This window comes from Episyrphus balteatus, chromosome 1 (assembly GCF_945859705.1).
Source record: "Episyrphus balteatus chromosome 1, idEpiBalt1.1, whole genome shotgun sequence".
Classification (NCBI taxonomy): Eukaryota; Metazoa; Arthropoda; class Insecta; order Diptera; family Syrphidae; genus Episyrphus; species Episyrphus balteatus.
This window is the reverse complement of record NC_079134.1, coordinates 45,698,715-45,759,662: the sequence shown is the minus strand read 5'-3', so window position 1 is coordinate 45,759,662 and position 60,948 is coordinate 45,698,715. Positions and strand designations below refer to the sequence as shown.

The following is a 60,948-nucleotide window of genomic DNA, read 5'->3' as shown; positions in this document are numbered from 1 at the left end:
TTTGCAAATTTTTGAAAATGCGACCCTGCTTAAATGGCAAGCCTAAGAGTTATAAAAAAAATATAATGTCATAGGAAATTTAATTTAAAAATTTTAATTTTCAGGATTTTTTAAAATTTGAAGTTTGAGTAGGGTAAACAAAGGTAAATTTAGAAAAAAGGCAAAAATCTATTTTCTAAACAAAACGTGATAGAAATAAAATTGAAATTGGAATCGATAGATATTATAAATATATGAAAGCCACACATACAAATAAAAAATGTAAAAAATCTACAACGCGAGATATAGTCTTTTTAGAGTCATGATACTCCAATTCGATATTTGAGAAATAATTCACCAAAAATCAGAATGAACGATTTTTTAAATAATTTTTATGTGATAAGTTAGGAAAAATAAAATAACTTGACACGTGTCTGTCAAATTTTTAATTTAACTTACCGTTTTTGCGAGGGGATTTTTTGAAAAGGTGCTTATTTTCATATTTCAACATATTAAAGGGAAAAATCCCGTCATGGGACGACCAATCCACCTCATTATACCAGTTGAAAGCTATATTTTCCGAAGGGTAGTGTCTAAAGAAACAGTTTGCACATGGGTTGCCTAGCGATATCCTGTCAAGGCATAGGGTTGCCAGGCCTTAAAGTTTATTTTTCATTATTTTTGAATACGCCACCCTGCTTATACCCAAAGCCAAAGAGTTGTAAAAAAAATATTATGTCACAGGAAATTTAATTTGAAAATTTTAATTTTCAGGATTTTTTAAAACTTGAAGTTTGAGTAGGGTAAACAAAGGCGAATTTAGAAAAAGGGCAAAAATCAATTTTCTAAACAAAACGTGATAGAAATAAAATTGAAATTGGATTCGATAGATATTATAAAAATATAAAAGCCACACATACAACAAAAAAATGTAAAAAATCTACAACTCGAGATATAGTCTTTTTAAAGTCATGATACTCCAATTCGATATTTGAGAAAAAATTCACCAAAAATCAGAATGAACGATTTTTTAAATAATTTTTATGTGATAAGTTAGGAAAAATAAAATAACTTGACACGTGTCTGTCAAATTTTTAATTTAACTTACCGTTTTTGCGAGGGGATTTTTTGAAAAGGTGCTTATTTTCATATTTCAACATATTAAAGGGAAAAATCCCGTCATGGGACGACCAATCCACCTCATTATACCAGTTGAAAGCTATATTTTCCGAAGGGTAGTGTCTAAAGAAACAGTTTGCACATGGGTTGCCTAGCGATATCCTGTCAAGGCATAGGGTTGCCAGGCCTTAAAGTTTATTTTTGCAAATTTTTCAAAATGCGACCCTGCTTATATGGCAAGCCTAAGAGTTATGAAAAAAATATAATGTCATAGGAAATTTAATTTAAAAATTTTAATTTTCAGGATTTTTAGAAATTTGACATTTTAGAAGGGGAAACTGAGGTAAATTTAAAAAAAGGTCAAAAAGCTATATCCTTAACAAAGAGTGGTAGAAAAAAGATTGATACTGGAATCGATAGATATTGTTAAATTATATAAGTCACACATACAAACCAAAAATGTAAAAAATCTGCTACTCGAGATATTGACGTTTAAAAGTCAAAACCGTGAAATTCGATGTTTGAGAAATAATTCACCAAAAATCAGCGCGAAAGGTATTTGAAATAATGTTTATGTTATTAGAGAGCATAAATAAAATAACTTGACACGTATCTGCCAAATTTTTGATTTGACTTAGTTTTTGGTTCCTGTGTATTTTTGAAGAATTACAGATTTTTAAAATTCAATTCACTGTTTCGGTGTTATTCTTCAAAAATACACAGGAACCAAAAACTAAGTCAAATCAAAAATTTGGCAGATACGTGTCAAGTTATTTTATTTATGCTCTCTAATAACATAAACATTATTTCAAATACCTTTCGCGCTGATTTTTGGTGAATTATTTCTCAAACATCGAATTTCACGGTTTTGACTTTTAAACGTCAATATCTCGAGTAGCAGATTTTTTACATTTTTGGTTTGTATGTGTGACTTATATAATTTAACAATATCTATCGATTCCAGTATCAATCTTTTTTCTACCACTCTTTGTTAAGGATATAGCTTTTTGACCTTTTTTTAAATTTACCTCAGTTTCCCCTTCTAAAATGTCAAATTTCTAAAAATCCTGAAAATTAAAATTTTTAAATTAAATTTCCTATGACATTATATTTTTTTCATAACTCTTAGGCTTGCCATATAAGCAGGGTCGCATTTTGAAAAATTTGCAAAAATAAACTTTAAGGCCTGGCAACCCTATGCCTTGACAGGATATCGCTAGGCAACCCATGTGCAAACTGTTTCTTTAGACACTACCCTTCGGAAAATATAGCTTTCAACTGGTATAATGAGGTGGATTGGTCGTCCCATGACGGGATTTTTCCCTTTAATATGTTGAAATATGAAAATAAGCACCTTTTCAAAAAATCCCCTCGCAAAAACGGTAAGTTAAATTAAAAATTTGACAGACACGTGTCAAGTTATTTTATTTTTCCTAACTTATCACATAAAAATTATTTAAAAAATCGTTCATTCTGATTTTTGGTGAATTTTTTCTCAAATATCGAATTGGAGTATCATGACTTTAAAAAGACTATATCTCGAGTTGTAGATTTTTTACATTTTTTTGTTGTATGTGTGGCTTTTATATTTTTATAATATCTATCGAATCCAATTTCAATTTTATTTCTATCACGTTTTGTTTAGAAAATTGATTTTTGCCCTTTTTCTAAATTCGCCTTTGTTTACCCTACTCAAACTTCAAGTTTTAAAAAATCCTGAAAATTAAAATTTTCAAATTAAATTTCCTGTGACATAATATTTTTTTTACAACTCTTTGGCTTTGGGTATAAGCAGGGTGGCGTATTCAAAAATAATGAAAAATAAACTTTAAGGCCTGGCAACCCTATGCCTTGACAGGATATCGCTAGGCAACCCATGTGCAAACTGTTTCTTTAGACACTACCCTTAGGAAAATATAGCTTTCAACTGGTATAATGAGGTGGATAGGTCGTCCCATGACGGGATTTTTTCCTTTAATATGTTGAAATACGAAAATAAGCTCCTTTTCAAAAAATCCCCTCGCAAAAACGGAAAGTTAAATTAAAAATTTGACAGACACGTGTCAAGTTATTTTATTTTTCCTAACTTATCACATAAAAATTATTTAAAAAATCTTTCATTCTGATTTTTGGTGAATTATTTCTCAAATATCGAATTGGAGTATCATGACTCTAAAAAGACTATATCTCGCGTTGTAGATTTTTTACATTTTTTATTTGTATGTGTGGCTTTCATATATTTATAATATCTATCGATTCCAATTTCAATTTTATTTCTATCACGTTTTGTTTAGAAAATAGATTTTTGCCTTTTTTCTAAATTTACCTTTGTTTACCCTACTCAAACTTCAAATTTAAAAAAATCCTGAAAATTAAAATTTTTAAATTAAATTTCCTATGACATTATATTTTTTTTATAACTCTTAGGCTTGCCATTTAAGCAGGGTCGCATTTTCAAAAATTTGCAAAAATGAACTTTAAGGCCTGGCAACCCTATGCCTTGACAGGATATCGCTTGGCAACCCATGTGCAATTTATTTCCTTAGACACTAGCTTTCAGAAAATATAACTCTCAACTGGTATAACGATGAGGGTAGGTCGTCCTATGGCGGGATCTCCTACTAAAAGTAAACAGACCTCGAGGGATTGATTCACTAAAAACTAATATGACAAACAAAAAATTCATTTGCATCCTTATGGCGTTGTGTGCAATTTTGTGTATGTGTATTTTTATAAATACGGATCGAATGGTTGGAGTGACAGACATTAGACTTGGTCTATTGCATAAAACATTCAATACGAACTTTGCAACTATTTTGAATGGCCTAAGATAACATTTCATGTCAAATCAACGACCAACGAAAAGTTTCTCTTGAAAACCGATAAGAACCCAAATGAGTTTTAAACTAAATTGTTTGGCAAAGTGTGAGTAATAATTGCATTTTTGAGATTTTTTTTAGATGTTGTTAGGATAGACACTATTAGCTTAAAACCAAGTTTGCAGCTCTGAAAGACCTGGGCTGATACCTCGCTACGCGAAAAACCGCGAAATATTCGGACTTTTTTCAGTTTTTAGCTTTCGAAATGTAAATGGTGCATATTATGGAAAATGTTTATAAAACCAATTAAAGATGATAAATTTTTAGGTCCATTTCCCCAGCCCGGACCTATCGCAAATTTAAAAAAAAGTATGCCAAAGTTTTGTACAAGTTTTGTACAGTTTTGTACAAGCAAAGCCGAGTTTTGTACAAGCTTACAACGAAAGTTATAGCCAATTTAAATTTTGATACAATTTTAACAAATGTCCGGGCTGAGGAAACGTTTCCCCAGCCCGGACATTTTTTAAAATTGTATCAAAATTTAAAAAAAAAAATTCTAAAATTATCTACGAGTTTTGTACAGTTTTGTACAACAAAAATCGAGTTTTGTACAAGCTTCCAACGAAAGTTATAGCCAATTGAAAGTACCGGGCTGGGGAAACGTTTCCCCAGCCCGGACATTTCTAAAAATAAAAAAAATAAAAAAAAAGTATGCACAAGTTTTGTACAGTTTTGTACAACCAAAGCCGAGTTTTGTACAAGCTTACAACGAAAGTTATAGCCAATTGAAAGTACCGGGCTGGGGAAACGTTTCCTCAGCCCGGACATTTTTTAAAATAGTATCAAAATTTAAAAAAAAAATTCTAAAATTATCTACGAGTTTTGTACAGTTTTGTACAGCAAAAATCGAGTTTTGTACAGGCTTAGTTAAATAACACTGGTCGGCAACGAAAATGGAGCTTGAACCAAACCATACTTTTCTATAGGACTTTTATGTGCTGATTTCGAATCTGAAGTCAAAATTTCACTCTCACGTCAAGTTTTCGAAATATTTGAATATTAACAGGTCAAAATTTCACTCTCACGTCAAGTTTTCGAAATATTTGAATATTAACAGGTCAAAAACGCGTTTTTGTGGTACTTTTTGCGTTGAATTTCATCACCGTTAAATTTTTTTTCGCAAAACTACTTATGCAATATTCAAAAGCCATATTTTATCGTCTTAAATACGTTTATTTTTATTTTCAAAATTATTTTGTTCTAAAAGATATTTGGTATAGAAAGGTATGATATCTCAAAATCTTGGTGGTTAAGGTAACTTTTGGTTTTTGAAGCAGATTTGAAGGAAATTTCAGTTTTTGACTCCTGATTTGGTTGAAAAAAATAGCAAAATATTACAGAAAAATAATATTTTTAGATAAAATGTCAAAAAACATTTCATTTAAAATTAGTTTTTTTGACTTTATAGCTAAAATTGACAATTTTTCTTTTAATTTCCGATTTTTAAAGTTATTTCAAAAATTGCCAAGTAAACAATCAAAATTTTATTGATACGAATTTGAACCCAAACTTTAGAACTTGGTACACTTTTACATCTCAGTACTTTTTGTGCCAGCATAATTTCAACATAGGAGAACTTGGCTCTTTTTTTAACAGTAATGTTTTTGTTGTGATTTCACTACTTTTTGCAAGGTAAGGCTGTAGAATTGAAAATCTCTATATTTGATGAAAATTCAGTGGAAATGGGCGGTTGCCACGCCCCCTGGCTGAAATTCTCAAATTTTAAATTTTTTCCTTTGTATAAACTACCAACTCTACCATTCTACCAAATTTCAAGATTCTACGATAATCAGAAGTGCTCTATAATATTTGATGATAATTCAGCGGAAATGGGCGGATGCCACGCCCCCTGAATTGAAAATCTCAAATTTTCGATTTTTTCCTTTGTATACACCACAAGTCCTATCACCGTGTAAAATTTCAAGTTTCTACGATAACGGGAAGTTCTCCATAATTTTGATGATCTGTCAGTGAGTGAATCAGTCAGTCAGTCAGTCAGTTACGGTTTTTGAGATTTTCGAAGCCCTATATCTCAGAAACTACTCATCGTAGCAAGCTGAAATTTTGTGAGGAGTTTTGTTTTGACTAGCTTAACAAATGAAGCGTGAATGAAGTTTGAAATTTCTAGTATCTTTGGTGTGGAAGTTAGAGGGGGGTCGAAAATGGCCTGAGTTGTTTCCTGTAAATAAGGGTGTAGTGCCAAAGTTGCTAGAGAACTAGGCTGGGCACTACCGTGCCCCTTGATATCAGCAATTAAATTAGATGTTCCATTTTATCTGTAAAATACTGTACATAACTCTTTGATGGAATTTGCATTTAAGTTTTGTAAGTTTTGGATATAGCTGGCTTGGTAAGTATGTACCCAGTGTAAACTTAAATTAGCTCTAATTATTTAACTAAGCCTGTAAAAAACTCGATTTTTGTTGTACAAAACTGTACAAAACTCGTAGATATTTTTCGAATTTTTTTTTTTAATTTTGATACAATTTTAAAAAATGTCCGGGCTGAGGAAACGTTTCCCCAGCCCGGTACTTTCAATTGGCTATAACTTTCGTTGTAAGCTTGTACAAAACTCGGCTTTGCTTGTACAAAACTTGTACAAAACTTTGGCATACTTTTTTTTTTTAATTTGCGATAGGTCCGGGCTGGGGAAATGGACGTTAAATTTTTGGTACAATTTGAGCGTAACCACAACTTTGTAGGTCCAAAACTTCTTAAAATAAATCACTCCAAAAGTTGAATAATTTCCCCATAAAGTAGATTTGGCAATATTATATGGGACTTGGGCCAAAGGCTTACATCCATGAGACTGGTGTCAAATTAAAACCTGAAGGCTTCTGCATATAAATTTTGATTTTTTTTGAAAATCGTATGAGTGGTTATAGAGATATTGCGGTGTTAAGTTCATATTAAGAATGCATTTTCCAGAAGAAGCATAATTAATTATTTGGTATCAAATATAAGGTAATTTCATTATTTATTGTATAGTGATCAAAAATTATGAATTAATGCCCCAACCCATAGAATCCGTTGCGTCCGTTCTGTCAATCCATCCGTTGAAGTTGAAGGATGGAACAGAAAGGGGTGACCCATAGAATACGTCGTATGACGGATTGCTTTTGACAGCTCACTTCAAATTCGAATGTGTGTTCGATATTTTCTCGCTGAATGTGCACTAAGGAAGTTCTGATGCAAAAAATTGTTAACTATTATTTATCGTTGTTTTTTCTTATGAAATAAAATGCCCGACTAGTCTTCATGTAGGTAGGTACAGTGGTGGAAAAATAAATAGAAACACGCTCTTTCTTTTCAAAATGTTTGTATGTTCTTAATATGAATAAAAAATATTAGAAATATTTTTTAACAGAGGTATTTCAAGAGCTTGATGTTTTACTAAGGATCTCCTCTTTATTGCACCTTCTTGTTCTAAAATATAAGGGGTTGGTGTATCAGGAATATTGTTAAGGACGTTTTATTATTTTTTTGGAACATGTGGCATTTTTCGAAGACTGCAACCACATTAACCAACTAATAGAAATTAGTTGGTGATAGTCCTTTTTATTAATTGTACGTTTAATTAATTGACCAAGTTTGGCAAATGTAAATTCTAAAAATCAAAAACAGGATATTTCTTAGTAATTTTTCCTCAGTGTTTCTAATTATATTTCCACACAAAATTGGACTTTATTTTAGATTTTTTGCAATATTTTTCTTTTGTTGGATAAATTCTAAAATTTTTTTCTTAAAATGTTACAAGGATTATATCATCACTTGTGTTTGCTAAAAATTTGTTAAATATTTTGTATTTATAGTAAGAAAAAAATAACATTTTGTAAACAAAGGAGGATGTTTCTAATTATTTTGCCACCACTGTACTTGCTCTTTATCAAAAACAATTGTCAATAACAAATTATCAGTTGTAGGTATGACTTTGGTATTGTTAAATTGAACTCTACAACAGAATTTAGATATTTAATTGATATACATTATTAGATATATCATCAAATGTTATTTTTATTACATTTTTTTCAGAAATGAACAATTAAAGTTCACAATTCATAAAATCGGAAAAGAAAAGAACACAGTTCTTAGTTCTGAAATTCCCTGGTGTGCACTCAGAAACAGAAAATCGAACTGATCTATTTTTGACAACCAATGTCAAAGGATACGACGGATGAAAAAGTAGAAAGTTGGGCTACTTCTTCCGTCGAATCCGCCGATCCGTCGCTTATGGGTCGCTTCCCATAAGAACGTGTGTATTTTATCGAGCTGTCAGTTGAAAACTTCGACGGAACGGACGCAACGGATTCTATGGGTTCGGCCCTTTAGTCTTGGGAGACAGTCCAATAATGAAATAATATAATTTGAAAACTTTTAACTAATTACATTGGTTACTTTTTTAAAGCTGAAATTTGATTTGTACATTATTTGAAAGCTAATAAAAGTACCTTCCATTTGATATCAAATAATTAAACATCATTTATTGAATTAAATTAAATTTATTAAATATATGTTTATTTTTGTTTCTTTTTTTTTGCTCTAAAGATAACACTGGTTTTTTTCTAGGAGCTCTAATTTTTTAGATATTTTTTATTTTTCACATTTTGGGGTAATTTCATAATAGTTTTTTTTCGGTCTGGAAAATTTTGATGTGTTGGGTAGTGTTATAGATTAAAGTATAAATAAATTATAAATATCAAGTAAAAAAAAATATTGATAAGCATTTCAATATTTTTTGCAAAGTTTGCCCTGATTAAGAATGAAGATGTATTTTGGTCCACCTACCAAAACATTCGCATATTTTATAAAAAAAAACCTAATCTTATCAGTCGCTTTTATTATAAAACATATTTTTGAGCAAAAGCATACATATATGACAACATAAAAGGAATCTTTGGAAGCTAATAGAATAGATCAGACAGTTTTATTATAACCGTTTAACCGTTCAGTACACAATTTAACACGAGTTCTCTGAAAGGTACCTATTACTTCAAGTACTTTTTTCTGGATAATTGAATTTTAACTTTTTGATTTTTTTTTTTTTTCAAAAACAAGAATATTGCATAATCTGGTGTTTTGATGAGTTGGTTATCCGTCAAGTTTTTTGAATTAATTAACTGTGAATTATTGAAATTACCTAAGTGTTTGATTTACGATTTAGCTGAAATCAAAATAATGATGAGGAACTTTTGTTATCTGCTCCCCAAAATTCTATAATAAATCTTTTGCAGTAAAATAGTTCCATTTTCGAGAATCAATACAATTTAAGTGTTATAGTTTTTGAGTTACTTAATTCTATTTCTTCGGTCGCTCTTTTTTCGTGTTGATTGTTTATTCTTCTGGAGAAGCCAATGTTCTACCGTTCTTTTTGCCTGTAGAGCTTATAGGCTTCTTTTTTTTTTTTCTTTTTTAGCAGTGCCACTTACGTTTGTTTAATTACGTTTGATTGCAGGCATTCATCATCAGCGCGTTAATGCGTTCATGGGACAGTTAAGGAATCAACAATATATATGTTTATTGTATAAAGCCAACCCGCTTCTTATTGGCCATTATTCTTTTATTAGTTTATTGAGTTCAAATTTAAAAAAAAGTATGTTTTGGGTATACAATTATTGAGGTTGTTCTTTTGGATCTTCTTCAGTTGGTTGAGTAGCGTTAGCCAATTATTCTCGATATTAAAATTATTTATTATAAACATATTTCAAAAAAGCTAAAAACTTATTTCTCCAATTTCAGATTTGACAATTTTGTGATGAATGCAAAATTTATTCTCATCCCAATTTTTCTAATTGGATCATGTGTGGCTCAGAAAGACGCGGATGATTTACTGAATGATGTACTGAATGATGTTTTTCCAAGAGAATCGAATTTTGAAACTATAGACCATCCTGTTACAACAGTTGCACAAAAAAACATACCACGACAACTAACGGGCAACTCATTTCAGCCATGTGGTACACGTCCTGATATGGTATGTGTTCGTAAGTATCTTTGCAAAAATGGAAAAGTGAACATATATGGTACATACTTGATTGAACCTCGCATGGGTTCTGAATGTAATTCTATTTTGGAAAAATGCTGTGATATTAGTGAAATAGTAAGAAAACTTTGATAAAACTTTGAATCTTTTTTACAGTTTTGTTTTTATTAAAGTTAGATGAGCCAATTTTAAACCCAATCCCAATAACCAGGGGCGAAGCGAGGGTCCAAGCCATGTGGGGTGAGATTCAGTGAAATGCCGACCCATTTTGTGAATTTGCCGACTGTATCCCATTTTTTTTTTAAACAATTGAGAAAAGAAATAAAACTATAGTTTTCACGATTAAGCATTTAATTACACCGGCACACAAAATAAAAAAAGTGTCATGTACCAGCAAAAAGACCTATCTTTCTATATGTTTTTGGGCACACTGAATCCGAATTTCAAGTTTGTTTGCCCCTGTCACCCTCCAGTTTTGAGTAAAATGCAAAAAACTCAAAAAAGGGAAGTTTTTTGCCTTTTTTTTGAGTCTTTTTTACATTTTCCTCAAAACTGGATTGTGACCGGGCCAAACGGACTTGAAATTCGGATTCAGCGTGCGTGAGAAAAGAAATAAAACTATAGTTTTCACGATTAAGCATTTAATTACACCGGCACACAAAATAAAAAAAGTGTCATGTACCAGCAAAAAGACCTATCTTTCTATATGTTTTTGGGCACACTGAATCCGAATTTCAAGTTTGTTTGCCCCTGTCACCCTCCAGTTTTGAGTAAAATGCAAAAAACTCAAAAAAGGGAAGTTTTTTGCCTTTTTTTTGAGTCTTTTTTACATTTTCCTCAAAACTGGATTGTGACCGGGCCAAACGGACTTGAAATTCGGATTCAGCGTGCCCAAAAACATATAGAAAGATAGGTCTGGTTCCTGGTACATGACACGTTTTTTATTTTGTGTGCCGGTGTTATTAAAATAATAACCTATAATAACAGAAAAAAAAAAATAAAGAATGTATCGTCGCTGTAGTTCTAATACCTCGTAACCCAGAAAAGTCTATTTTCAGGAGAGCCAAAAAACTAAGTATGAAATGTATGAGAATCAATACAAATGATTTGGTTTTGATTAAGCGTAGCTCTGACAATATCGATGTTAGGCAAACAGGGTCTTTTCTATTACATCTGGATTTTTTTCAACAATATAATTGCATCATTAGTCCAAAATCGCCTTTTTGTGGGTTACGAGGTATTAGAACTACCGCGACGGTATAATATTCTTTAATAATAAAAAAAAAAAATATTTTTGGTAAAAGAAAATAAATTAGGCACATTTGTAGAAAATATATACATAAAATTGACTTTTAATTTAAAGTCTAACCCTGCGATATTTTTACAATGCCCATTTTTCGACAGCCTAGCTTAGTTGAATTTTATCAACTATATCTTTTGAGAAATATGGCAGCTTCAACGAATTTAACCTTTTTTTCACCCATGGACGTACGCAAATAATTGAGAACTCTTAATGACCGCTCACAAGAAGATGAAGTCATAGGAGCGGTAAACATGTAGTAAACTAACTTGAAGGCTAACTGAATTACATTTCTTAGTTCAAATACCTCTTTGGTAATGTCGAAATTCGAGCATTTGTTGCAAGAAAAAAGAGGAATTTGCAATTCAGTTAAATAGGATTGGAATTGGTTCCACAATAGATTCGACTAATTCTATTGTGGCATTGGCTCTTAGAAGCGGGTATATTTTAAAATTTCTCAAAAAAGGTTCAAAAATGGTTAAATTATCTTTTACGCGTGACGTAAAAGTTTGAAGAAGCTGTAAAAGTCAAAAATTGTGCCAACAAAAACAATTAAAGGCATTTTACAGCCAAGTAACTGAGTTATGCAGTATTTTACATGTGTCTTAGGAACAGTAAAATTTGTATGTATTTTGTATCTTTGATGTTAATACTATACGTGCTTCAGTAAGATCATTGGATTTATTTATTTCTAATTATTTTTATTAAATTAATTTTTGCAAAAGTATAAAAGAATGTCTTTTAAAACTTTGAGATAACGGTTTTTAAGTAAACGAGAAAAATAAATTACGGGCGAGCCGAGTTCGGGAAGTGGTAGGTATGAGTTTTTAATGGTAAAAAATGGTACCTATATCTCGATTTCCGGCAAAACTACAAGTCCTATGAAAAAAAAGTTGTATGGCAAGGTTGTAGGTAATAAAAAGATGTACAGCTTATGCATGAACAATTTTTTCACATAACCTCAAAATTTATGTGAAAAATTAAAAAAACCGAGTTTTTGGTTTTTTATTTCTATCTTTTTCAAAAAGATGTTTTTTTCTACAAAATTTGGTGAAAACTTACCTTATTATGTCCCGAATACACAGTAATTTATTTGATTTAAAATATTTATTTTTTAACCTTTTTTTTTACTTAATACCAAAAAAACACCCTAATTTTCAATCGAAAATTCACGTGTCAAAATATCAGCTTTTTTCAAAAAATCGGTGGGCATTTTGTTCGTTAAAATCTCTACTTTCTAATAGTGTAAACAAAAATTTACATTAGTACACCAAAGTGCATGTTCTCGGAAAATGCAACAAGCTTGAATTCGAAATTTTTTTTATCATTATTTACAATTTTGGGCTATTTATTAAAATTTACACTTAAATTACTTAAAAACAATAACATTAATCAATGTAACATAAAGTCTTATGGTTTTTGAGTAATTTAAGTGTAAATTTTAATAAATAGCCCAAAATCCTACTATGATTTTTTTTGGTTTCAAAAATTATCGACCCTGGGCTGTTATAGATTAAAGTATAAGCAAATTATAAATATCAAGTGAAAAAAAAAAAATATATTGATAAGCATTTCAATATTTTTTGCAAAGTTTGCCCTGATTAAGAATGAAGAAGTATTTTGGTCCACCTACCAAAACATCCGCATTTGTTATAAAAAAAAACCCAATCTTATCAGTCGCTTTTATTATAAAACCTATTTTTAGCAAAAATATACATATGACAACATAAAAGGAATCTTTGAAAGCTAATAGAATAGATCAGACAGTTTTATTATAACCGTTTAACCGTTCAGTACACAATTTAACACGAGTTCTTTGAAAGGTATTACTTGAAGTTCTTTTCTGGATAATTGAAATAAAACTTTTTGATTTTTTTTTTTTTTTTTTCAAAAAACAAGAATATTGCAAAATCTGGTGTTTTGATGATTTGGTTATCCGTCAAGTTATTTTCTTGAATTAATTAACTGTGAATTGTTAAGGTTAATTATTGAAATTACTTAAGGATTTTTCTGAAATCAAAATAATGATGAGGAACTTTTGTTATCTGCTCCCCAAAATTCTATAATAAGTCTTTTGCAGTAAAATAGTTCCATTTTCGAGAATCAACACAATTTAAGTGCTATAGTTTTTGAGTAACTTCATTGTCAGGCTGAAAAAAATGTAATAGATCCTTCTATTTCTTGGGTCGCTCTTTTTTCGTGTTGATTGTTTATTCTTCTGGAGAAGCCAATGGTCTACCGTTCTTCTTGCTTGTAGAGCTTTTAGGCTTTCTTTTTTTTTGCTTTTTTTGCAGTGCCACTTACGAACGTTTTTTGTTTAATTACGTTTGATTGCAGGCATTCATTATCAGCGCATTAAATAATGCGTTAATGGGCCAGTTAAGGAATCGGATAACACGATCATTTGACAATATATATGTTTATTGTATAAAGCCAAACCGCTTCTTGTTGGACTTTATTCTTTAATTAGTTCATTGAGTTCAAATTAAAACAAAAGAATATGATTTGGGTGTGCCATTTATTAAGGTTGTTCATTTGGATCTTCTTCAGTTGGTTAAGGTCCATTTTCTTCACTCGGAGTTGAACAAAACTTGAGAATTTTTATATTAAAAATTCTCAAGTTATGTTCAACTCCGAGTGAAGAAAATGGACCTAAGTAGCTTAAGCCAAGTCTTATTATAGACATATTTTTTATTATTTATTATAGACATATTTCAAAACAGCTAAAAACTTATTTCTCCAATTTCGGATTTGACAATTTTGTGATGAATGCAAAATTAATTCTCATCCCAATTTTTCTAATTGGATCATGTGTGGCTCAGAATCACGCGAATGATATACTGAATGATGTACTGAATGATGTTTTTCCAAGTGATCAAGTACTTAGAGAATCGAATTTTGAAACTATAGACCATCCTGTTACAACAGTTGCACAAAAAAACATACCACGACAACTAACGGGCAACTCATTTCAGCCATGTGGTACACGTCCTGATATGGTATGTGTTCGTAAGTATCTTTGCAAAAATGGAAAAGTGAACATATATGGTACATACTTGATTGAACCTCGCATGGGTTCTGATTGTAATATTGGTTTGAAAACTTGCTGTGAAATAGTAAGAAAACTTTGATAAAACTTTAAGTCTTTTTTAACAGTTCTGTTTTTTTTTTTTAATTCAAGTCAGATAAGCCAATTTTAAACCCAATCCCAATAAGAATTGGATGTGGTTATAGAAATAAAAATGGAGTTGGAATAAAAGTCAAAGAACTCACTGATGACGAGGCTGAATTTGGTGAATTTCCATGGATGGTGCTGATTTCGGAGAAAATGACTAGTAATGGCAAAGTTGTAAAATCTCCCAAATGTGGAGGTTCTTTGATAGCTCCAACAGTCGTTTTAACTGGAGCTCACTGTGTGAATACCACACAAATCCTGAATTATCGGGTCAGAGCTGGTGAATGGGAATCTAATTCAAATGCCGAACCATATCCACATCAGGACAGACAAGTCGTAGAAATAATTATGCATGAAAACTTTAATGCTGAAAATTTGAAAAACAATATTGCTCTACTTTTCCTCGAGTCACCATTCGATGAGGCTCCTCACATCAAAACAGTTTGTTTGCCACCAGTCAACACAAATTTTGACATGTCACGTTGTTTCACCTCTAGCTGGGAAATGAAACAATTCGAAACCGGAAAATACCCAAAAATTATGAAGAAGATTGAGCTGCCAGTAGTTCCAAATGCTAAATGTCAAAACGACTTAAGACAAACTCGTTTAGGTCCATTATTTAAATTGCATTCCAGTTTTATGTGTGCTGGTGGAGAAATTGGAAAAGATACTTGCAAAGGAAACGGTGGTTCACCATTAGTTTGTCCAATGGCCAACAATCCCGATCGTTACTACCAAGTTGGAGTTGTTTCTTGGGGTATTGGATGTGGTGATAAAAATGTGCCTGGTGTTTATGCAAACATTCCACATCTCCGTTCTTGGATTGATGAACAATTGGCTAATAAAGAGATCGATGCAAAATATTTTACGCCATAAATGTGCCTTTAATAAATAATAAAAGTGGAAAAACTCAGTGCTAAAAAAATAACAATTAAAAATAGAACAAAAATTGTTCAGCTTCATTTGATAGCGAAATACTAGTTAATAAACTTTTTTATTACTCCTTGAATTGCTTCAGAAAATAAAAACCATTAAATGCTTATAATAAGACTTTTGATTTAGATTTTCTTGAAACAATGCAAATTGGAAAGGTGACGAAATGGCATTAATACTGCTTTTAATTCTTTTTACATTGAGTCAAATTTTCTCAAGTGGGCCACCTAAAACCGACTTCTCGAATTAGATACTTTGTTTTGTAGGTATATATTGGAAGATTTTAATGTTAAAAATAATATTCCAAAGTATTTTTGAAAAATTTCAATTTTGTTAAAAGTTATAAGCAAATGAAATTTTTCAGGTCTTTTTGTTAAAATGGCTTTATCTCAGTAATGAAATGATAAAAATAAATAAAACTTGGTACACATATTACCAATTGTACACACAACAATTTACTAAAAAAAAAATTTTCAAAAAAAAAATTATTTATAAATAATTGATTTTGTTATAAACAATTTCATTTTTTACTAACTTCTGGAGTATGTAGGAAAACCATTTTTCTTATATTCGATTTGAAATTTTATAAGCTTTCATTATCTGAAAGAAAATTTTAGTGCAATTCATAAGAAAAAAAGTTATGCATGTTTAAACTTTGCCGAATATTTATTTTTAATAGCACTTTTCAACAAAATTGAACTTTTTTTTGCCACAAGAACCAAAATATACTTTCTAGAGGTTTTTAGGGTGCTGAACTTGAATCCGAAGTCAGAAAAATTTGATTGGCCTCCGTTTTTGAAATATTACCGTTATAAAAAGCAAAAAAGCTTAATTTTGGCTGTTTTCGAGGTTATGTTTTTATGTGGGCTAATTCCTTATAAACAAATTTGTAACGGCCATATTATTCACTAGTTTAAAAAATACATCTGGATGTAAAATTGTCAAATGTCAAAAATAAATCCAAATCCAGAATAGTTATCCCGATTTTAACTATAAAAATAGTTAAAAAATAGTTAAAAATGACTATTTTTTTGTCTGTGTGATAGTGAATATCATGGATTTGGATTTATTTTTGACATTTCAATTTCTTTACATCCAGATGTATTTTTTAAACCAGTGAATAATATGGCCGTAAGGGTGTCTATGAGAACATATTTTATTCTTTCGAAAGCTGTTTAAATCTTTTCGATATCTCTTTTATTTTTCATTTTTCAAAAATACTTTAACATAAAAATCTTCCAATATATACAAAAAAAAAGTATCAAATTCGAGAAGTCGGTTTTAGGTGGCCCACTTGAGAAAATTTGACTCATTCACATCCAGTTCAACGATCATACATCGATTACGTATATCATTACCTACTGTCAATAAGGCCATGTGTGGTGTGAGTTGGGTTGAATATTTAAAGGCGAAAAGATACATTTTTAGCTGCCAAAAATGTATATTGCTGTGGGAGCATTTCAAGTTTTTATCTTTATACAGGGTGAGTAAAGGATCAAACGAAATAAGGCCAACTTAAGGGCTCTCAGAATTTGTTAACTTGTTCATCCTAAATCCTTACTGGTTTCCGATTAAATGCAGTTATTGTGAAACTGTGAGAAATCCCTACTTTGCAACAGTATTTTGCTTCGCCCATTAATGATTTTTGTTTTTTACAATTCTTTCACTAAAGCATTGCCTAATAATAAGAAACGCTTAATTTATCAAAAGATTTTGTATTTCATACGCCATTTTGCTGCAAATTAGTTAACGAAATTTTGATTTCTTACAGGTGAAAACCGGTGTGAAACTGGTTTTTATTTAAAAAAAAAGTTGTTCCAGTACCTATTGCAGCTTTCAAAAACGTAGTTATTAAAGTTTTCAAAGTTAAAGTTAGATCGAAAGATATTACTATTTGAGTTCATCAAAACAGGGTTTTTTAGAGCAAAAAACAAACATAGATTAACACATTATTTCTCTTTGAACAAAAGCCTCTATTTTTAAAGTAAATTTTTAGGGAACAAAAGCCTCTATTTTTAAAGTAAATTTTTAGGGAACCCGGCCGAACAGATGATCTTTTTATTCTATTGTCGGTAATTAAAAATACTTTAAAGTCTATAGGTTAAAAATTGCCGATGTTGGCGTATTGTTTTTTTAAATTGAAATTTAAAAAAAATGGAAATTACTTCAATTTCATTGGATTTTTTGATAAAAACTGAAATTTTTCCATTGAAATAATTGATTTTCTCAAAGACTTTTAATACAGTAAAATAAGGAGAAAAAAGGGGTAAATCTCGGAATGAATGTTAGTAGAAATTTTTTTTGCTCAATATCTTCCTTTTGCCATTCTATAACATATCTCAAAAGTCTAGAAAAATCTCATGTCCCCTTGTCGCGATTTCAAGGTCAAATCGCGAAATGAAGATTTTCAAAATTAGCAAAAATAGGCTATGGTATTATATACACATATGATACATGATTTCAAGGTATTTTTTAATGCTGATTCCAAAAAATCTAAAATTAAGACAATCTGACGTCTCTGGAAAAAGTTATACCTGTTTTTCATCTGTCAACTCATATTATTATAACAGTTGCAAACTTACTGCCGAAAAACCCTTAAAAGTTATGGTAGATGAACCAAATTTTGCATGAAGATTTTAGAATCCATCATCATTAAAAATCAAAACAATCCCTTACAAAAAATATATATACCTACGAAAATAATGGCATTTTTTGATGGAGGGGCAAATTTTAGGATATGCACTAAAGAAGATTCTTGTTCATCTTAGGAATAAGTGCAAATAGGCTATTTTTTTCATTTTAATCTTTGTTTGGATATTCTTTAACTATCCTCAAAAATCTAAAAAAATCTCATGTCCGCAAGTCCTAATTTTCTTGGTTTGAAAATAAGGTGCAGATTTTAAAAAATTGGAAAACTACACTTCAGATATTTGTGTCAGATCAACATGAATAAGGTGCATTACTTTTCAGGGATGGTCAGGTTGACTTGTTTGTGAGTTTTGTTGGAATTAGTGTTAAAAAATACCTTTAAATCATGTCGCTTATGTTGGTATACATATAAAAATTTAAACTTTTCTTATTAATTTTTTAAAATCTGCACCTTATTTTCAAACCAAGAAAATTAGGACGGCAAAAATTTAAAAAAAAATTTAAAAAAATTAAAATTTTTGATTTATACACAAATTTTTGAATGCAATATTTGAAAAGAATTAAAAACCAATAAAACTGCATTTAAAATTATGTGATAGGTGAAAGCAAAAACTACGAAAACAGCTAATAATTTCAAAAACCAAAATAAAATATTAAAAAAATTTTTGAGAAAAAAATTTTTATGTATGAGTTAAAAATTTCCCATACAAATTTGTATGGGGAAAGTATGACCTTAGAGGCACGGGTTAATGACCTCCAAAAAATTTGTTTTTGCTAAATTCCCAGTATTTAGGCCCTAAACTTTCGATCTGGGGGGTGTCACCCCCGAAAACATCACTTTGGGAAATAACGGACACCCTAATGTGTATATACTACCATAGCCTATTTTTGCTAATTTTGAAAATCTCCATTTCGCGATATAACCTTGAAATCGCGACAAGCGGACATGAGATTTTTCTAGACTTTTGAGATATGTTATAGAATGGCAAAAGGAAGATATTGAGCAAAAAAAATGTCTACTAACATTCATTCCGAGGTTAAACCCTTATTTAACTGGATTATTTGACAAATAAGAACTTTAAACTTTTGCTATTTAACGTTCAACAATATGAACTATTGAATGAAAAAAAATAACTTTATATTTTAATGTTGACCTTAAAAAAAAAAAGTTTATTTCTTTTTCAAAACTTCTATTAAAAAAAGTTCTTCGAAAATGAAGTATTTTTTAATTTTTTTTCATAAACTGTAATACATATTATTATAGGAATTTTGTAGTGACCTCTTCAAATAGTTTTTCATATAATGTAATACATATTGACATTTCCATTTAAAATTTTTCATAATAAATGTGGCCAAAACAATTTGAAAAAAAAAAAAAAATGGATTTTATATTGCGAAAAAGTTTAAAAAACGACATGTTAAAATTTTTTACATAGTTTTTTTTTTCAAAAATCTAAGTTTAATTACCATTTTTTCAAAAACCCTTAACTTAATTTTAATTTTACAAATATGAATAAGATTCTAGCTTTTTAAAAATTTATATTAAAATATTGTACTTCTTGCCGTTGTGTTCAAATATTTGTTTTTGTGTTTGAAGTCAATTTGTGAGAAAAACGATAGAAGATTGTCCTTCACTCCCATATAGTTGTTTTCCTTAAATTGCCTAGACAACCTTTTGGCATTAGTAAATTTATGAAATTGAAGCAACATTTTTGAAAAAAATTTGTTTGTTCACAAAAATATTCAATTAAACTTAATAAATCAAAATCGGAAACATCGGCAATTTTTATTCTATAGACTTTAAAGTATTTTTAATAACCGACGTTTGAAAAAAAAGATCATCAAAATGAGAGCTGTTCGGCCGGGTTCCCTAATATTGCCATTTTTTTTTTAACTTTAGTTACTCTACTATAGAAGAGAAATAAACAAACAATAGTTCGAGAAAATTTGTTTTGTTTTTGTTTTTGCTCTGAAAAACCTTGTTTTGTTGAATTCAAATTGTAATATCTTTCGGTCTAACTTCAACTTTGGGAACTTTTATTTTGGATGCTTTATGAATAATAAAAACAAATACCAAATCAATGCACTTAATTTCATCTTTTCGGTTTAGATTAGATGGAAATGTAAATGTTGTAAAAAAATGCCATATTAGAGAACTTAATTCTTTAATTTTATAAATTTAATTTAAGTTTTTCGTAAGGTAACGCAGTTGTCTTTCGATCGCTTTTTTTTAGGAATAAAGAAATGTCATTTGAAAAATGGGTGCAAACTTGATTAAGGGGCAGTAAGACTTAAGATCACACTCATTTTTTTCTAGGAGTTTGGAGCTCTATTTTTTTTAAATATTTTAGTTTTTTTCACATTTTGGGGGCAATTTTATACTTATTTTTAAGTTATGCTTCTTAAACTGTTTGTTAACATTTTTCAGAAAAATTTTTATCGAAGCTAATGTATTTGGATTCATTAAGTCTAAAAATAACACTGGTTTCTTTCTAGCTCTAATTTTTAGATATTTTTCATTTTTCACATTTTGGGGTAATTTCATTGTAGTTTTTAGTTTCGGTCTGTAAAATTTTAGTATGTTGGGCAGTGTTATAGATTAAAGTATAAATAAATTATAAATATCAAGTGAAAAAAAAAAATATATTGATAAGCATTTCAATATTTTTTGCAAAGTTTGCCCTGATTAAGAATGAAGAAGTATTTTGGTCCACCTACCAAAACATCCGCATTTGTTATAAAAAAAACCCAATCTTATCAGTCGCTTTTATTATAAAACCTATTTTTAGCAAAAATATGCATATGACAACATAAAAGGAATCTTTGAAAGCTAATAGAATAGATCAGACAGTTTTATTATAACCGTTTAACCGTTCAGTAAACAATTTAACACGAGTTCTCTGAAAGGTACCTATTACTTCAAGTACTTTTTTCTGGATAACTGAATTTTAACTTTTTGATTTTTTTTTTTTTTTTCAAAAACAAGAATATTGCAAAATCTGGTGTTTTGATGAGTTGGTTATCCGTCAAGTTTTTTGAATTAATTAACTGTGAATTATTGAAATTACCTAAGTGTTTGATTTACGATTTAGCTGAAATCAAAAAAATGATGAGGAACTTTTGTTATCTGCTCCCCAAAATTCTATAATAAATCTTTTGCAGTAAAATAGTTCCATTTTCGAGAATCAATACAATTTAAGTGTTATAGTTTTTGAGTTACTCCCTTCTATTTTTTCGGTCGCTCTTTTTTCGTGTTGATTGTTTATTCTTCTGGAGAAGCCAATGTTCGACCGTTCTTCTTGCTTGTAGAGCTTATAGGCTTCTTTTTTTTGCTTTTTTAGCAGTGCCACTTACGTTTGTTTAATTACGTTTGATTGCAGGCATTCATCATCAGCGCGTTAATGCGTTCATGGGACAGTTAAGGAATCAACAATATATATGTTTATTGTATAAAGCCAACCCGCTTCTTATTGGCCATTATTCTTTTATTAGTTTATTGAGTTCAAATTTTAAAAAAGTATGTTTTGGGTATACAATTATTGAGGTTGTTCATTTGGATCTGCTTCAGTTGGTTGAGTAGCGTTAGCCAATTATTCTCGATATTCAAATTATTTTTTATAGACATATTTTAAAACTAAAAACTTATTTCTCCAATTTCAGATTTGACAATTTTGTGATGAATGCAAAATTTATTCTCATCCCAATTTTTCTAATTGGATCATGTGTGGCTCAGAATGACGTGAATGATATACTGAATGATGTTTTTAACACAAACTCTCCAAATGAAATAGGTAAGTGATCAAGTACTTAGAGAATCGAATTTTGAAACTATAGACCATCTTGTTACAACAGTTGCACAAAAAAACATACCACGACAACTAACGGGCAACTCATTTCAGCCATGTGGTACACGTCCTGATATGGTATGTGTTCGTAAGTATCTTTGCAAAAATGGAAAAGTGAACATGTATGGTACATACTTGATTGAACCTCGCATGGGTTCTGGATGTAATTCTATTTTGGACAAATGCTGTGATATTAGTGAAATAGTAAGAAAACTTTGATAAAACTTTAAATCTTTTTTACAGTTTTTTTTTTTTTTTTAATTTAAGTTAGATGAGCCAAATCGAATCCCACTCCCATTAACAGTTGGATGTGGTTATAGAAATAAAAATGAAATTGGAATCAGAATCAGTGAATCCACTGTTAACGAAGCTGAATTTGGTGAATTTCCATAAATGGTGAGAATTTTGGAGAGAAATATAAGTGAAGGCAAAGTTGTAAGCTCTTTCAAATGCGGAGGTTCTTTGATAGCTCCAACAGTCGTTTTAACTGGAGCTCACTGTGTAAACTCTTTTCAAGCCCTTAATTATAAGGTCAGGGCTGGTGAATGGGAATCTAATTCAAATGCCGAACTATATCCTCATCAGGACAGACAAGTCGTAGAAATAATTATGCATGAAAATTTTAATGCTGAAAATTTGAAAAACAATATTGCCCTACTTTTCCTCAAGACAGCATTCGATGCGGCTCCTCACATCAAAACAGTTTGTTTGCCACCAGTCAACACAAATTTTGACATGTCACGTTGTTTCACCTCTGGCTGGGAAATGAAACAATTCGGAACCGGAAAATACCCAAAAATTATGAAGAAGATTGAGCTGCCAGTAGTTCCAAATGCTAAATGTCAAAACGACTTAAGACAAACTCCTTTAGGTCCATTATTTAAATTGCATTCCAGTTTTATGTGTGCTGGTGGAGAACATAACAAAGATACTTGCTCAGGAGACGAAGGTTCACCATTAGTTTGTCCAATGGCCAACAATCCCGATCGTTACTACCAAGTTGGAATTGTTTCTTGGGGTATTGGATGTGGTGGCGAAAATGTGCCTGGTGTTTATGCAAACATTCCACATCTCCGTTCTTGGATTGATGAACAATTGGCTAATAGAGATATCGATGTAAATTTTTTCACGCCATAAATGTGGATTTAATTATGTGGACAATCAGTGCTAAAAACAAACAACTAAAACTAGAGCAATATCGTTTGGTAGCTAAATTCTAGTAAATAGACTTTTTTATTAATCCTTGAATTGCTTCCGAAAATAAAAACCATTAAATGCTTATAATAAGACTTTTGATTTAGTTTTTCTTGAAACAATGTAAGTTGGAAAGGTGACGGTTTTACATTTTTATTCACATCCATATCGCAGTTCAATGATCATACATCGATTAAGTATACATCATCACTGTCACTAAGGCCATGTGTGGTGTGAATTGGGTTAAATATTTAGCCGGGAATAAATTTTGACTCTATAGAGGCAAAAAGATACATTTTTAGCTGCCAAAAGTGTAGGTATATTGCTCTGGGAGCATTTCAAGTTTTTGATTTTTAAACAGGGTGTCCCAAAAGTAATGGATCAAACAAAATATGCTAATAGGCCAACAAATGGGCTCTCAGAATTTGGTAACTTGTTCATCCCAAATCCTTGACGGTTTTCGATTAAATACATTTTGTTATTTTCAGTCAAAATTGTATTTATGAAGTGGACAGTAAAGTAAACCCGTAGTCATAGATTAACCACATAGATTTACCACATCAGCGGCGGCCTTACGAATTGCGAGGCTCCAGGCGGCAGGTCTTTGCGAGGCCCCTTGTCCCTCTTGATAAATATATGATGCGAAAGTAGGTCTGGTTGTTTGGTTTAGCTTTCTCGTGTTTGACAAGTTCCATTTAAGTTTTAGATTATTTAAAATAGTTTATATTGAAAGTTTTACAAAAGAAATTTCTGGGACAAAATTCGTCAGAGTGGAGAAATTTTATGTTGCTATCTTAAGCGCTCTCTTCTTAAAAAAATAGGACAGTTTTTGAAATTGGGAACAGAATCAGAACAAAAATAATTAAATATGACTTACATAATTCGCAAGTCTCAAACTGAGTGTGGAATAGGCATATTGTTGAACTATACTTTCCTAAAGGATTTTTGTGTGCTGATTCCGAATCCGAAGTCAGAATTGGTCTAGCACGAAAACCCATTTTTTTCTGATTTCGAAGCATAATTTTGGCGTAATGCAAACTTTTCTCACTAAACTTTGTCACGGCTTATAAAAGAAGTTATTTTTTTTTAAAATCAGTATCAATCTCCTCAATATCTCTTTTCTTATTCGAGATATCTAAACTAAAGTAAGTTAATTAGGTTTGGCTTATCTTACCATAAAGAAACTGATGATTAAAAATTCATATTTCTTCCTAAGGACAAAAGTACACTTTTCTAATAGATTTTAGTATACTGATATTGAATCCGAATTAAAAAAATTTCGATCAGCTCCCGTTATTGAGATATAGTAGTTTTTTGAGATTTTCTAAACAAAAACCTGATTCAGCGATTCTCTAACGCGTATATCTGAAAATCCTGACGTGCTAGATTCTTTTTGACTTCTAATTCGAACTGAGCACACCAAAAACCGCAAAAAAAGTATACTTTTGTTTCTAGGAGAAACAAATTTTAAGATTTAGAAGGCAGTGTATCGAATGGTTTATCACAGATAAGATATTTATAAATAGAAAAATAGTATATAAAATAACAAAAGACGTATTAATTTGTTTATTTTAGTTTACTTTACATATTTGACTTGTTATATATAAAGGGCGTTGAGATTTTACATTTTCCTTAATTAAGGGGGGAAAACCCTCTGGCTTTTTTTATTTTTGCATTATTAATTTTTTGCCTAAAAAAATCATTTATCAACCGAAGAAACTATTTTAGTGGTCTTAGCCTTAAATGAAGCCTCAGATAGTTCTGAAACCCATACGTTCCGAGCCTACCACAGTACAAAAATGAAAACATTGAACGAATTTTTCTCGAAACACGTTTTTTTCCGCGCCGTGCAACGTAACTCAAAAACTAATGAAGCTATCGACTCGAAATAAATAAAATTACTCGTTAACTCATTGGTCATTGCATGAACCTAAAAGTTTAATATAATTTTCACAATAAATATTTTTAACAATTTGTTTATAAAAAAAAAATTGTGTTTTTTTGGTCTCTAATTTTTATTTTACACTTTTTTTTCTAATTTTAGGTTCATGCATTACGTATAAATGTATTTTAAGGAAAAAAAAATCTCTTTTGATTATAAATAATTAACTGTACCTGGGCATTGCACGGCGTAAACGCGAGGCATCAACTTTAAACGGCTGTAGAGCCGCCATTTTGTTTTTTTTTTACTACTATTTAAAAAAAATTGTGTTAACACTTCATGATGTCAATAATATCATATATTTTTCCAAATTTTAATTAATGCTTTCAGTTTCCAAAAAAAAATTCTTGAAAAACCCGTCGTCTAGACATTGAATAAGAAGTACAGGAAGGGGTGTTTATCACACCTATAGAGTTGGCGAGTGAAGCCACAAAAAAATAAAAAAAAAAATAAATTTTATATAAACTGTCAAAAATTTTATATAATCTGTCAAATTTCGAGCTCGTTTTCCATGGGCGAACTTACTCTTATTGGTGATGACAAGGCGATACAATCTTTGACCGCCAATGTTTCAGCTAATCTTGATGATTTTAAAACAATTTTCAGTCTGTTTTTAGTTGAGAAAAGAAACAGTTTAAAATTCGTATATAATTATGATAAAAAATAGTACTTATACGAAAGTCTCTCACGAGACTAGTTACATTTCCGTTGGCGTTGTACAACTCACACTAATAAAAAGCGGCTTCACTTATTTGGATAAACACCCCTTCCTGTACTTCTTATTCAATGCGTCTAGAGGGATTTCCCTCCTTAAGGTGTTTTCGTTAATGTGGAATTTACTAAAAACTGCAGGATTTCAATATTTTTGCTGTTTTTGTCAATTAGTTTCTGAAAATGTGTGTAAACACTTTAATTAATAAATACAAATTTGGTGTCATAATATGTAAAATATCTGCCCTAGCTAGCTTAAGGTTTGATAAAAAATTGAAAGCATTTGGGATTTAAATGAGCTTTAAAAAGCAATATTTTTAAATAAACAACAAAACTGTATTAACTCTAAATTACAACTTTTCATTTATCTAAAGTGTTGTTACTTAAAATAATACAAAGGGGATACGGTAACCTCAATCAACTAAAATGTCACAATTAAAAATGAAACAAATGCTTTGCCCCAGAAAATTCAACAAAAGTGTTTCAATTCAAAATGTAACACTCGATTTTCTTGAAAATGGTACAACTAAAATGACACAATTCAAATTAAGACACTTTTAATACTTATGAAACAACTTTTTCAAACAAGAATCACGTCACAACTAAAAATATGTCACTTTTGTCAAAGGACTTTTTATTTCAAATGAAACATCTAAAACGACATTTTACCTTCTGGAATAAAAACTATTCAAATTATATCAATGGCAACTAGATAGATTTGTCCGGGAAAATTTCAAATATTTTTTTTTGTCAAAAACTAGAAAAATGTGTTTTTTGAGTTGTGACACTTTTGTACTACATATGCGATATGTTATGAGAAAAAAGACCTCCAAATTTGAGCTCAATACGAATATTAGTTTTATTTTTGTACTAGGTCAACCGAATCTCTCCTCATCAATTGATTTAGTTTTTCAGTCGGAACCGGCTGATCACCAAAAGGCAAACAAAACTTTTGAGTTTGTTTGGTAAACAGAACATCCCCTTTAGAAAAAGAACGTATCTGTGTTATGCGATTTAACCGATCTTCAATTATTTCGAGGCGCGATATTCAAGTGCTACATAATAAATTTTTCAAATATGTTTTAAATGTATAAATTATTTTAGTAAATAGTCTCGCTATTGCAGGGGCCTCGCGCAACAAAAAAAGAAAACTTTTAAAAATATATATAAATAGATTTTTTTCCCTATATTTTTGTTTTATTTAAAATTTTTAATTTTGATTCTTAAGAGCAAGGCAAGAGAGAGGCCCCGCTACGCTATGTAATAACCTGAATAAAAAGTTAAGAATAAAAATCAAAAATTTTAAATAAAAAAAATATATTGACTAAAATCTATACATATTTTTAAAAGATTTCTTGGGTTGTCGCGCGAGGCCCCTGCAAGAGCGAGGCCCCAGGCGGTTGCCCTGTTCGCCACCGCCTAATGCCGCCACTGTGGACAGTGAAGTTAACCCGCATTCATAGATTAACCACATCGTTAGTAATGGGATTCCGAATTCCGATTCGGATGTAGTGTCTAGGGCTTCTTTGGATTTTATACTATATATATCTATAGCAAAAAGCAAAGTGTTTTTTGTATTTTTTTTTACATTGGTTGATATTAAAAACCTAACAAATTTTTTTAAGTGTATTTTTCTTGCATGTAATCTTACTGTAGAAAACATTAAAATTATTGTTATTTAAGATCTGCTTACGTCCTGAATATAAAAGGTCAAAAAGCTTGTATATACAAAATATGCTGTTATAGAATAATTTTGAATTAAATTATAAGTAAATGATAAGAATTAAAGGTGCTATTATTTATTACACAATGTATTTACTCATATGATTTGTAAAGTTACAACTGTGTAAATGTTTGTAACTTAAGTTAAGTTTGTTAAATGTACAAAAAAATTATTTAATTTGTTCAATTAATGAAGAGAACAGCTTTGAAATAATTAAAGCTCTTAGCTAGATAGAGTATTGATTTGTTACTTGTTATACCTATGATTTTTGATAAAACCTTTCTCAAAAGTGTTAGACACTAAGCGAATACGTTTAATGACAATTTTGGGCGAAAGTGACACGTACACTTCAAAACGCTGATCATTCAATATCCATTATTTCTATGAAGAAGAAAGTAATTTAAAGCTGATTCTTTTAATAAATATAAATATAATAGTAAATATAATATAATAATAAACCATGCCAAGTTTGAAACATATAACTTCACATTGGCTACATATTATAAAAAGCTATAAAATAATCTCGGTAAAGATAACAAAATTCGATTTTGCTGACTAGTTCTATCATTATTATCTACATGGTTGATTGAAATGATCCAAGGTTCAAATCTCGGGTGTTTGAGCTGTGTAAATATTTCGTTCTTCATACTTCATAACTGTTTTAAATTGGCACGTTTCGAGATTCAAAGCGTAGTCATACTTTGAATGGCATGTTTGATTATTATCTTTTGATTTTCTAACGAACGCACAATTCTCTGGTAATATAAATATCTATACGTCATAAGTAAAACGGAGAAGCAATTGTAATATTTGAATTCTGACACATAATAAAAATAATATCAATAAAATAATATATTAAACTTATTAATATTCTATAAGACCTGATGCACTGATAATGATAACCTCAGGAAAATGCATTAATATGTCACTATCTAATATGCCTTTAAGCATTTTGTTTTTGATCCATGACAATAATTTATTAGTTAAATACTAACCTCGTAAGTTAACAGACGCTAAAGTCTTTCAATTTTGAAGCCTTTATTGTGGTTTTTGCGAATTATAAGGTGTACCAAGGATATTTTATTTAATTTAAATAGAAATTTGTGTTTACTTTTGCAAAAAATTGTTCTTGTGTACGTTTTCAATTAAATGGGTTTTAAGACCTTAATTTTTGAATAAAAGGTGCCTTACTTCGACATCAAGGAATATCTAGAAGGTATGTAATACAGTATACATAAAAAGGATTATGTAATATTTGTCTATTTATAAAGTCAATTTAGATTTTTAATTTCAAAGAAAACAATTATTTTCAATAGCGTAAAATTTTTCGTTTCAATTGCAAAAAGCAAAATATTTCCTTAAGGTCTTTTAATTTTAAGAAAAAAAAAAAACACGAAATTCCTTTTAATTTATTTATTTATCAATGCCCAATAAATATAGCGATCAATTTTTTATTAAAAATTTTACATTTATTGAGTATAAGTTTTGTTTATTTAAACAAAAAGATAAAGTTTATCAATTACTTCAAGACTTTCGCATACAAAAGTTACGTAACGTGACTTTCTTTTTTAAAGTTGAAAAAGTAAAGCTATTTTTTAATTGAATACCTACAACTTTTTACTCTGATTCGTCCAACACTCCAAAACAACTATTTCGACGATCCACGACTTTCTTGTCCGTTTTAATGAAATAAAGTTTTTACTCCGTGATTTGACGTATTGTAAATACAAAACAGGCATTACTTTTATCTTTGAAAAAAAGAACACAATCCATAAAGACTGTTCTTTTTTATCAATTTTTAAAGTTAAAACTTTATCGGTCACTGTGGCGTATGTGGAATATTTTTTTAAACAATATTTTCTTGGATCTCAAAAAACTATTATGTGACTGTATTAACACTATTAAGTGGTCAGTCAAAATTTTATATAGTTGGTAAGAATTTTCGAGAGTTAGGCGTGATATACATTTGAGACGTTTTATTTGAAACTTTACACATTAAAAAAAAAAATGAATAATACAAAGTGAAAAGCAAGAGGTGCTATTTTTAAATTTGGATTTTTTGTTTTTTATTTATATACCCTTAAAACTATCCGGTTGATATTATGTTATCAACATAATTCTGCCAATTTTTAGGATAAACAGAATCCAATCCATGAAGGGAATATAAACTTTTAACAAAGAAATATTACCTACCCCGTTCATTAACCAATAAATGATAGATATACCGAACATTTGCCCTTGAAAGGACATGCCAAATAGCCAAATACTTTTAAAATTGGTTTTATGGATTTCGAGATATTTGAGCCAGAAGTTGGGGACGAAAAAATCAGAAAAATCGGATATTTTCGAAACAAATCTTCATAGCATCCGAAGTATAGAACTTAGAAAAACAATTTTGGTACAAAATGAAAAGTTAAAATAATACCTTTCGACTGATACTAATATATTTTTCCTATGCTCAGTATTTTTGTATATATGGTTCTTAGACTTTTTTTGAAAAAAATCCTTAAGACTGACTTCTACGACTGATATCTCGAATAAATAAGCTATGACATACACTTTTTTTTACATCAATGATGTCTTCAATTGATAACCTTTTATTTCATATACAAAAAAGTTACATTACTTCAAACAAAACCATATTTTAAACAAAAAAACTAAAACTAAAAAAAATTTTAAAAAAATTAATATATTTTTGTTCAACATTATTCAAAGCTTAATTAATAGTTGATAATAAAGAATCATTGCATTTAACATCATAGTCTAAGAGCCGGCAGCATATTTTGGCAGTTTTGGTATAACCGTTCTAAAGAAATTACCATTTTTACCTGATTAACTGGTATCCATTCGAGTAAAACAGACCTTTGAGGACAGTTGTTTTGGGGAACATTTCGAGATGACTATAGATATTGCTCAACCCATCATAATCAGATCTCCTATTAACCGTATTATCTGTATTTAAAATATGTAACATTTCTAGTAGGACATACGTTTGCTATAGTGTTTTTCTGTCTGTAATACACTCCTGCTCAAATTTAACGCACATCATATTTATTTTACAGAAAAGTCCTATTTATTACTTTATCTCACAGTATAATGGTTATTTTCTAAAATGAGACAGGAGTGAGCTTACATAGAAGGTATGGAATAAAATGTTTGTGGGGAAGATTTGGAGAGGTATGCTGAAGTCTATATATCTGTCAACCCGCGAATCTTTTACAGATGAGTCATAAATTTTCATGGAGCTAGTGAGCTCTCCTTAATCTACTTTAAGTATCCAAAGATACTTGACTGATATCCTCGAACAGCATGCGGTTCCAATCACCCCTAGATTTGGTCCACAGTTCAGTCTGATGCACAATAATGCATGCTAGAGTGGTTTGAGAATATCTTCAAGATTAAAATATGCCACCCTTGAACTGACCACACAGATATCAGGATTTAAATTCAATAGAACATGTCTAGGAAATGTTGAAAAATAATGCATTTGCGACCAAAATCCACCTCCAAGCATTCTTGATCAACAGAAAACTGCAGTGAAAGAAAAGTTACAACAAAACCTTCAAAAGCTAAATCGTGGAATGAACAGACCACTCCAAATTATCATATGCGCTAGAGGAGACCATACCAAGTTTTGAATAAAATTATTGGAAAGAACTGTGCTTCCATTTTTTTAAAATTTTTTTCTTTAAAAACTAAAATTATTTTAATACCTTGAATTGCTAAATTTGGTTCATCTTTTTTTTTTTTTTGGTTGATAATACTGTTGCAGTTTAGCATTTTTCTGACTTGCTAAACAATAAGCAAACATAAAAAAACAACAAATAATTTTAAAGCCATTTTAAATAAGATACGAGAGTATAACTAAAAAAGAAAAAAGTGTGCGTTAGTTTTGAGCAGGAATTTCACGTTATTAAAATCTGGTCTATGTCCTTCATCTATGCAATGTAAAGCTAATGCTGGTTTTTGTGAAAATATTTTTCCAGACTTGAATTTTCCCACCTTCATGATTTTGACCTTTGTAGACTTTCGCATTCCTTATAGCAAAATAAATAAAATTGCATTTCAAAAACATTCACTTGCATTTTTTTTTCCATAGCAAAAGTATATTTTGCCTGGTTAATCTATAAAATAATCAACATCTATTGATTTCCGTGTTTGGTCATAGTTTAAACTATTTTTTTTTTTTCGAATTAAGAGATTTGTTTAGAGTTATCAATCAGTGTTGCTGTTTTCGTAATATAATATTGCGCTACCAGGAAAATATGTATAAGTTTCAAAGCAATTAACTTAAATAGATTTTCATGAAATTAAAAATAAGGAAAAATGCGCGCATGTTTATTATCAAGTCCATTAACCTCTTGACAAGTGACTAGATTTTAAGTTAAACTATTTCATTTTTTGAACTGTATAATGTACTTTCCCTGAAAATGATGAATAATGTATTTTAATTACGCATAGTACATTCTAAAATTAATCTGGACCTTAATGCTCCTCACGTTTTTGCTCTATTAAATTTGTTAACGTATCTAACGTTCACACATTTAGTCCCAAAATGTCTTTAAAAGGTTGGACCTTAATGCTCCTCACTTTTTTGCTCTATTAAATTTGTTAACGTATCTAACGTTCACACATTTAGTCCCAAAATGTCTTTAAAAGGTTTGCCCTTGTACCTTTTTTTTTGAGTCTTCGCTACTTATCTAAAATTCCATTTCAATATTTCGTCAGAATTTGATTAATTTTATTATATTTTCCAGGAACTTTGTCAGAATGGCCTTAGATTTTGCAGCTGGTTGTGTGGGAGGTATGTATCATGACGGTTAAGATCAAACCTCTTTATATTTCCAACTCTTTACTTTTATATATATAAATTGTCTTTAAAGACCTGTTCAACACTCAAATATCTTAATTTAGTCTCCGGGACTTTCAGGTTGTGCCGGCGTACTTGTCGGTCACCCTCTAGACACAATCAAAGTACACCTACAGACCCAAGATTCCAAACGATCTATTTATCGTGGAACATGGCATTGCCTTCAAACAATTGTTGCAAAAGATTCAATTCGAGGACTCTATCGGGGAATTTCAAGCCCTTTGGGGGGCGTGGCTTTTGTGAATGCAATAGTTTTCGGAGTTTATGGAAATGTTCAACGAAACACAAAAGATCCCGATTCTCTGGGATCTCATTTCATTGCTGGAAGTACAGCAGGTCTTGTTCAGAGCTTAGTGTGCTCTCCAATGGAATTGGCTAAAACATACCTGCAATTACAAGATAATTTCAAGTCTTCTGTAAAACACAAAGGACCTCTTTCCTGTTTATACCATATTTATGGAAAAGATGGATTTCGTGGGCTGTTTCGTGGACTTGGTATTACAGCCCTTCGAGATGTTCCAGGTAATTTACTTTTGATTTTAATCTTTACATGCATTTAAGTTTGTATTTCGAATTAAAGGATTTGCTGGATACTTTGTATCTTATGAATTACTCATGAGACAAGTTGCAGCGCCATCTGCTTTTCACTGCCTTATAGCCGGTGGCTTGGCTGGAACCTTTTCTTGGATGCTAACCTTTCCAATTGATGTTGTTAAATCATGTCTTCAAGCTGATGGAATGATGACAAGACCCAAATACACAGGGATTTTAGATTGCATTCAAAAAGGCTATCAATCAGAGGGCATCCATTTCTTCAGTCGGGGATTAACATCAACACTTTTGAGAGCTTTTCCAATGAATGCAGCTTGCTTTTTTGTTGTATCACTTGTAATGCGATTATCTCAAAACAATCAGCTGCCAATTGAACTTTATCAACCTGAATCTTTAGCAATAGTTTCAGCTTCGGATAGTGTGCCTATTAAGCAAAGTGAAACCACCTCAGTGCCAATAAATTCACAAAGTGAAGATATTCAAAAGAAAGATTCACGACTTGTAAAAACTTTGGTGTTTTTAGGATCTTTCAGTGAGGCTATTTTTGAAGCTGAGCTTGAAGAATTGGCAAACGAATTGTGTTCAGATGAAAAGAAGGATTATTATCTGTTGGATAGTAATCGGCTGGAAGATGTTATTAAAACGTAGTTTAAAGGGATTTTATTGAGACACCACCAGCATTAGGTCAAATGTGATTGTGTACATTATTTGTAAAGTTCCTAAGCATAAGCAATAAGCATAGATAAAGCTTTTGCTATAAGAAAAAGATAGAACACAAAGCATAAATGTTAAGATCTAGTTAAATGTAAATAGATGTACATATGTAGTTAAAAATATTTTAATTAAGGTTTAAGATAAGTTATTTGGTTTACTGCCAAAATAAAATATAATAAAATTTTTTTATAAGAACAGTATGTTTTTAAATTAAAACTTATAATCAATGCATTAACTTTAGAGAGAAACTTCAAAACCTAGCACTTAAATGGGCCCTACTCTTGGCCGGAAAAAAAGAACATACCTATGAAATTATTTACCCATCGGCCATTTTTATTAGAAAAACATATTCAAATGTATTTTTGAAAACTGAAAAGTTGTTTCCCAAACGATACACAGCTCAAAATTCACCTTATTACTGAATTTTTGAGTTGAATCTAAGGCAAAATTAGAAAGTGTTTAGAAGTGTAGATTTCAAAACAAGTTTAGTCAAAGCCGAGCTTAGAATTACAATTTTTACAAAAATTAATATCATTAACAAAAGATTTGATACCTATCTAAATTTCGAAAGCTGAAATTTAATTTTTAAAACCTTTAAATTATAAAACGTTTAAATATTTATAAAACGTTGCCTTAATGCTGAACAAGCCAAAGTCCAAAATTTCGAATTTTTGTTTTTATTTATGAGAAGAAAGCTAATGGCATTCTGCTCGTGCCTGTGTGAGATCTGTGTTTTTACGAACAGTTGATCACTCACAGTTTTAATTGTACGACATAAAACAGCTTAGGTGTAAACACCTTAACACATTTTCAAGTTTCAAAATCGCTCTCTTGAAAAAATTTGAAATTGTGACTTACGCTAGGTAATCAATTTTAAATTTAGCGTCTCATATACCTAATAAGAAACGAAGATCTTCACTGAAATCTTAAAATCCGCATGACTAGAAAAAAAAACTCAAAATTTTGTGCAAGAGCATAGATCAGCAATAGGATTGAAACGGTTGCAGAAAACCTTGTCCATACGAATTTAATAGAAAAGTATTGCAATGATGAAAAAACGCAAAGTAGATTGTATTATTGTCAACGTTGATTCAATGATTCATCTTTAAGTTAAAGTTAAAAAAATAAAAAGTTTTTTTTTTCTCAGAGGTACTGCATTGCTTCTACAGGGGTTGCGCATGTATAAAATCTCGTAATACAATATTTATTTTTTTATTCAAAATTCTTCTATAGGGCAATTCCATGGTAACTCACGTTACATTCACAAAAATTTCCTATACATAAATAATTTTTTTTTTTATTAATTTTAATATAAATTGATACGAAATTACTATCCATGAATGGAGAGCATAACTATTACTTTCATAATTAACAAAAAAAATGTCTTTAATTTTAGCATTTGCTTGGGAGAAATAAAAGTACGATTACAAAAATCGGACAAGAGTTTTAAGAGTCCGACAGTATGAAGTTTTTCTGCGAAATTAAGAACCTTTATTTGTTTTTAATGAAGATTCCATACATAAATAAAATGCACGACTGGGTCGCACGTACTTGCTCTTGTAGTTCAAAGTATCTTTATCTTAAATATCTATAGGAAATTTAAGATTTTGTGGAGAAAAAAAAAATAAAAACAAAAAAAAAAATCGAAAGTTAAAAAAATTCAATTTTTAAAATATTTTTTGAAAAACTTTTTTTTTAAATTTTTTTTACATTTTACACTTCAATACTTATGATGTCTGTAAATTTTGAATAAAATTGACTTATGCTTTGATGAAATATATGAACTTAAAAAACATGTCAATTTTTGAAAAACGGCAACGCCATATTTCCGTTCTCCGCATTTTTTGAGAAAAACTAAAAACGCAGTTTTGTAAGAATCAATAAGTCTATTACGTATACCAAATTTAATCAAAATCGTTAGAGCCGTTTTCGAGAAAGTTGCAATACCTCGAAAACGTTATATGGGAGATATGCGTTAAAAAGGAGATATTAAAAAAATAAAAAAGACTGTCCTAGGGAATAACCTAAAAAGCATCTGTACCAAGTTTCAAGCAAGTCCATCCATCCGTTTAGGCCCTAGCTCGATGTACAGATGGACGCAAAGACGCACAGACGCACGGACGGCGACGCGACGCCCCCTAAATTGGTTCCAAATCAGGAAAAATAAATACCCTATTTTTTTTTTCATATTTTTATCTCTAACCCTTAGGCTCGGTTTCGGGTAACGCCCCTTTTGGTAGATTGCAAGATATACATTTGTGTATCTTGCAACCATCTAAAAGGGGCGTTTAACCGGAACAGAGCCGGTTTTCGACGACGCGCGACGTGTGAAATTGGCCTTACTGGCCCTATTTTGATTAAAAGTTACTAGAGCAGGGGCGATATTCTGTGTCCAGTGTTGGGTAAATGGCGGGTTATTGATCATTCAAATGTTTAATAGGAAATGGTAACGGAGTTACGAATAACAGAGTTACGGGCGACAGAGTTACGGCCGTCAAAGTTACGCGAAACCGAAGTTACGAAAAACTAGAGTTACGAATTCTAAAGTTATGTTAAGCTATGACATGTGATTTTTGGGTTGGCAACAATTGCAACAACAGTTCACTACACCAAAATAACGTCTGTAAAAAAAAGGGTGGTTTGGTTATTATTTTAATATAAATAATAACAAAGTGGGTATTACAAAATACAATATGAATAATTATATTAATTGATAGAAAAAAAAAATACGTATTTGCAATATTAGTTGGACAAATAAGAAGTTAAATTCAATTATGTCCCCCAAACTTACATAAGTATACTCATGTTTTTTTTTTCTATTTCAACGATTTGCGATCTTCTCACAAAAACAAAACCATATATGTATATCTATACCTAACCAATCAATATTTTACAAGATTAAATAACACCCATTTTCGCTTTACTCATTTAGTTCTGACCAATGAGAAAAATGTTAATCTCTTGTTTGTATTTAAATAATTCCATGTCGTTCCTCGCAATTGTTGCCAACCCAAAAATCACATGTCATAGCTTAACATAACTTTAGAATTCGTAACTCTAGTTTTTCGTAACTTCGGTTTCGCGTAACTTTGACGCTCGTAACTCTGTCGCCCGTAACTCTGGTATTCGTAACTTCGTCGGTTTCCCGTTTAATAGGTATGATAGTATTATAAATGTATAATACTGTATGAAAGTATAAAAGTAAAGAGGGCGCCCCTGTTTTTTTTGAAGAGGCTATAAACTGTAATTTTTTTTCTTTAAAAGCAAATGATGAAATGTATGCAAATATTGAAAAAAAAAAAAAAAAACAAAAACTTCGTAATGAAATAGGGTCAGGAAGGGTTAGGAATAAAAATAGGGGGGCGGCCCCAATTTTTTTTTTTCCTAAAGATCACCCTAGTGAGTATAGCATTTAACTAGCCGAGCTTTTTTAATAAATCACGCTGATGGTCAACAAGGTTTTCGCTGATGGTCAACAAGGTTATCGCTGGTCGAGAATTATAAGGTTTTATGTTTTATGGAAACCTCTACAGACATACAACCCTATCATTCTCAGCCAGCGATATATTACCGTTATAAAATGGCAAAAAACGTCATTTCGGCTGTTTTCGAGGTTATGTTTTTATGTGAAGTAATTCATTACAAAAAAAAAATGTGACGGTACCAGCAAGAACTAGTTTCCTTCTTCCAAAAGCTCTTTAAATCCTTCCAATATCTCTTTTATTAACCGAGATATCTTAAGATTAAATAAGTCTTTGGCTCTAAAATAGCACTAGTCAAACAAATTTAACTTTTTTTTCGAATCCGAAATCAGAAAAATTCTATTTGCCTTCGTTCTTGTAATATAACCGTTATAAAATGCAAAATAAAGGTTTGTTTTATAACGGTAATATTTCAAAAACGAAGGCCAATGACATTTTTCTAACTTCATATAAGAGTACAGCACTGAAAAACCTTCAGAAAAGTATATTTTGGTTCTTGTGGCAAATAAAAAATTTTGTTTGATCAGTGTTTGTTATTCGAGTATAAATGATCATTTTTATCTATTATACAGTTGCTCTTTTAAATTACTTTTGGAGGACTAAAGAACAGCTTTTTTTTTGAAAAATGTTCTTAGGAAACAAAAAGAAGTTTGTTAACTTTTCACATTTCTTTATTGCACACTTGAACGCCGCAAAAAACATTAATGAAATAAAAGTATTCAAACGCAGCCAATTTATATGCACATTTGTGCAACACTTTAAAATAGCAGTCTCCAAACGACGGCAAAGATAAAGCTCGTAATTTTTGTCCCCAGCAAAGAAAAAAAATATTTTTTTACATTTTTTTTAGAAGAACTAAGAAAAGAAAGAACTAAGAAATAAGAAAATCCAAAAACTAATAAATTTAAATTTGTTTCAGGTTATAAAAAAAATAGTTTTAAAAGAATTCTAACAAGGTTTGTATATTTTTTTAATTATAATCAATTTTTAAATAAATTTTATATTCATTAACTTTGTTTGTTTTCTAGTTTGTTTTGTTATTCTTTCTTTGTTTTTTGTTTGTTTTATCTTATTTATTTGCATTTTAGCTCAAAAAATATTTTTTTAAACTAAAATTTAAAAAAAAAAGTTATTATTAAAAATTGCTCCGTTTTAATTTGAATTTAATAATTTATGCATCTATTAAAATTAAGTTTTATTGAGTGAAGAATTTATTAAATTTTATTTCAATTAATTATTTAAATTAAACATATTTGTCTTGTTTTGTTTTATTTTCAAGCTTTAAATATCAAATTTTTGAATAGTTTAATGAACGATCAGACTTATTTCGAAATAATAGATACTACGATCTACGAACTTAATAGCCGTGTTTTATTGGTAACTCAGTACTTAGCTCAGTAAAATTTTACACGGGAAACAACAACAAAAGTTTGCTAAGGATAAACAAAAGTTTTTTATTTGTTGGTTTAAAGAGATAATTTTTTTTTAAACTTATACATTTTTGACCTTTCAACAATAAGGATTATTAATAAATAAATAAAAGCAATCAATTGTTGTTGCTTACAGCATAAACTGTTTACTCAGTAAAATACTGAGTACCAATAAAACACGGCTAATATATCTATCTTTCTAAATTGTTGGTATGGCAACGCTTTTCACACAATAGATTCTATAGTATTTATGAATTTATGAGCTTTTATTTTTTGTTCCACAAATCCAAAAACAAACTTAGATCCACACCACCAGCTGTTAGTTTAAGATTTTTTTTTCAACTTTTCATTTCTGCTCTCAGTACTCATTTTCATTCTTTATTGTTGGACGTTAAAAATTGTTTATCACTCAAACGTTGCTTCGAAAATCCATTTATTCTCAGGTTAAATTATGTTTTGAATAATATTTTTACAAAATAAAAACACGGAAACTATTTATTCAATCTAAACAAATATTATTCTATTAACTTCATGGTTATGATTAATTAATGTTTATTTTTTTTTTGATTATGTTTTGTGATTATTACATTTAAGATTTCAAATGCAATCACTGCAAAAGAATGTTTTACAAGTCAATAAATTAATAAAAAAATAACATTATTACAGAGTGATAATCTAGTTACGAAAAAGGAAATATTATATATTTTGTGTTGGTGGGAAAACTGTGTGTAACCTTGGGTGGGTATATAAAAATTTATTGGAAATCGTGCGTAAGCGTGTAACAAAATACAAAAATACCTACCTACAAAGCAAAATCAAGTTCTATCTTTAGATTTTCCTTTTAAATACAAAAAAAAAAAAAAAAAAAAACAAAAATGGTATAAAGATACCAAAAGAGATTATGAATTTTTATTAATCAAAACAAAAAAAAAAACAGAAAAGCTTTAAATTATTATGTGTTGATTAATTTAGTATCTGTTTTAGATTAAACCCTCTTTCTTAAAAGGTAAGAAAAACATTTTTCATTTTCAGCTTTATAATAAAAAAAAGCATTCAAAGCAAACGCCATACGCCACCCTCTAACTTCATATGTAAACAATCTACAGGTGGTCATTAGTAGATAAATGAAATCAAGTTTAACCGGCAAAGGAAATCTTAATTATGATTTATGTGTATACAGTATTATTGAATATTGTTACAAATATATGATACATTTTTTTTTTATATGATTCACATCAAAACAGCTGACAAGTTATTATTATTTTTTTTTTTAAGACATTCAACTCAGAAAATGTAATTAAAAGTGACATTAGAATGATAGAGAAAATGAAAGGAATTAGTTTTTTTTTGTGTTTTGTGTGTTTTTTTTTTTTTTTGTTACTAACCCTGCTCTTTTAATCGATTTTTCAAATAAAAGTATTTAACAGCTTTAAGAGATTTCTTGGTGGCGAAATCCAATCCCTTCTTTTTCATGTTTTAAAAAACGATGGATATTGAGAGAAAATATTGCTTTTGGGTGTGACTGATAATACAAATTTATTGGTGGATATGAGATTCTACGATATCGTATTTGTATTGAATTTCATGTTTAAGGTTATTAAATTAAAACTCCTTAATAACTTTTTATTAAGGATTGTATTTATATTCTGTAATGAAAATAAGAACTATTTAAGTTTTTACAGTTCAAACCTAGACTAAGCTCCTAAATAACTACACGTTTTTACTTCTAATATAGATACTATGGGGCATGATTAGGATTTTGTATACAAAAAATCAATTATGTAATTCGTGAGACCATTTTGAGACCAATTTTCTTCGAAGAATATGTTATAAATGTAGTGTTTTTTTCTATTCATTTATTCTTATGAAGAAAACAATAATAAATATGTTTTTTTTTTTATTTAATTGTGAATATTCTTTGATGGAGGTTTCGCAGAACAGTTTACCAGATCTATGTGATCTGTCTTTAAATTCTCCATTTAGTAGATTTTATTGTATTTCCTCCCCAGCAACCAACCTATTCAAATTATAAAGTTGTTCACTTAAACTCAAATAGTAAAAATTAATTTTTTTTTTTGTTTTTTAAATACAAATATTGCGCATTCGCCACAGTGACCCAAAATGTTTAAACTTGTATTGTATTTAACTTTATAAAAGAAAAACATTGGTAGAGTTTCTAAATTGAGATGTTATATTTATCTTAGCGTAAAACAAAATTATTATTATTTTTTTTTTCGAAGAACATTGAAAAATCGTTATTGTGTCACTTATGAAATAAGAAAATTTACTGTATTAAAAAAACTAAATCTAATGATTCAAAAGTTATTTAATGCAAGAGTTCATCTTACACTATGATATAGCGGAATTTGGGTATGGAGTTGGAGTTTTTTTTTTTTTGGAGGTAAAATGTTTTTAAATAAAAACAAAATGGTTACAATTATAAATTTTTTTATATATCTACAAATTTTGCATATGTATATGCCTTATAGAAAACAGAATAAAAAAAAACAACATTTTTAATGAATTTGAGCTCCAATAAAAGTATTCAGTTTAGTTTTAATAACATCCATTTTTATGAAATCTATTTATTTTGAAAACGATTTTTAAAATAAAGTAGTTTGTAGCTGTGTTCATTTGGGAATATTTATCTACTGCTTAGTACTTAAAACTACTTTGAACTACTTTTTCTATATTGAAAAAGTAGTTTAAAGCAGCTTTAAGTACTAAGCAGTAGACAAATATTTCCAAAGTAACGCAGCTTGTGTGCTATGTTGCAGTAATTATTATTAAAGAACTTCTTAAATTTAAATCATAAAAGTTCAATGTGTTGTTATGGAAAATTTGATTTTTCAAAAAAAAAAAAAAAAATATGAATTATTTTTAAAAAATATCCAAAAATGTGTTTAGATTTTAAAAATTAAGGCAAATAAAAAAGATTACGCATATAATTATTTAATTATTCGTTTGGGATATAGTCCAAAATTAAAAAAAAAAAAAAAAAAAACAGTTCTATGGGAAGTATACCGTTAATACAAGGAGAAAAAAGTGTCACCTTAAAATAAGATGATGCGCACATTAAATTTCACCACCTTAAAATAAGGTGATATCCTCTTAAAATAAGGTGATTCCACTTAAACTCAGTTAAATTTAATGTGAACTTCATCTTATTTTAATGTGAATGATCATCTTAAAAAAAACGACCAAAAATAAATATTTTAAAACTATAGTCACACCTTAGCTTAAATTGCAGTTTATCATACTCATTTCCAACAGTGAGATAGCACAGTTGTAAGGCACTGGCCTAGTAACCCAACAGTTGTAGGTTCGATCCCCGGTGGCTGCCAGTTTTATTTTTTGGAAAATATCACAAACAATTTATGTAGCCACAAACGTTTCCATTTTTAAGCAATTTTCAATTTAATGAAGTAAAACATTAGACAAGGTCTACCCGTGATAGTTTAGATTAAAAATTTTAGTAACAGACTTATTTTGGTTAATAAATTTAAAATTCAAACTCCATTTCTCATATTTGAACCTTATTTCATTCTTACAATTATTAATCTTGTATACATAATTATCATTGCAACATGTTGCTAACCTCAAAGTATAATAACTCACCTCAGCATCATGAATCATATGCATAGATCCACGAATTATAATATTTAATAAACAAAATGAAAGTGTGGTGAAATTAAATCAGTTTTTCAATTTTCATTTTTTTCGAAAACTACGTTGGTAGAAAAGATTGGCAAAACAAATTTCGAAAAATTGATTTTTAAATGATTTTCCTCAGGCAAAAATAGTCTGTCGAAATGACCTTCAGCAAATGAATTACTTTCAATTGAAAATTTCCGAGAACCAATTCTTTGATTTGTGTACTGTATGCTCTATGTCTTCAACGGTTTTCCGTTCTTCTTTGAACATTTTATAACATTCATGTGACTTGTGACATAATATTAAAGGCATTTGGCAATATCCTCAACATTTCTGTCGCCAAAAATTCATACCACTTTTCCTTTTTAGCAACCCATCAATACTGCGAAAGAATTCAGTCAGTTTTTAATGCATCCTGTCCGATTGTATTTTAATTTGTATACAAGTCTTTGGTCTTATTTATTCACACTCCATTAATTTTAAAGCCACCATCCAAAATGGGGAATTTTAAAATTTGTATAGTAAATAAATTGATTCTTTTTTATCGAAACATTTAGTCAAAATTTTAACTAGCTTTTAGCCTAAAACTATGCATGGCTTTCTATAAATATCATCCTTCTTATCAAACGATGTATTATTGTATTGAATATGAAATTTGAAATTTGATAGCGAGTTACTAAATCATTATTTTGAAATTTAAATAATACACTATAGATTAAGTTTCTTGGTGATAAAATATCGTCGCCGTTCAATGAAAACTCCCTAAGTCCTTTTTTCACTTTTTGAGAAATCGCAATAGAAAATGGTTTTCCCATATTAAAAATTCAAAAATGGTCTAATCTACGTGTTCGTTAACATTTCGGTAAAATAATTGCTGTGTTAGAATTGAAAAATAAAGCTTTGGTCATTGGGTAACTTGGAAAATGTAACTGAAGTCGAAATGGACTTAAGGAGTTTTCATTGAACGGCGACGATATTAGGTACTATTTGTTTTAAATCTTTTTTCCTTTTTTATTTTTATTAAAAATCAATCAAAACAAGTAGGTACTTTGGAAGAGCAAAACTGATTTATTCTTTTTGCTAAGAAATCTCTAAATTTATTAATATCTTCTTTAATTTACAGATGATGACTAGCACAGAAACAAATACATTCCAAGTTCTTCAACAACCAAATCCAGATGCCTTAAACATTTTGCAATTAAATGACGACTGCCTTATAAAGATCTTCAGCTATTTAAACAACTATGAGCTAATTGACTTACTAGGAACCTGCCGCAAATTAGACGAAATAATTCACATCAATTTGCGAAGATGCAAAGATCTTAGTTTTAATTTTAGACATTTTAGTTCTGACGACAAACGATTATTACAAATTGTAAGCCCCTATCTTACATCCATCGAACTATCTGTTGGTTATTCTATAAGTTCTGAAAGTGTATTGGCAGCTCTAGAGCTAATATCGAATTGTAAGAAATTAAGAAAATTAAGATTACATTATGTTGTAATGCGTGAAAAGTATTTAAAACTAATTGGAAATATTTCTAATCATTTGGAAAAAATTGATTTGAGTTTTTGTCAACTTACCGATGAACTTATGACTGAATTCTTCAAATGGAAATGTAATTCCTTGAAGGAGATAATTTTAATCGGGAATTATACGTTCTGGGGTGTGTCTTTGATTTATCTTAAGAATCTCAAATGTCTTACTATCGAAAGTCATGAAAATCTGAAAATAAATGTAGAACAATTGAAAGTAAATAATCCAAAGGCTGAGATTATTATTTATGGAAAGGGACGATTGAAAAAAATTTGTGATGTTAATTTGTGAATAAAAACTTTGTTTGCATTTGAATTTTGTTTATGTGAATTTTTAGATTTTTTAGTGAGAGTTTATTCTGGTAATAGATCACTGCTTCAAATAATTTTAGTTTGGAGAAAAGTAAAATGACGGAAAATATAAGAAGTAACACAGTAAGTATCTATAAAAAAAAAACATATTAAATACCAAATTGTTTTTAATTCTTAGAATATAACTATCCAAGTAACAGTTTGACTTTCTGAAGTAGAGAGTTGTACCTACGTATGTTCCTTCAAACCCTTTGAATCTAACTCCATTTTAATTTTCTGGCTTAATAGCAGGCAGAACATTTTAGGCTCCCGAGCCCTGATATAAAAAGAGCTTAAATTTGTGTGGATAAATGCAAAACTGTGGGTTAAGTTGCAATTTTGTAAAGCCAATATCATTAACGGTGCAGCTCAGCTGACAGTGTAGCCGGCATTGTTTGGTTTGTCTTTGCTCGTTTATTGTTTTTTTTCTTAAATTGGTTCCCCCATTTTTTTAGGAATATGACGGATTTTATTAATTATTAAAAGATTAACATAGAAGAAATATATTCAAGACACATAAAGATATTGGTCTGTAAAACATTCATTTTCAAAATTTCCTCTGGTTTCTAAAATATAGCTTCTCAAAATTGTGTATAATGCACAAATTTCTAATGAACTTGACCCATTTATTCTAAACGCCTCATATATCCTAGAGACCAGTGGCGAGGCGTGAATGATTTCAAATGGTAAGTCGAAGAAAAATTAGTCACCAAGAAATTCAATTCCAAATTTTTAATGCATTTCTACTTTTCAAGCCATGAAATTAAGCAATTCAAACCAATTGTCAAAAACATAAGATATACATATTAGGGTGGGTCAAAAAAATCGAAATTGTTTTTTTTTGATTTGGTACTCCGAAAAATCGATTGCTAGACACCTCTAGAATATACACATTCCCATTAATATGAGCTCTTTATATTAATGGGAAGGTCCTCCGCTTTGCAATTTTCCATTTTTACATCAAGCTTCTACTAAAAAAAAAATAATTTTTTTATTAATTGACTTTTTACCAAATTTCTTTTCATATTCTTGTAGGAAATTAAACGCTCTACAAAAAAGGCCTTATACACTTTTTTCGTTTATCTAACCGTTGAGGTCCAAAGATAGAGAAAATCTTTAAAAATTCGTTTTTTGTTCTTAATTTTGTAACAAATTGAAAAATTATAATAATCAAACGCGCAAGACATATTCTTGTTGGAAATTAATTGCTCCACAAAAAAGGTCTTGTTAACTTTTTTCATTAATCTAACCATTCTAAAGATATTCGAGGTCAAAGTTAAAAAAATTATAAAAACATTTTATATTTTTAAAAATTTTCCAGTTCACTGAAAATTCATTATTTTCAATTTAGCAAGATATATTCTTGTAGGGGCTTAAACGTTCTACAAAAAATTCCTTAGCATCAAATTGATTGCTTTAACAGTTTAGAAGATATTAGTATCCAAATCGCAATGCATACGGGTCATAAGAAAACTATTGAAATCAGTAAGCATTGGTTTGGGTACGAATATCTTCTAAACTGTTAAAGCAATCAATTTGATTCCAAGGAATTTTTTGTAGAAAGTTTAAGCCCCTACAAGAATATATCTTGCTAAATTGAAAATAATGAATTTTCAGTGAACTGGAAAATTTTTAAAAATATAAAATGTTTTTATAATTTTTTTAACTTTGACCTCGAATATCTTTAGAATGGTTAGATTAATGAAAAAAGTTAACAAGACCTTTTTTGTGGAGCAATTAATTTCCAACAAGAATATGTCTTGCGCGTTTGATTATTATAATTTTTCAATTTGTTACAAAATTAAGAACAAAAAACGAATTTTTAAAGATTTTCTCGATTTTTGGACCTCAAATATCTATTCAACGGTTAGATAAACGAAAAAAGTGTATAAGGCCTTTTTTGTAGAGCGTTTAATTTCCTACAAGAATATGAAAAAAAATTTGGTAAAAAGTCAATTAATAAAAAAATTATTTTTTTTTAGTAGAAGCTTGATGTAAAAATGTAAAATTGCAAAGCGGAGGACCTTCCCATTAATATAAAGAGCTCATATTTGGTGTGTATATTCTAGATGGGTCTAGCAATCGATTTTTCGGAGTACTAAATAAAAAAAAAGAATTTCGATTTTTTTGACCCACCCTAATAGGGTCAATGTGGGTAAATGTAAACAGGGGTAAATGAAAACATGGCTCATAACAAGCTTCAGTTAAATCTATTTGATGCATACATAAGTACAAATCGCGGACGCATGTATCTTTTAACTTATACGTCAAGCTCATTGCTGTCAAGAGAGAATTCATTCGACGAGCGTATTTTCCGTGAAAGATAATTTTTTAAAGTGCCAAACAAGTCGTTAGTCTTTCAGAAAAATTAAATATTTTTGCAGATTCAATAAAGTCAGTATAATTTGCAAATATTTTTTTGTTTTTAATTTTGATGTAGATTCTATGTGATACAAGCAAATTTTAAAATACAGGACATTTATGTCGATTTGCATGTGTTTACATTTACCCCAGAATATTTTTCATAATGGGTAAATGTAAACAACGTATTCTGGGGGTAAATATAAACATACATTTTTGGTGAAATTATTGGTTTTAATAAAAATAACATATTTTAAGTCAATTACTACTGCTAAAGTGCCGCGGAGTCACATTTTAAAGTAGCCAACACCATCATTTTCAGTGGATGATGTTGCAAAATCGGCCTTTGACGTAAAAAAACAAAAAATATTACGTTCAGAGCTGCTCAGGATGCATATTGGGCGCCTATATAAAGAATCAAAGGAAGAAAACAAAAACTTTTATTGGAATTTGAAAAAGTTTTTGTCAAATACCTTCTTGAACGTTTTTCAAGTTGTTATCCATATGATAAAGAGGAAATTCTAAATTTTATACCACCGTTTACATTTACCCCGAATTTGCAAAAAAACACAAACATGGTGGGGTATTTGTAAACATGCCATATTTGACAGTAATGTAAACAATTTGGGAAATATTTGTTTATATTTATAAAGAAGAATTGCCATCATTTCATATTTGCATTTGAAGATACCATTCAAGTTGTTCCGTGAAAACATAAAAAAATCTAAAGTCGAAAGAAAAAAAAGACATGAAATTGTTTACATTTACCCACATTGACCCTACCTATTTCATTTATTTTTTAAATAGACCACTGTCAGGCTCACGTGTAGCATAAAAAAAGAAGAGATTTTGAGTTGGTGGGGTGGTCTTCAAAATGACTGTAGGGATCTATAAAAAATATAAACTTGAATGATGCATTGAAATTTTAAATTTGATTGTATTTTGTTGTTCAAGGACCAATATCTATAAAAAAATTCTTTTTAGAAATGTCAAAAACACCTACTTATGTCACACGTGTTTATTTTGGATTTTTCGGTCAACTTGTGTAGGATTCAGATTTTTTCGGTAAAACTACATTATTTATTCAGTGTCATAAATTCCTATCGGTCCCTATTTATTTTTTAAAATTTTAAGTAAAAATTTAAATATTAATATACTCAATAATTTTTGCTTACAATTTGGAATATAATATTATAATGAAGTCCGCTTTTAATTTAGTTTTGCAGCTATCAATATTGCCGCTCCGGACGTGGCCGAATCTTAATCAAACGTGTAAGCTAAATTTATTAAAAACCTAATTCTAATTAAAAACTTATAATTTAATTTTTTTTTGTTTAGAAACCAAATGCCTGGAACTTATAGTTTCCATCTCCAAGATTTAGACCGTTTTATCATATATTGTGTGGCACCACTCTAGTCTGCGATTGATCTCAAAGAAGAGGCTGAAAATAGACTATGATTATACACTGCCGCTCATCTGAATAGGTTCACATTTTAGTTCATTTTACATTTGGCCTGTCTTGGTATTTAATGCAATGGCACATCTTTTTTATGTATGTAACGAGAGAACATCTTTATGCGCTTAGTTTAGGAGAAAAAAAATTGTCTTGGGGCCTACCATTCTTCTCACACGGTAGCTAACCCAAATCTAGTCATAAAATCAAGCATATTTTTTGGCTCATCTGAATAGGTTCAAAAGCAAAAATGTTAATAAATGATGAGTTGCATGGGTCTGTTGGACTCAAAATTGTGTCTGTCAATAAATCTGATTGTGTATAACCTGTAAGGATGAAAACGGGTCGTGAAAAATCTTTAGGCGCGGAAAAAATGTGGAAAATAAAAGAAGCCTTTGAATTAGACCGAAACCAACTATGCATTGGGACAAAAACAAACACAAGTTAAAATTTAGTAAGCAGTTATTTGCGCAATATCCAAGGGTATAGAAACAATATTAAAAGTCGATGTAACTCAGTCACAACATGGGCCGATAGATGTGCAATGATCAGAATAGCATGACTTCGAGCTAAAAATTAAGCTGAAAACAGGTATAAAATGCAGTTTAACGACGGCAAAACGGGTTGTCAGAAATGGTAAACATTTGAGGAGAACAAAACCTCGCAAAAATTATCACTTTGCAAACCACGAACAGAAACTCACCTCCAATAAAAAAAAAAAAAATTGTCGTGAAAGTCTAATTTGCAACCGGTGATTTTTCAAAGGAAAAAACATGAATTAAGTGGGCCCTGAGGGCTAAATTAATATTTTTATGAGCTTCGTAGAGAGAAGCATTATTTTAAGGTGTCTACATAACTGTGAAGGCAATGTCATTAAGTGCAAAGCTATTTCCTCATACAAAACTTTTGATCTGCAATTTCAAACAGAGTTTTTTTTACTATTGGAGGTGAGTTTCTGTTCGTTGTTTGTAAAGTGATAATTTTTGCGAGGTTTTGTTCTCCTCAAATGTTTACCATTTCTGACAACCCGTTTTGCCGTCGTTAAACTGCATTTTATACCGGTTTTCAGCTTAATTTTTAGCTCGAAGTCATGCTATTCTGATCATTGCACATCTATCGGCCCATGTTGTGACTGAGTTACATCGACTTTTAATATTGTTTCTATACCCTTGGATATTGCGCAAATAACTGCTTACTAAATTTTAACTTGTGTTTGTTTTTGTCCCAATGCATAGTTGGTTTCGGTCTAATTCAAAGGCTTCTTTTATTTTCCACATTTTTTCCGCGCCTAAAGATTTTTCACGACCCGTTTTCATCCTTACAGGTTATACACAATCAGATTTATTGACAGACACAATTTTGAGTCCAACAGACCCATGCAACTCATCATTTATTAACATTTTTGCTTTTGAACCTATTCAGATGAGCCAAAAAATATGCTTGATTTTATGACTAGATTTGGGTTAGCTACCGTGTGAGAAGAATGGTAGGCCCCAAGACAATTTTTTTTCTCCTAAACTAAGCGCATAAAGATGTTCTCTCGTTACATACATAAAAAAGATGTGCCATTGCATTAAATACCAAGACAGGCCAAATGTAAAATGAACTAAAATGTGAACCTATTCAGATGAGCGGCAGTGTAATTATTAAAATATTCATTCATTGACTTTTTAAGTCACTAATGTAGTTTATTGTTTACAATTTTTAATATTCCTCATCAGCTCTTTGATTCGATTTAAATTCCGAAATGAATTTTAGTCCTCCTGCAAATACATACAAATATGAGTCCAGGAAATATGTGATTCGCTTTAATAACGATGAGTAGGGGGCAGGTGATGGTTTTTGAAGATGAACAACTGATTTTGATCAAATGAGACCAATGAGCTTAAAAACAGTTATAATCCTTCTTTTTCAACAACAAGTAAAATACAAATTGTTTTAAGGGAGATATCGATTTAGCACCAAAACAACCCTTATGTCTAAGTTCAAAGGGCTTACAGCTAATCTATACACATACTTTACAACTATAATTTTTATAAATTTCAAAAAATGTCAATAACAATTTTTTTACTTCAGATTCGAGTTCAGCACATCAAAAACTACTAGAAAAGTATATTTTGGTTGTTATGGCAAAAACCTTGTTGACCAGTGTAATTCATGACAAAACTACAGTAGTTTAACAATTTTTACAAAATGGCATAAGTTTTTGGATAGTTTTTTCAACAGAAATATAAAACTCAAAATCTTAATTTTTGGGAGACATAACCTCTCGAAAAATTGCAACTAAAAACTTACAACTCTGCGGTCACTACTTTGAAATTTTTGGGGCTATAGTTTTTAAATAATAAATTAGGTAGGTAAAGACAAAAAAAAAAGTAGAGACAGTTTCAGAAGCAGTCCTTTTCAGTTGCTAAACGTCACAGAATACAAACATTCGCGGTTTTGACGTTTTCGGAGGATTTTAAAACTAATTAAAAGTAGATAAATTGAAAGTAAACCTAAGGTTTTGAGAATTTCAGTCAATTCATTAAACAGTGGTGATGATACAAACTTAGGTCCAATTTATTCACACTCCATTAAATTAAAAGTCGCCATTAAAAAAGGGAAATTTTAAAATTTGTATGCGATTTGACAGTTTTATAATTTTTAATGGAGCCTTTAAAAATAATGGAGAGTGAATAAATTGGGCCTTAAATCATTAAAATAAATTTTAAATATATTAATGTGTAATTCACTTGAGTTGAAAGTTTTAATCGAATCGTTTAACAAAAAAGAGGCTGATTTTCTCATCAGTTATTATCTATAAAATAAACGAAAAATTAAATCTTTTCACGAAAATTGCTTTTCAGACCATAACACAGTGTGGTAATTCGCCAATCTGACTGGACAAAATAGAAAAAAAAAGTTTAGCCACATGATTTTAAATCATGAGTTGAGCTTCTCAATACAAGGGGGAACTGTAATTCATGTTTGGTTTTTTTGTTTTCATCTCGAATTAGCGTAAGCTAAGCTTGAAAGTTGGTTCTTGTCAACAGTTGGATGGAGATAATACAAAGTGTTCTATTTTTCGCTTGATAGTTTGGTTGACGATTAAAAACGCTGTGGTAGTTTTTTTGTTGTAATTGTTTTTTTTTTTAATTGTTAATCTACATTTGGAGGTAAAGTATTATAATTTTTATTTATTAATTACCATTGCAACTATTTAAAAAAAAAAATAAATTCTGTAAGAAGGCTAGGAAGTGCAAACAAAAAATATATTTGTTTTTCAATTAGAGGTAAAGTTAATTTTTCCGCATTGTTCCGGTCTGAAATTAATTAATTAATGTATTGTGGAGTGTTGTCATTAAGATTAGCTATTTAAATGTCTCGCGTTTTCTGGACCGCCACACAGTGGTGCCTTTCTTCGTTTTTGGCGTCAAAATTCATTTGCACGGCCATTTCTGGACGAAAACTCATGACATTTGGTACACTGAATGATAATAGTATGGAGAATACAAAAAGGCTGCCAACTTTTTTTTATTCAAAATGGCGGCTCCAAAATGGCGGGAAGAATGAGCTTTAAAATAGAATTTTCATTTTCAAAACAGTATATAAGCTAGAAATTGGGCTTAATTCATGTCAAAAAGGTGTTAGATTTAATATTTAGGATCCATAGATTCATATTCTTTACAAAAAAATCAAAAAATTTGAAAACAAAGTCCTAAAAATGCCAATTTAGTAAAACACACTTTAAGACCTCTAAATACGTTATTTCATGTATTTTTTTTTCACTTTTCACAATTTTGAGATCTGTTCTATTTATGTTTCATAAGAAAATTGAAAATATTGGGGTTATATGGTTGCCAACTATATTTTTAAGTAAATAAAGAAGACATGATATAATGAAAAGTTACAATGTTCAATAAAACTGAGAATTTATTTTTTCCGTAAACTAAAATATACTTTTATAATAGATTTTAATGTTTTAAATTCAAATCCGAAGTCGAAAAAAATCTATGACGTCACGTTTTTGAGATACAAGCAGATCAAAATTAATTTTTATCTACGAAACGTGACGTCATAGATTTTTTTCGACTTCGGATTTGAATTTAAAACATTAAAATCTATTAGAAAAGTATATTTTGGAACCACTTAACCACTGGAATTTTCAACTAATGAGGCATTATCATTGATGAATGATGCTTTTCTGTCGGAACATTTTAAAGAAGTTCAATGCAAAAAGCAAGCAAGTGTAAAAGGCCAGAAATAGGGTCACGTAGAAATTTAGAGAATTATTAGCTTGAAAAACATCGAAGGTAATATAAACACAGCTGTTTTTAATAGGCCCTTATGTGTCAAGTTTGCATCGCACAAAAAGGAGTTACTTTTTTAAATTATCTGCAGATATTTTTAAAGTTGATGCCATTTTTTATGATTGTGAAGCATATTTAATTAAAATCATTGCTAAAATTTTAATTTAAAGCATGATATTGAGAAAATAAATCATGTATGTCACCTGTCAAAAACGTGTGTAAAAGTTCTATTTCTTAATAAAAACTAGTTATTCTGCCTCTTTTTTTTCGTGAATAGCAGTAGAGTTTTTATTTATTGAGATTTTTCAAGCGTTTTTTTTTAAATAATTAAGTATATCCAATCATAGAATATGTTTACGGAAACATAAATTCAAAAATGCATTTTCTTCATCACTATTTTGAGCTAGAGCCTACGATTTTGTTCGTGTATTTAATTACACGTGTACCCGATACACGTGTACACGTGTATCTAAAAAACGTTTACACGTGTATCTTATTTACACGTGTATTTATTAAATACACGTGTATTTATATTTACACGTGTAAATACGAAACAAAATGATTTTTTTGCTTTTTGGGGGTAAAATAAAAGTTTTTAAAACTAAAGAACTGAAGATTACTGTGCAAATAAATAGTTCGAATTGGAAAAATAGTATTTGAACTTTTTGAAGACCTTATAAATAATTTATTCAAAAATTAAAAATAATGATGTGCCTTTTCATTAAAAAAAAGCTAATAAATTTTTCCAAGATATATTTGCATATTGCCTACTGTGTCTTTCTCAGAAGAAAGTGTACCAACTGTTACATGTTTTTTTTTTTTTTTTTGTTAATCACCGTTTATTTGAAGATCATATGGTTTACTAAGTTCATAGTGAAAGTGTAAAAGGTGTTTTATAAATAAAGCGACAAATTCAATCAAAATAAATTTTAAAATAAAACTAAAATATGAAGCCAAGGAGTTGGGTATGGCAATATGCCCACCGAGAAGGGACAAATGCCTACTGTGACTTATGTAGTTCACAACAAAACAACCGTTTTTCTTGTCCCGGTGGAACAACCGGAGCCCTTGGACGGCATTTAAAGGGACTCCATGGAGTCAATTTAATTATTTTATATGTTTTGTTGCTTGGTAATCTAATCTAATCTGCTTTATTTTTTTACTTTTTAGTCGTATAATATTTGAAAGAAGATGATAATTTGCTTGGGTGGTATGAGCTCCCAAAGCCCCTCTCTTGCAATTTACCTACAAAAGCTTTTGCGATATTTAGAATGGGATAAAATAGATTTGGGGTGTTTCAACCCCCCAATGCCCCTCCCCTGAGTTCGGACCCCAAAATATTGCGTTGCAATCCAAACTTCATATGTGTACAAAGTTCAGTTCGATACGATAATGGGAATCGGGTCAAAATTTTTTTCCAAGATTTATATGGCTAGGGTTGAATAAGAATTTCCAATTAAATTTTCCGTGTAATTTCAATGTGTAAATCTAGCCAATAACCGCAAAAACCTGAACAATATCCTTTTCATTCAATATAATACATATTTTAGGAAATCGCCACCAAATCTACCTGTTCGAACGCTATTTACACGTGTAAATATAAATACACGTGTAAATATAAATACACGTGTATTTACAAATACACGTGCTTCGGCACGAATTATTTAAATACACGTGTAGCACGTGTACCTTAATACACGTGCAATAGTAGGCTCTAATTTTGACCCACTTTTTGCAGAAACCAGAAATTATAGATTTCTTTTTAAAAAATCTTTTTTTTTTATAGAATTTTATCTTTTCACATTCATTTGTTTAAAACTGTTTAGAAAAAAAGTCGATTTAACTCGAGTTATTAATTTTGTCCAGCTAGATTCGTGATTGGCCACACTGTGCATAAGTTCAAATCTGTCATAGTCATTACCGGTTTTCTTAATAAAAATATTTTAAAACAAATACCAACTAAATTTGTCTTAATCAATAATTGTTATTTGATACAATATTTTAGCCCATGAATTTACAAAGAATTTTTATGTTTACTCAAACTATTCATAAATGTAACATATGTAAATGTTTCTGCTAATTGACTATTGACAGAATAGTTCAAAGACTCTATGATAACTAACAACACCTTTGACAAGTAGTTTAAATGAAATCGCCTCGATATTATGAAGGCAAACTACCTACTATTAGAGATATTGATTTTAAATATAAATCCACCACTACCTGGCAACGATTTTCCCATTTAGCCACAAAAATATTCGCCTTTATCTGAAGTTCTAAACACGAAAAAAAAAAAATATACATATAGCCCATTCAGTTAGACATTCTTTGGCATATGACTTTAAGATACATTTTTTGTTGGATTCGGCGCACAAAGTTAAAAAAAAAAAATCTTGCTGAGCGATGCAATTTGTACAAAACGATTTTTCATTCATTTCGTGTTGTAAACGTCAGTTCTCAGTCCTCATTTTCGAACGTTCGCACATTTTTTCATTAGACATACAATTTTTTTATTTTTATCTTTTTATTTGTTGCAAATCATATCGAAGAATTTAACTTAAAAGTCCCAATTCAATATTAATCAATTTAAATTGAATGAAACCGAGACAGTTAAATACATATCAATTGAGAATCTGAATCTGTTTGGTCAGCAAAAATGCGTTTCGACATTTGAAGACGACCACGACGACCGACTATAAAAAAAGTGAAAACCGCACGCAATTCACAATTTTTGTTCGACAAAATTTATATAAATAAACTTTTTGTCGATCTGTGACTTTTTTTTTCATCTCAATCATTCGAGTGATTTATTGCAAGATTTTTTTTTGTATCTTTTTTTTTTGGATTGATTGAAAAAAATAAAAATTAAGAAAAAAAAAGTTACCCAATATAATTAATTGAACAGCGATTGATAAATATGGGTATATCAACGGATCCCCCTTTATTAGATGTGGAATTACCATCAGCACTCATTGAGTCGCCTTCTGTGTCAACATTTCTGCCAGAAGAGGAGGCTTCAATGTGCCCCCTCCTGTCGACAAATTCTTCCACCCCCTTGGCATTCTCGCACCCCTTAACGCCAAATGCCGACAATGACAGTAATAATTCCAATTTGGGAATTTGTGAAGATACTAAGGCCGAAACAAGTTCGTCATCGGGCAGTAGTTCGGGCATAGGAATGGATGTGACAGATACTGCTGCAGCTAGTCTTTTTAATCATAATAACTCCTATCATCATCTAAGGAAGAATAACAATGAAGTGATGCAGGTCAGTAGACTTTTAATATACGAAAATATTAATGTTTTTTTTTTTTTGTTGAATGTTTTGAAAGCAAGTGTATTTTTGTGATACGTAAAAAATGGCAAATGAAGGTCAATTGTGAAATTAAATATTGAAATCGTGGTTGTTTTTTTTTTTACATTAGATGATACGTATAGATAAATTATATGCAAAATATTTACGTCATTATTTTGAAAAATTCTAACTGCATCGATGTTGTTGAAACATGATATAACGACGCATAAACTTTGTATATTTGATTGTGAAGGTTTTTTTTTTATTTTTTTTGTTTTCTTATTGAATTTAGCATAGTTTGGTGATCTATTTAATTGAAGACAAGACTCAGTGAATTTTAATTAACAAAAGAATAATTATATTATTGTGGAGGTGATTAATTGCTGCCTATATTTGAAAAGTTTCGATATTTGTTGTTTGTTTTTGAAACTTGAAAAATGTTTTGTTTTTGGATGATGCAATTGGTATTCAATATTAAAAGTTCTCTAATAAGTTTAAAAAAATAATAAGTTATTTACTCTTATTTGTGCATAATATTTTGAATAAATTATATTATAGAATGAAGACAATATTTACTCCGGGATGTAAATATTTAAATATGAGATCCGCCTTTATATCGATTGCTCTACATTTTTATTTGTGACAGAGTTATTAAAGGAATGTGTTCTTAAATTTAAATAGGAAAATAGTGTAGGGCAACAAATTGCAAACAATTTTTTTAAAGCATTCAACTGTAGATGAAAACTTTGATAATAATTTTTTTTTTGCGGTTGAAAAGAATTAAAAATTCAAATAAAGTAAATGAACATAGAAAAAAATCGTTGTTACTTTACTAATCAAATTAAAAAAGTGATTTATGCTTAAAAGGAAACAATTTAAAACCGGGCGAAAAAGCTCTTTTTGATCATTTTTTTAAACGTTTGTTAACCTCCGTGGAATTCAAATTTCAGCTGTTGTGTTGTTTTTTAATTTTTGTAAAAAAAAAAACAAAAAGAAAACTGTTAAAATTAAATGATATCAAAAGATTGCCTAGGTAGGCTATATCCATCGTTTAAGTGACAGGAGAAATTTTGTCACAAATTGATTTTAGGCAATAAAAAAAGAAAACATATTTGACAAAAACGACAACACCAAAAATTCATTTTAAAAAAACCAGAAGTTTATTCTAATATTTTAATTATTTTATAATCAAATTAATTGAATGAAATTTTCTTTGAAAAATTTGTTCTTAATCTAAGAACTAAAAAAAAAATTATTTACAAGAATTCAACGTATCGTTTTCAAATTTTAAATTTATGTTCAAAAATTTTTAGATTTTATAAAAAAAAGTTATAGAAATGTGTAAAACAATTTTTTTTTCTTAAAGTTTAACATTCCAATATAAAGTTATTTTTCTTTATTCAATAGCCTTTTTGTTGAAGTTAAAATGCAATACAAAACTTCTGTTTTTATCAAAAAAAATTGTATTTTTACTTGCTTTATAGGGCAAGTATTGGTTTCGTGTCAAAAAAAAATTTGAGGTTTTAATCAAAACCAACATTACGATGATGGAGAACTCCGAAAAAGTGGGTCTCGCAATTCCGTCCGTGCGTCTGTGCGGTTGTGCGTCCATCTGTACACATTTCCACAGTCTAAACGGTTGGACGGATTCTTTTCAAATTTGGTACAGATGATTTTTATGGAATTCTGAAAGTTGGTTTTTTTTTTTGTTTTTTTTTTTTATATCTCACTTAGAAAGTGTACCTCCCATACAAATTTTTCAAGTTATACCAAATAACTCGAAAACGAATCTAACGATTTTGATAAAAAAAATTTGTGTATAATTTTACAAACAAGACCCAATTTTTGATTTAAAAAAAAAATATTTTTTGGAAGGTTACCAACAGTACCTGCCATAGAACCGTTTTTTGGTTTCAAAATATCTCTTACAAGACTAACCCGAGTTCAACGAAAAAAAAAAACAAAAGCGTTTAAATGACCGTAATATTAAAATGTTAACAAAATTTCCAAAAACACATTTTTGGATTTTTAAAAAATATTTCAAAATTTTTTTTTTTTAATCAATTTTTTGAAAACGGGTTTTTGAAATGTTTCGAAATTTTGTTTTTTAGTGTAAATTAATTATTTCTTCAAAATGGCATACCAACATTTTTCTTTTTTAATGTTAGAAAATTTTTATTTATAAAAAATTGCTCTAACGATTTTCAAATTTTTTTTCTCAAAATTCCTTTTCATACAAGAAATCAGATGGCATACTTTGTTTTGTGATCATAACCTTTAAAAACGGAGTTTTATTAATTATAAAAACAGATTTTACGTACTTTTTTACATAATGGGAAATAATTTAATTAAATCTAATTATAATTTTGCCTCATTTTTTTTATAAAAAGCTTTAAGATAAGATATACTTTTACCATAAGAGCAAGTACGTGCGACCCCAGTCGTGCATTTTATTTACTATTATTTTATTTGTTTTTTTTTAGCTTGCCTGTAGATACTAAAATGCAAGTTTAGTATTCGGAAAAGAAATTCGAAACTTGAGATAACAATCAGTCTTGAGAGAGAGAGCAAAAACATAGGCTCACCCTGAGCCATTTTTTAAGGATCAAAACTAACGGTATCTATCAAAAACTACTCTAACGAATTTATTGCTTGGAAAAAATAAAGGAGAAGCAAATTTTTAAAAAATATTTTTTTGATGGCATACCAAATCTTTAAAGTGCATGTACAAATAAGTTCACTATGACGTATACGTACTTTTTATGTTTTAAAATTTTTACTTGCGATATTATGCATTTAGTATGTACCTACTATAATAGAAAACTAATGATTCGGTAAAGAATGAGAAATAAGTGTGTACCGCAATTCTATCTGTGTGTCTATCTGTCTTTATCACCTTCATCACGAGCTGCAGCCCAAACCACTGAAGCAATTTGACCAAACTTGGTTGTCAAGAGTTTAAGGTGATTCCCTTAAGAAAAAATTGAATTTTTGTCGGACCAATTTAACAATACAGTTATATGAATAAAACAGGAAAAAATTGTTTTTCTAAAAAAACGGTTCTATTGAATTCAATAGTGTGACAAATAAATTTTTACTTTAAAAAATGAAATGCACGACTGGGGTCGCACGTACTTGCTCTTGCCGTTCAAAGCACTTTTATGTAAGTTTACTTGTAGATTTTATGAGCTGCCTCTATCTAAATTTTAAAGAAATTTTGTTGATGTTGGGGAGCCGACATTAAAAACAAATTTTTTTTATTGACTTTTTTTGGAAAAAATAAAAATGCAGTTTTATTGCAATCGCTTTGAATATTACGTCTGCAAAGTTTAATCAAAATCGTTTGAGCAGTTTTCGAGTTATTTGGTATAAATTGAAAAATTTGTATGGGGGGGTACACTTTCTAAGCGGGATATAAAAAAACGAAAAAAAAAAACAACTTTCAGAATGCCATAAAAATCATCTGCACCAAATTTGAAGAAAATACATCCATCCGTTTAGGCTGTTGAAATGTGTACAGATGGACGCACAGACGCACGGAAGGAATTGCGAGACCAACTTTTTTGGAACTCTCCATCATCGTAATGTTGGTTTGATTAAAACCTCAAATTTTTTTTTGACACGAAACCAATACTTGCCCTATTGATCAAGTAAAAAGCAATACTTATTGAACCTTTATTAACGATGCTTGCAGTAGATCCGTTTTACCAAAAAAATTTAATTTTTGGTCCAAAATTTTTTTTATCAATTTTTAGGAAACTGGTTGATAAATTTTTTTTTTCAAATTTAGATTGAGGTGTAGATAAACAATATTGTATAGTTTAGGTTGGAAAATGTATTTTCGATCGACAAATTGGTCAATAAAATCATCTTTAAGATAAACAATATTATTAAATATTCGTTTTCAATAACACTGTGCAAGTCGAAATTCTTGACAGGCGCGCGAATAACTGTTTCTCCATATTTCGGACCCGAGAAATCCATTGGCATCATTAGTTTTTCGATTTATCGGTACGACTTCGAACAAAATTTTTTTTGAAAGTTTTTTCAATTATTTTGAGAATTTTCCACTGTTTTTAGTCATTTTTCAATCAAAAACATTGTTTATATTGCTAATAATTCTGATCAAACGTTTTTTGCTACCAGTAGAAAGACATTGTAAACAATTTTGAACAATTTTTTTTGAAAGTTTAGTGATTTTTTTTTGAAAAAATTAAAAAAAAATCGAAATTTTTTACATTGTTATCGTTTTTTTCGCTGTTTTTGTTCTCTTTTGCAGTTTTGCACAAATACATAGCATGTTTTCCATTAAAAATTAATTTAACTGTTAATTTAGTGTTGGTTAAACTTTGACATACTATCGATAGCATCGATAACAAAAAAATATCGAGTATATCGATACTTCACAAAACTATCGATAGTTTCAATACTTCCAAATTATTATACCACAAGGCTACCGATACTATCGATAGTTTTTTCTTAAAACTATCGATACAATCGGCAATGGAAACTATCGATATCTACCAAACACTATGTTAATTCGTTGTTTACATCCAATGTCAAACGAAAACTTAACTTGTAGTTCAAATTGTGTTTAATTAATTTCAAAGCTATCGATAATATCGGTAGCCTTGTGGTAAAATAATTTGGAAGTATTGAAACTATCGATAGTTTTGTGAAGTATCGATATACTCGATATTTTTTTGTTATCGATGCTATCGATAGTATGTCAAAGTTTAACCAACACTAAATTAATAGTTAAATTAATTTTTAATGGAAAACATGCTATGTATTTGTGCAAAAGAGAACAAAAACAGCGAAAAAACGATAACAATGTAAAAAATTTCGATTTTTTAAAAAAAATTTCAAAAAAAATCACTAAACTTTCAAATAAATTGTTCAAAATTGTTTACAATGTAGCAAATAACGTTTGAGCAGAATTATTAGCAATATAAACATTGTTTTTTATTGAAAAATGACTAAAAACAGTGGAAAAATCTCAAAATAATTGAAAAAACTTTCAAAAAAAAATTTGTTCGAAGTCGTACCGATAAATCGAAAAACTAATGATGCCAATGGATTTCTCGGGTCCGAAATAGGGCGAAACAGTTAATCGCGCGCCTGTCTCAAAAATTTTTTTCAAAAAACTTGCACAGTGTAATAGTCCGGTCAATTTAGACATCCGAGGTTACATTAATTCCCAGCAAGCTGAAAATTGGTAGGATTGTTGAAAACACCATCATAAATTAAATCTAAAAAGTCCTCATCGATCCGAGGTCTGGAAAAAAATTTACGGGGGGTCAAAGGTCACAAAAACTGGTTTTTCACGATTTTCAGCAAAAGGGTAAGTCTTATCAAAAAATTTTCAATGCATGAATTGTAGACCAGGTCATTATATATAAAAAGTGTCATGACACTTTTTTTCCTGAGACCCACCGTTTCTTAGGTATAACGATTCAAAAAGTTGAAGTTGAGTTGTAATCCTCATAATCAGGCCTATTCTGAAAAAAACTCCCAATTTTTCAGAC

The 60,948-nt window shown here is 29.7% G+C and overlaps 4 protein-coding genes and 1 long non-coding RNA gene across 7 annotated transcripts in view; all 5 read left to right on the top strand.

The window, feature by feature from the left end:
* Positions 1-8,832: 8,832 nt before the first annotated feature.
* Positions 8,833-10,299, top strand: LOC129906122 (uncharacterized). The gene is made up of 3 exons (XR_008770718.1): positions 8,833-8,955; positions 9,714-10,074; positions 10,131-10,299. It is a non-coding gene; the product is annotated as an uncharacterized LOC129906122 (long non-coding RNA).
* A 2,654-nt stretch (positions 10,300-12,953) lies between these two features.
* LOC129919429 (phenoloxidase-activating factor 2-like) lies at positions 12,954-23,137 on the top strand. Its single transcript, XM_056000340.1, has 4 exons — positions 12,954-13,080; positions 13,965-14,373; positions 14,439-15,301; positions 22,261-23,137. Exons 2-4 carry the CDS (start codon positions 14,023-14,025, stop codon positions 22,994-22,996), a joined length of 1,950 nt encoding a protein of 649 aa, XP_055856315.1. The 5' UTR covers positions 12,954-13,080; positions 13,965-14,022; the 3' UTR covers positions 22,997-23,137.
* A 5,269-nt stretch (positions 23,138-28,406) lies between these two features.
* Positions 28,407-33,760, top strand: LOC129906149 (mitochondrial basic amino acids transporter). Its single transcript, XM_055981800.1, has 4 exons — positions 28,407-28,645; positions 32,187-32,233; positions 32,360-32,821; positions 32,880-33,760. Exons 2-4 carry the CDS (start codon positions 32,200-32,202, stop codon positions 33,497-33,499), a joined length of 1,116 nt encoding a protein of 371 aa, XP_055837775.1. The 5' UTR covers positions 28,407-28,645; positions 32,187-32,199; the 3' UTR covers positions 33,500-33,760.
* Positions 33,761-38,808: 5,048 nt separating this feature from the next.
* On the top strand, positions 38,809-43,983 carry LOC129905128 (uncharacterized). 3 transcript variants are annotated; one of them, XM_055980519.1, is made up of 2 exons: positions 38,809-38,920; positions 43,255-43,983. In XM_055980519.1, exon 2 carries the CDS (start codon positions 43,255-43,257, stop codon positions 43,957-43,959), a length of 705 nt encoding a protein of 234 aa, XP_055836494.1. In that variant the 5' UTR covers positions 38,809-38,920; the 3' UTR covers positions 43,960-43,983. The 3 variants fall into 3 exon arrangements, with proteins under 3 accessions (XP_055836494.1, XP_055836495.1, XP_055836496.1); XM_055980520.1 differs by lacking the exon at positions 38,809-38,920 and adding an exon at positions 39,062-39,215; XM_055980521.1 differs by lacking the exon at positions 38,809-38,920 and adding an exon at positions 39,359-39,483.
* A 10,565-nt stretch (positions 43,984-54,548) lies between these two features.
* Positions 54,549-60,948, top strand: part of LOC129905528 (uncharacterized) — a 10,407-nt gene continuing 4,007 nt past the window's right edge. Inside the window, exon 1 of the mRNA XM_055981000.1 lies at positions 54,549-55,393. Within this exon, the coding sequence (XP_055836975.1) occupies positions 55,043-55,393 (351 nt within the window). The 5' untranslated portion in view covers positions 54,549-55,042. The remainder of the gene's footprint in view (positions 55,394-60,948) is intronic.

Coding starts and splice junctions, on each gene's coding strand:
- LOC129906149 (XM_055981800.1), top strand. CDS start 32,200: ATGGCCTTAGATTTTGCAGCTGGTTGTGTGGGAG. Junction 32,234..32,359: donor TGCAGCTGGTTGTGTGGGAG/GTATGTATCATG, acceptor CGGGACTTTCAG/GTTGTGCCGGCGTACTTGTC. Junction 32,822..32,879: donor AGCCCTTCGAGATGTTCCAG/GTAATTTACTTT, acceptor TTCGAATTAAAG/GATTTGCTGGATACTTTGTA.
- LOC129905128 (XM_055980519.1), top strand. CDS start 43,255: ATGATGACTAGCACAGAAACAAATACATTCCAAGTTCTTCAACAACCA.
- LOC129919429 (XM_056000340.1), top strand. CDS start 14,023: ATGAATGCAAAATTAATTCTCATCCCAATTTTTCTAATTGGATCATGT. Junction 14,374..14,438: donor TGAAAACTTGCTGTGAAATA/GTAAGAAAACTT, acceptor TTTTAATTCAAG/TCAGATAAGCCAATTTTAAA. Junction 15,302..22,260: donor ATCGATGCAAAATATTTTAC/GCCATAAATGTG, acceptor ATAAATGGTGAG/AATTTTGGAGAGAAATATAA.